The sequence below is a fragment of the Hyperoodon ampullatus genome (genome assembly GCF_949752795.1).
Source record: "Hyperoodon ampullatus genome assembly, chromosome: 4".
NCBI classification, from domain to species: domain Eukaryota; kingdom Metazoa; phylum Chordata; class Mammalia; order Artiodactyla; family Ziphiidae; genus Hyperoodon; species Hyperoodon ampullatus.
Window position 1 is genome coordinate 23,172,944 of NC_136917.1, and position 72,089 is coordinate 23,245,032.

Consider the following 72,089-nt stretch of genomic DNA (forward strand, 5'->3'; position numbering starts at 1 on the left):
CAACCACTGCGCCACCAGGGAAGCCCTAGAATTTTAATAGACAAAATAAATCTCATTCCCTGAGGAATTCAGAAGAATAAGTCTGAAACCCAGTCTGGACGTCACACCTTGAGGAGACTTGTAGCCAGGTAGCCAGTTGTTTGCTTTTATCTAAGTAGGTTTAACTTCCAATGTGGTATTAATATATATACATAACAGGAGCTATTGGCCACTACACGTCTCCTTTTCCTACTATCTGATCTAAAGCAATTTCATTTTCTGAAAATTCAGCAGTTACAAGAGGATATCTTGAAACCATAAGGTTGCAGCTACCAGCTGCCAGCAGACATTGTTTTGAGAATGGCTGGTGGCATCCCAAGTCTGACACAGCTCAGAAAACTCAAGTTCTTAGCAAAACAAGGACTTGTCTGAAATCACATCCATAATGCCACCTAGTATTACCTTGGATGTCTGAACCACAGCTCCTGCATTTTGACTTTCAGTTGCATTTCTCTCCTTAATGGCCAAAGCAGATGTCACCATTAATGATTTTAGTGATTTTCTAGATATGAGAAGATGCAAGAATTTGGACTCATAAAGTCTTTTCCTGAAAGTATCTTAACTATCTGAAGGCCTGTTCTGCCAGTTTTTCCAGAGCACAGAGCACCTCATTCCTGATCTCCACCCTGAACTCCTTTCAGGGTGTGTTGAAGGTCAGTGGCTGCAGTGGCCATTGACCTAATCCTTGCAGAGGCAGATGGCAAGTGCCAATTTTCAGTTGGCAGGGCCCCTTCAGGGTCATAAATTTGACCATGGTTTAGGGGTCATTTAATGACCATTTCATCTCATGGTGCTAGGAATGTTCATTCCTAGGTCTGGCAAAGATTTTGCTGATAGGCCACTCAGTGTGCTATTACTGGACTAGGCCTTATTAACAGTAGCCAAAAGTCTCTGGACCACCTGTCTTACTAGTCTCTTATGGTCCAGGAAAATATTCCCTCTTGTTGCTTCTTTCCATATCTAGAGTTACACTGTTACAATCATTGATCTCATATGGAACTATATATCATCATTTTATCAGAGGCTCAGTCACACATTTGGTAATGCAAGAAACAGCAATTTTGTAAAACAGGCAATATAAATATAGTACTGTTAGCAGTATTAGTAAGGTCATAAGCAAGAATATAAGTCAAGAACTTCCAGTAGGTGCAGCCCAGTATATCCCAGGTCATCTGACTTAGTCTGTTCTGTACAATCCTTATCTTTAAGGGAAGTTGTATATTGCTATTGTCCATGAGGCACCCAGCCCAATTTCCTGGTGTTACCAGGCTGGTTATCCCTAGTATGGTTTAATTGTCCCCAACATCAGGGAGCCTTTAAATTTAAATGACCATAGCCTGGTATTAACTTCCTGGTTGCAGATCATGGACCATTTGATCTTTAGCCAAAGACAGATTACTGAGTTAAGTTTCAGAAACAAACTTAGAGTATCCTATTAATAATTCAATTAAACTTTGCAACAATATAACATAATAGCAAGGAATTATCTGAGAAGTGAGTCTTAGTGAATATAGACCTCAATAAACAGAATTAGAATTTGATATCCATTGAAATATCTCTTTCTCTCTAAAATTACCCTCATTTTTGTCAAGTACAGCCAAATCAAGATTAATTTGTTTGTAAAGTAAATCTGGTCCATCAACCACATAGGCTCTTCCACACTGACTCTGGTGTAATTTCTCAGGAGTCTCAGACTGAATTCCCCAAAAGGCCTCTCTGGGCCAGGAAATTCATGCCGAAAGTGTGTCATCAAATTTTGCCTTGGTGAATTTCTCGCTTTTAGAGGTCCCCAAGATATCAAGATTCCTACACCTGTTAGGAGGTGGCCTTCCTAACTTATCTGATAAAGCTGCTGGGAACCTAAAAGTTTCCAGTTTCTGGAGGGAGCAGATAGAGAGCAAAGATAAATATTTCAATTCTGCTTACAAAGGTATAATTTACCAAATTACTGTAAGTTATAATTAGTTTGAAGGGAAGGGTTTTCCTTACAGCTGGAAAACACAGATTTAAAACAGTAATTTTTCAGATAGAAACCATAAAAATTATATCAGTATTCACCAGTTCACTCAGTCCTATGTAACTAATCCTTTCGTTATCAGTTTTATGAAGCCATCAGGTTTTTCCTTAGGATTCTTTAGTATCTTACCCAGGGCTTCCCTTCCCTGATGGCACAGTGGTTAAGAAGCTACCTGCCAATGCAGGGTACACGGGTTCGAGCCCTGGTCCGGGAGGATCCCACATGCCATGGAGCAACTAAGCCCGTGCACCACAACTACTGAGCCTGCGCTCTAGAGCCCGTGAGCCACAACTACTGAGCCCATGTGCCACAACTACCGAAGCCCACGTGCCACAACTACTGAAGCCCACATGCCTAGAGCCCGTGCTCCACAACAAGAGAAGCCACCGCAATGAGAAGCCCGCGCACTGCAAGGAAGAGTAGCCCCCACTCGCAGCAACTAGGGAAAGCCTGCACACAGCAGCAGAGACCCAAGGCAGCCAAAAATAAATTAAAAAAAAAAAATCCTACCCAGTTTCCCAGTACAACCTGAGATTTATCAAAGGACAACAATAACTGTCTATAGATGACAGAAAGACTTAAAAAGTCATGGTTATTAAACATCTGATCACAATGTAATTGACAAAAGAAACTTACTGCTGTGACATGCAACATTTTAAAATAGCTAGAATTTTGACTGATAACATTTTACTAGTACATACTAGATTTTTAAGAATTACATGTAAGGCTTCCGTGGTGGCGCAGTGGTTGAGAGTCCGCCTGCCGATGCAGGGGACACGGGTTCGTGCCCCGGTCCGGGAAGATCCCACATGCCGCAGAGCGGCTGGGTCCGTGAGCCATGGCCGCTGAGCCTGCGCGTCCGGAGCCTGTGCTCCGCAACGGGAGAGGCCACAACAGTGAGAGGCCCGCGTACCGCAAAAAAAAAAAAAAAAAGAAGAGGTCCCACCAGCATCGCCATTTGTTGCAGGAAGGGGCCTAGAGTGGGCTCTTGTCTTAACACTTGGAAATGAATTGTCTGAGGAGACACACGTGCTCACAAAGCAAGAGACTTTATTGGAAAGGGGCGCCAGGATAGAGAGCAGCAGGGTATAAGGGAACCCAGGAGAACTGCTCTGCCACATTGCTCGCAGTCTGGGTTTTATGGTAATGGGGTTAGTTTCCAGGTTCTCTCTGGCCAGTCGTTCTGACTCAGGGTCCTTCTTGGTGGTGTGCGCATAGCTCAGCTAAGATGGATTCCAGCGAGAAGGATTCTGGGGGTTTGGTAGGACATATGGACTGGTGTCTCCTCTGTCCTTTTGAACTTTCCCGAATTCTTCCAGTTGGTGGTAGCTTGTTAGTTCTGGGTTCTTTACCAGGACCTCCTGTTGTAAGATAACTCATGCAGTTGGTTACCATCGGGCCTGGCCAGGGCAGGTAGTTTGGGTCAGTGGCTCCCCTAACATTTTTATATAGCTTTGACTTCTGAATCATGAAAATGTTTTAGATATTCAAAAAGTAAAGTTAAACTGAAAAAGATTAAAAAAAGCAAACCTGAAACAATATGAATAAAAATTACACCCAATAATGTATCAAACGAATAACATAACCAACCACACACACTTAAGCAACTTTGAAGCCAATAACAGGACATTTTCTAAGGCTAAAAAGAAGTGACCAGAAACTCTCACCTTTGCTTGGGAGGCTTGTTGAAGGAGTGATTTGGGGGTGTATTTCTGAAAGGGTTGTGTTTGTGTGCAGGATACATGTATTATCTTGTGATTTTAAAGGAGTGTTATTTGCTTGAGCTCTCTGGGACTGTTTATAGCAAAGCAAACACTTTAATAAGTAGATATACACCAAATAACGCAGCACTTGGGTTGCCTCAGGCTGTGAAAACAACACATACCCCACCCTCGCCCCCCCCGCAAGGCGATTGCGTGTGCCTGAGTGGACAGCGCCCCCTGCAGGACGATGTTTGCTGAGCGCCTGCCTCCCCCACCCCCTCATACAGTTCTTGTGTATTTATTACAAATTACAGCTTTTCTAACACCAAAACGCGGATCCTCCTCCATCCCCCAGATTTTATGGGATATCTGTACTCATAAAGTCTGTGTCTTTCTCACGATTCAGTTATGGGCCAATGGAAAGGACCGTTTCCACAGTGCGACAGAACGAGGTTAGAGGATAGAGTTGCCTCTTTTTTTTTTTTTTTTTTGCGGTACGCGGGCCTCTCACTGTTGTGGCCTCTCCCGTTGTGGAGCACAGGCTCCGGACGCGCAGGCCCAGTGGCCATGGCTTACGGGCCCAGCTGCTCCATGGCATGTGGGATCTTCTCGGACCGGGGCACGAACCCGTGTTCCCTGCATCGGCAGGCGGACTCCCAACCACTGCGCCACCAGGGAAGCCCTAGAGTTGCCTCTTAATAGTCTACAGACAGATGTCTTAACCTGGGAGAGTCCCGCCTTCATCCTGTGGAGATAATGGAAAAGTAGCTCTCCAGATGGTCTTGAGGATGAAATCAGATATGGGGAGAGGCTGTCTCAACATGAGTTGGGTTAGAAAACCAAGGTGGGAGGGCATGGGGGCCACAAATCTGGAGCAGCCAGGAAGAGCCAGGTGGCAGCTCTTTGTTGGGTGTCCTGGTTAATCATTGGGTCAATGGCTGTGATAACCAGACAAGGTGTGTCTAATCCCCATGTGCCAGTGCAGACCTCCACGGCCGAGCGGTCAGTGACTGGCCTGGACATGATGATGGGCAAAGCAGGGCCATGTGGGTGCCCAGGTCTGCCTGACTCCAGATCTTGAGTTCCTTCACCTGCTGGATGCTGGGGGTTAGCAAAGAGGTGGCCCGTTCTCCAGGGACTTCTAGCTGGATTGGGCAGAAGGGAGGTCTTCCTCTGCTCTGAACCTTTCTCTGCCTTTTCTTTAGATTTCAGCTTCCCACCTGGGAAGGAAGACCTGAGCGACCACCCAGGATGGCTGGCAGCCTCCCAGCCCACCCACCATGGACCCTCCACCTTTATCTCATAGAGCCTGAAGCCACAGTGATGTCCTTGAGCAGTTAGATGACAGAACAGGCGTTGGGGTTGGCATGTGGTAGGTACACTGTTCATATCTGGGGAGAAAGTCTTTCCTTATGAGCCTTATTTTGTTAGCTCAGCAGCAGCAACTATGCACCAAGTTCCTAAATGCCTGCAATGGCATTTGAGCCTCAGAGCCAGGCTTGGACTGAGGTGCATGCATGTGAGATGTGTCTGCTTGATGCTGTCCTTTATTTACTACTTTCTACTTGTCACTCACTGCAGGAAGCACTTTACAGGTGTAATGGGGACAAGAGTTTTGAATTGTATCATTGTGATTTTTTTTCTCTTGCATTCCCTTGGATATGAACTGCCAAAGACATTTTTTGCCTTGGTCCTGCTGCTGGAATGCAAAGCTTTAAGTCCAGCCCAGAGCTGAGAGCCAGCAGGTAGAAAGAAAAAAGGGTTTTGTAAATTTCTTTAGTTCCCAGGCCAGGTCGACAAGTTCAGAGCTCTTCAAACAAGGTGCACAAAACTCCTGGGGTGCACAAAGTCTTTCCAGGAGGGGGTGTGGGCAGGGAAACCAGGAAATAATTTTCACTACTTCGACTAATACATGGAACCTGAAAAAAATCTTGTAAAAGATACATCCATGAGTTTTTAGTCATTGTATCTTGAAAATTTGGGTAGTGCCAGAAAATGTTCCAATCACATCGTATTTTATGTAACTGAATTGTATCCCAGGTACATAGATGGTTTCAAGGGAGTCAGTTTTCAGAATCTCAGCTTCCATATGACTTCTTTGCTAAAGTTGATCTGCCTGTAAAAGCATCTGAGGTGACAACTACTCCTCTCACATGTGACACCCACCCCAGATCTCCCTCTGTGGGGTTGCTCCTCTGATGATTACTCAAGGGTTCTGCAGGGCTTCTTCTCTTACACATACCTCTCTTAAATGTAAGGTAAGGAATTTTGGTCATATTGTGAAGTTCTAGAGAAAGATGTATGCGAGCTTGGGGTTCAGGGAGTTGTGGCGATTTTTAATCTCTTTGCTTTTTCCACCTCTCTCTCTCTTTTCTAAAATAGATTTATTTTATTTATTTATTTATTTATTTATTTATTTGTTGGCTGCGTTGGGTCTTCCGTTGCTGTGCGCGGGCTTTCTCTAGTTGCCGCAAGTGGGGGCTTCTCTTCGTTGCGGTACGAGGGCTTCTCATTGCAGTGGCTTCTCGTTGCGGAACACAAGCTCTAGGCGCACAGGCTTCAGTAGTTGTGGCACACAGGCTTCAGTAGTTGTGGCTTGCAGGCTCTAGAGCTCAGGCTCAGTAGTTGTGGCGCACTGGCTTAGTTGCTGCGCGGCATGTGGGATCTTCCCGGACCAGGGCTTGAACCCGTGTCCCCTGCACTGGCAGGCAAATTCTTTTTTTTTTTTAAATAAATTTATTTATTTATTTTTGGCTGTGTTTGGGTCTTCGTTGCTGCGTGCTGGCTTTCTCTAGTTGCAGTGAGCAGGGGCTACTCTTCATTGCGGTGCGCGGGCTTCTCATTGCGGTGGCTTCTCTGGCTGCGGAGCACGGGCTCTAGGTGCGCCGGCTTCAGTACTTGTGGCTCTCGGGCTCCAGAGCGCATGCTCAGTAGTTGTGGCGCACTGGCTTAGTTGCTCTGCGGCATGTGGGATCTTCCCGGACCAGGGCTTGAACCCGTGTCCCCTGCACTGGCAGGCAAATTCTTTTTTTTTTTTAAATAAATTTATTTATTTATTTTTGGCTGTGTTTGGGTCTTCGTTGCTGCGTGCTGGCTTTCTCTAGTTGCAGTGAGCAGGGGCTACTCTTCATTGCGGTGCGCGGGCTTCTCATTGCGGTGGCTTCTCTGGCTGCGGAGCACGGGCTCTAGGTGCGCCGGCTTCAGTACTTGTGGCTCTCGGGCTCCAGAGCGCATGCTCAGTAGTTGTGGCGCACTGGCTTAGTTGCTCTGCGGCATGTGGGATCTTCCCAGACCAGGGCTCCAAGCCATGTCCCCTGCATTGGCAGGCGAATTCTTAACCACTGCGCCACCAGGGAAGCCCCTCTTTCTCTTTTTTTTAACTGAAATATGATTGACATAACATTATATTAATTTCAGGGGTCAACATTTCAATATTTATATATATTACAAAATGACCACCACAAGTCTAGTTAACATCTGTCACCATACATAGTTACAATTTCTTTTTTTTGTGTGATGAGAACATTTAAGATCTCTCCATCTCTTATCCACCTCTCCTTTTGCCTAAAAATGCTTTGCACTTGAAGGAATCCCCCAGGAGCGAAGCAAAGAGAGCAGCACGGTAAGAATTACACCTCCCCGGGAAGCAGCTCCTGTGTTCTCAGTGCTCATCCTTAGAAGCGTCCTCAGCTGGTGGACAAGCCTCTGAACAGCGGGCACAGCAGAGGGTAGTGATGCTGAGCCATGCTCATGTTCTCCGGGAATACCAACATTTTCAGGACATATTGGCTGAAACTCACAGATGATATTTCTATGATATTTCTTTCAGATTCTTTGTGTTATTAAAAAAATGGAGTCAACCTGTTTTATCAAATCGTATAGAATAGCCTTATTACAGTCTTCATCTTATAAAATGTTTGGTATTTTCTATTTCTGTTATAAGAAAGAATTTTAGCACCAGGTCAATTTGTTTTTTGCAGCGTAGTCAGCCCTCTGTATTCGAGGGTTGCACATCTGTAGATTCACCCAGCTACTGATCAAAAATATTCAGGGGAAAAAAAATTTCAGAAAGTTCCAGAAAGCAAAACTTGAATTTGCTGCATTGGCAACTATTTACATAGCCTTTACATTGTATTAGGTATTATAAGTAATCTAGAGGTGATTTAAATTATATGGGAGGGGGGATAGAGGATGTGCGTAGCTTGTATGCAAATACATTTCATATAAGGGACTTGAGCACCCTCAGGTTTTGGTATCTGTGGGCATCCTAGAACCAATTTCCCACAGATGCTGAGGGATGACTGTATATACATCAATAAAAGATGCTTTCTTTTTTTTAATAGAGGTATAGTTGATTTACAATATTATATGTTTCAGATGTACAACATAGTGATTCAAAAATTTTAAAGATTATACTCCATTTATAGTTATTATAAAATATTGGCTATATTCCCTGTGCTGTACCATATGTCCTTGTAGCTTATTTATTTTACACATAGTAGTTTGTACTTCTTAATCCCCTCCATCTGTCTTGCCTCTCCCTGCTAAAAGATGCTTTCTATGTTTAAGAATTATTCATCAAAACTTATATTTATATTGTTTTGGTCAATTTTGTATTAATTCTATTTGTAATAATAATTCAATTCAGAAGATATGTTTAACACTTAGGATTTATGGTTGACAGGGAATAAAGTAAACTTCAAAATTTCAATTTATATGCCTTTTTTGTTATAGCTAAGTTTGATAAGGTGGTGGATAAAAGACTTTAAAACCTAAAAATATATTGCCTTATGGTGAAGATATACAGAGGATGTGGGATGGAAACGGAATGGAAACATGAATTCAAGGAGAAGAAGGAAAAAATGTAAAATTTCCAAATGTTGAAGAAGAGCTTGTTCATGGATTTAAACAACTGATGATAGTGGGTAAGAAAGTGTTTCAATATTTAGATTCCATTGGATATTTTAGTAGGCTGATGTAACAGTTTTTATTTAAAATATTAGTATTTACAATAGATGGAAATTATATCCCTTGCAACCATTTAAATGTTTAGTGAAATTTTTAGATGTCATCTTAAAAGTGTGCAAGAGGGTACACACCATTTTTAAAAACTTCTTGTAGGAGCTATAAAGTGTATCAGTCAGGATCACCTAGGCTATGCTATAATAACAATCCCAATGACTTAGTGGCTTGTAACAAAGGTTTCTCACTCACACTTTACATCCGTTATGGGTTGGTGGGTGGTTCTGAGTTGTGAGGGGAAGTGACACATGTTTGGTCTTGCTGCTGCCAGAATAGTCACATGGCCTACTCAGCACAGAGGGCAGGAAGTGTGGTCCTGGAAGGCAGAGGGCTGGGAATACTTAGTGAACAGTTTCATCTTAGAAAACAGTGGGCCAGATCTTAGAGGTTCTTCCATGGTGCACAGAGATTCCACTAAGACTCCTGGGCAGAAGGGACTATAACCAGGGAGGTTCAGGCTGTCCTTTCCTCCTGCCCCCACAGAATGAGGGACGAAGAGGGGCAGAGAGAGGGAAGGGACTTAAGAGGCATATGTTCTGTTTAATTCATTTTCAGGGTGAAACCACAATAGGGGAGCCTGATAGTCAGCCAAGTGGGTCAGCAAAGGTCTGGGGTGAGGACAGAAGGGCTGCAAGATGCCTGGCCTTCATTGTCACAGGCAAGTGACTGGACACAGAGACTTCAGCAGTGGCCCAAAGATCAGATGGGACCAGTCACCCTATAGTGGTCACTTGTTCACGGCCAGACCAAACCAGATTGACTCTCTACTGCAGGAGTCAGCGTGGACCCAGGGACCTCCAGTGGATCCCTGGCCCTTCTCCCACATTCATGTGTACCCAGGTACCATTTTGGAGAGGTGCACAAGGATGGGATACAGTATCATTTCCATCCAAGTGACAGAAAATTCATTTGAAACAGACTGTTGTTCAGAAGAGACTGTTAAACAATTCCTGATTCAGAGGTGCACTTGGAAAACAAACGAACAAACAAAAAAACCCAAAGTTATACTTGGAAAGGAACTTGGAAGAGAAGGTTTGGACCAGAGGAGATTGAGATGCCAAACTATAGTCTTGGCACCCTAACCGCCATGACTTGTGTAGAAGATGCACTTGACCACATTTTCTCTGCATGTCTAAGCAGTGGTGTGAGCAGATCTCAACCATCCTCACGTGTATCACCCCAGCACTCCTTGGGGTGGGTGCTGGTGTCCTCTCTCATTTAGAGATGATGAAAGAGCCTTCTGAGGTTAAATTGGCTTCCCAAGGACATGGAGTTATGATCTGGGACTCTCCAGCTGCCCACCCTGAGTGTTTCCACTTTACTGGGCTCCCTCCCGAGACTCCAGTCTCTCTAGCTTGGTCTCTCCAAGATTGCTGTGGCAGCAAGAGTCAGAAAGGCAAGCTTTCTTCCAAGTCATGGATAAGCACTGCTTACACGCACACAGTGTTCATAGTGAATATCAAAAGCTTAGAGAGAAGTCACCTTTGGGCAAAGCTATTGTTTTGTGCAGGTCTCTGCTTCCTATCCTTAATGTGGCTGGACCAGCCCTTGTGGTTCTTATTATGAGTGCAAGACACCCTCAGCAATAACCATCAAGAAACTATGAAACAAGTAAACCAGGTTTATTACTTACAAGTTCTGGAGGGTACACAACATGCCTGAGGCCACAGGAGGTCGTGGGGGGAGGGAGAGAGAGAAAGAGAGAGAGAATGGGCTTGTTCTGCTTTTATTGGGGTTGAAGGTGGGGGCCTAGTAGTGAATGTAAAACGTAAGAGCAGGAATTAAAACTCAGGGAGAGAAAAGCAAGTGGCCAAACCAAAGATCTTTAAAACAGAGGAACTTAATGGGGTCAGCCTAGATCTTTATCTAATCGTGTGGCTGGCAATATGTTTGTTCACATGGCAGTCTTTGGAGTGGATGCAATCAAGAGCTTAAGTCAGGCACTTGCATTACAACTTAAAAAGAACCCAACTGTCAGACACTTAAACTTACGGTTATGAAGAAGATGGATGTGTTTCTAGTTGAGGGCCTCTGGGTGTAAATTGGAATAATTCGCAATGTTCTGGCACTATCTGCTCAGGCGTAAGACGTATGGAATGGTCGGGGATAGTCCTGCTCTTTGGTGTTCTGAGAACCAGCCCACACAGGACAGAAAGCAGCAAGCCATAAACAGGTTTCATCAAATCATTTGTCTGTGTCCTCACCCTGGGGTCTAAAACTGAAACCATGTAACTCAGATTGGGTCTTGAACCCAGCCAAAACCCAGACTGGGACTTGAACCCACGGTCTTTTAACTGAGATCACACACCTGGTCTCAGGACTTAATGAAGCTCAGGTTCTCGATGTCTTGTCAGAAAGAATTCAGTGAGAGACAAAGTGATGGGTAAGAAGTGAATTTGTTTAGAGAGAAACACACTCCACAGACAGAGTGTGGGCCATCTCAGAAGGTGAGAGTGGCCCCAGGGTATGGGGTTGTCAGTTTTTATAAGGGTGGGTACTTCATATGCTAATGAGTGGGAGGAGTATTCCAGTTATTTTGGGGAAGAGGTGGGGATTTCCAGAAATTAGGCCACTGCCTACTTTTTTAAAATTATTATTAATTTATTTATTTTTGGCTGCGTTGGGTCTCCGTTGCGGTGCGTGGGCTTCTCATTGCGGTGGCCTCTCTTGTTGTGGAGCACGGGCTTCAGGCATGCGGGCTTCAGCAGTTGTGGCTCGCGGGCTCTAGAGCACAGGCTCAGCAGTTGTGGCGCACCGGCCTAGCTGCTCCACGACATGTGGGATCCTCCCGGACCAGGGCTCAAACCCTTGTCCTTTTTGACCTTTGTGGTTGGCCTTGGAACTGTCATGGTGCCTGTGGGTGTGTCATTTAGCTTGCTGATGTGTTACAATGAGCGTATCCTGAGGCTTAAGGTCTAGTGGAAGTTGACTTGTCCGCCATCTTGGACCTATTTTGTTCTAATCAGTTTATGTCATGTCCTCGGGCTATGTCATTCTTTCAAAGGTTGTGCCCTGCCCCCTTCCCTCCTGTTTCAGAACCTCACCCCCCCCCCAGTAGATAACTCTGAAGTGGATGCAGTAGTCATAGCCGCATCACAGAGAAGCAGGAAGGTTAAGTGGCTTGCCCAAGCTGGGATGAGACTTTTGCCTCTGGTTCATGCTGTCTGTGCCTCCAAATGCTATTCTTCTATGACCAGGGGTAGAGTCACTGAGAATGATCAGGGCTCAGAAAAAGACTCTTGGGAGTTATGTTACCAAACTGAACTTGGGTCTGCTCACCCTGTAACCGCACAACCCAGATGGGACTTGAACCCACCCAAAACTCAAGCTGGGACTTGATCCCATTGTCCTTTTTAAAATTTTTATTTATTTATTTATTTGGCTGTGCCAGGTCTTAGTTGCAGCATGAGGGATCTTTGTTGCGGCATGCGGGATCTAGTTCCCTGACGAGGGATGGAACCCAGGCGCCCTGCATTGGGAGCTCAGAGTCTTAACCACTGGACCACCAGGGAAGTCCCTGAACCCATTGTCTTTTTTTTTTTTTTTTTTTTTTTTGCGGTATGCGGGCCTCTCACCACTGCGGCCCCTCCCGTTGCAGAGCACAGGCTCCGGACCCGCAGGCCCAGCAGCCACGGCCCACGGGCCCAGCCACTCCGCGGCACGTGGGATCCTCCCGGACCGGGGCACGAACTTGCGTCCCCTGCATCGGCAGGCGGACTCCCAACCACTGCGCCACCTGGGAAGCCCCCATTGTCTTTTAAATTTATTTTATTTATTTATTTTTGGTTGTGTTGGGTCTTCATTGCTGCGCCCGGGCTCTCTCTAGTTGTGGCGAGCGGGGGCCACTCTTCGTTGCGGTGCGCGGGCTTCTCACCGCAGTGGCCTCTCTTGTTGTGGAGCACGGGCTCCAGGCGTGTGGGCTTCAGCAGTTGTGGCTCGCGGGCTCTAGAGCGCAGGCTCAGCAGTTGTGGCGCACGGGCCTAGCTGCTCCACGACATGTGGAATCCTCCCGGACCAGGGCTCAAACCCTTGTCCTCTGCATTGGCAGGCGGACTCTTTACCACTGAGCCACCAGAGAAGCCCCCCACTGTCTTTTAATTGAGATTGCATACCTGGCCTCAGGACTTGCTGAAGTTCAGGTTCTTTATGTCTCATTGCAGAAAGAATTCAGTGAGATACAAGGTGATAAGTAAGAAGTGGATTTATTTAGAGAGATACACATTCCACAGAGTGTGGGCCATCTCAAAAGGCGAGAGGCCCCGAAACATGGGGTGGTTTGTTTTTATGGGCTGGGTAATTTCATAGGCTAATGAGCGGGAGAATTATTCCAACTATTTTGGAGAAGGTGTAGGGATTTCCAGGAATTGGGCTACCACCCACTTTTTGGCCTAGGAACTGTCATGGTGCATTGTGTGTCATTTAAAATGCTAAAGTATTACAGTGAGCTTATAATGAGGATCAAGGTCTACTGGAAGCCAAATCTTCTGCCATCTTGGGCGTAATCAGTTCTAACCATTCTTTGTTGTATTCTTAATGGCTATGTCATTCTTTTAAAGGTTGTGTCCTGCCTCCTTCCCTCCTGTTATAACCTGACATTCACCAAAGACAATCACCAACACCCGCTTGTAGTGAAGGAAAGTTCAGCATTTATTTGTAGGACACCAAGCAGGGAGAAGGGGCAGCTTATGCTCAAAAGACCCAAACTCCCCAATGGCTTTCAGGGAAGGGTTTTTTAAGGCAACATTTGGGGTGAGGGCTATAGGGTGTATGACTTTCTTCTGATTGGTTGGTGATGAGGTAATAAGGTGATGTTTCTGGAATGTTAATCATCAACCTGGTTCCCAGCCAGTCTGGGGTCTAGTGCTGGTGGTCAGCAAGTAGTCACTATCCTCCACCTGGGGGAGGGGTCTTAGTTTCTACAGAACAGCTCAAAGGTGTGTGTCAGGTTGTTATGTATATCCCTTGAGAAGAAGCCAGGACTCTGCTTTATCACTGAACTATTGTTTCTTGACTGCTTTTCCTTTGTTTCTGCATTCCCTCACTTCCCTAATTAGTAACTGCTTGAGTCTGCTCTTTGGAACTCAGGGAAGGCATAGGAGACTAAAGCCTTTTTCTACAAACAAGAAACGGGGGACACAGACGGCCTTTTGTACCTGGGAGGGTCCTGCTGGGTTCAGTCTCCCCTTTTCTTTGATACTCTTCGGTCCTGAGAGGAACACGGGCAGGACAAGAAAGGGAATACTGTTTTGGATAGAGAGGTTAATCATCAACTTGACAGGGAAACTTGGTTTTAGGGGGACTCAGTTTAAGTTAGATCCAGCCACAACCCTGCCAGGAACAAGTGCAGTGTCCAGAGGGGCATCATTTTTTACAGGGATTACAGAGCTTCCTTCACCCGTATAGAGGCAGGGAACATTTTCCTGATCCCCTTTCTCTATAGCCACCTCATGAGGTTTCTTTCTCCCCCAATTTTTGTTTTAAAAAATTTCAACCGTTAATGTTTTTAAAAAGCAAAGAGGGAATTCCCTGGCGGTCCAGTGGTTAAGACTCGGTGCCTTCATTGCCGTGGGCCCAGGTTCGAGCCCTGGTCAGGGAACTAAGATCCCAGAAGCTGCAGGGCATGCCCCCCCCCAAAAAAAAAAAGCAAAGAAATTGTCTGGAAGATACTCATGTACTTACTTGCTTTGGAAGAAAGTTTTCTCACTACTGAGCGAAATGTCTGACCTTTAATGAAGACTGGCCCAATGCAAGGTTTGCAGGGGACCAGCCGACTTGGCTTTGTGGGTGGAAAATCTGTAATGCAGGATTGTCTATAGGAAGCAAATGACCATAAGGGGGCAGTAAAAGCCAGTGGCTGAGTGAGGAGCTGTTGCTGGGAGGGGGAATGAACAGCCCCCATTCAGCACCTGGAGTCTCCCTGAAAGTTTCCCTTTACTTATAACACAGGGACCCAAGGGCACATAACTTTCATCCTGGCACGTCTATAGTGAGACGTCTCCTTGTCTGTATTGGTTGGGGGAGGTAGAATAGGGGAGGAACAGGAATTATCAGGAAAGATTATCCCCACCCAGAGTCCACACCATGTCTTTCCCCTTCCCAGGAGGAGGCAGAGGCCTGGGGTTGGGTGTGGGGCGGCCAGGCTCTTGTTCTTAGCTCCGAACTCCTTCTCAAGGGCTGTCAGGCTGTTCCAGAAGGAGTGGAATGAAAATGTTTGGTGTTTTTCAAGAGGAACTGAAGCAGGAGATAGATGGGCCCTAAGCTGAGCAGCTGGAGTTTGTCCCCTGTGGACAGATACTCCAAGATGAAGATAATAGCAGGAGCGAAAGAGGAGCTGAGCCCTGCCCAGAAAAAAGATAGAGAGACCACATATTTCTCATTCTCGAGGTTAAGGAGACCTTCCCGACTACACACGTGCAGAAAGGCTCCTCAGGGGGTCAAAAGGGAGGGGGTGCCACCCCATAGTAGGTGATGTCAACCTACCCATAGCCCTCTTCGCTAGAATCCATCTTGGCTAAGGGATGCGCACGCACACAGGGGAGGACCCTGAGATAAACCAAATGTGGACTCAGAGCCAGGCAAAGCAAGGTGATCGGCCAGAGGGAACCCAGAAGAAATGCCCCCGTATAAATAGTGATTCAAACTACCACGAGGGTGCGACTGTTTCTCTGAGCCTGCACGTGTGTCTTTCCACACGTACCATTTTTCCTCCTAATAAACACTTCACTTGTCTCACTACTTTCCACCTCTTTGTGGGAATTCATTTCTACAAAGCTGACGGGCCAGGGCCTTGTCTCTGGCCACTGGCCCTGGTGGTCTGGCCAGGGAACCAAAATCCTGCTTCAAGCCGCTGCAGGTCGAGGCTACCCAAGATCAGAACTGGTTTGGTCTTTCAGGAGGTTTAAAAAGGAAAGTGGCCCCACTTCTGGCGCATGGTTTCCTGGGACTGAGAAAGGCCAGGGTTGTGAAACCCACGAGGGATGGATGCCTGGGCCTGCTCAGACCCTGCATTCTGATACAGCAGCCCTTTGGGTAGGTTTTGGCCCCAACAGAATGGTGAAATTGGCATAGTGTGTGAAACCACCCTCCTCTGAAGTTCTCCTTGGCCAGTGACGTTATCTCCTGCAGGAGGGCAGCAGAAACCACTCGCAGAGCTGGACCCTTGCTCTGAGGGATACGAGGCATTGTTCCAAGGATCTTCCTTCCTTCCTGCTTCCCTCCCTCCATCCTCCTCTCCCATCTTTCCCTTCTCCCTCGGAAAATTTCACACAGAATAAGAGTAGAGCAAAGGGAACAATGCACCCTTGTGCCTACCAGTCAGCTACAGTGAGCATCGCAGGACCGCTCTTGTTCCATCTTTATCCCTCCCTCCTCTCCCACCACTGGGTTGTTTTAAAGCAAACTGTAGCTGTTATAACATTTATCCATACAGTTTAGGCTTCATCTCTAAAGGATAAGAATTTTTTTAATCCAGTCACAATACCATTATCACACCTTGGCATCTTTTAATACCCAATCCTTATTCATGTTTTCCTCATTTTCTCAAGAGTGTATTTTTATAGTTGATTGGTTCAAATCAGGATCCACCTAAAATCCACACTTTACATTTGGTGGCTATGTCCCTTAGGTCTCTCTCTCTCTCTTTTTTAAAAAACATTTTAGGGGCTCCCCTGGTGGCGCAGTGGTTGAGAGTCCGCCTGCCGATGCAGGGGACACGGGTTCGTGCCCCGGTCCGGGAAGATCCCACATGCCGCGGAGCGGCTGGACCCGTGAGCCATGGCCGCTGGGCCTGCGTGTCCGGAGCCTGTGCTCCGCGCCAGGAGAGGCCACAGCAGTGAGAGGTCCGCATACAGGAAAAAAAAAAAAAAAAAAAAACATTTTAGTATTTTAATGTTTAATGAGAACAGTGTTTCCAGAGATGTGTTCTTCTTTTTTAAAAAATAAATTTAGCTGGACAACTCAGCCAACTGGGACATTTAGCACTCCAACTACCATCCAAGATACTTGGTTCAGGTCAAAGTGCAGATTTTCTTGATCATCTTTTTTTTTTTTTTTTTTTTGCGGTACGCGGGCCTCTCTCTGCTGTGGCCTCTCCCCCTGCGGAGCACAGGCTCCGGACGCACAGGCCCAGCGGCCATGGCTCACGGGCCCAGCCGCTCCGCGGCATGTGGGATCTTCCCGGACCGGGGCACGAACCCGTGTCCCCTGCATCGGCAGGCGGACTCTCAACCACTGCGCCACCAGGGAAGCCCTTGATCATCTTTATGTAAGTATTTCCTGTCCATCTGGAGAGAAGGTGAATAAAGATTTATTTTGTTTACAATTAATCTGTGTTTTAATATTCACTCTTCAAATATTTGAATTCAATTGATTTTGAATTCAAATAATTCAAATATTTTTATTCCCTTTAAGGAATAAAAAAATTGACTGATAGTGACCTAAGCTTATCTTACTTAGAACACATCATAATTTGAAGATAGTTTACCACCCCTTCTCCCGTAATCCTCCCAACTTCCTATCCATCTTTCCTGCTTTTTCTTATCATTTTCACTATCTGACATACTATAGTATAGTATTTATTTTTCTCTTAGGTCTGTTTAAATCTCATTGCTCATAACTGTGTCAGCCTGGGACAGTCTTAGGATGATGTAGAAAGAGGGTGGGCTCCCCTCCTCCCAGGGTAATAGCAGATTCCCACCAAATGCTGGCGCTCTTCTAATGTAATTTGAAAAAGGAAATATCCATTCCTTGCGTCCTGAGCATAGATAATCTCATTTAATTCTCATGTCAACCTAACAAGGTAACATTTATGCCCATTTTACAGATGATGAAAATAGGTTTGAGGGAGGCTTTCCAAATAAGTAGAAGTGACTATTTAATCGGAAGGTTTTACCTACCTGATTCCACAGACCATGTTTGTTTCTCCTTAGCATTTCTGTTTATCTTGGGACAAGCAATGGTGACAGCAGCTATCACCAAGAGCACAGGGTCCTCTTGCTAGTATATCCCATCTGCAGAACTTCTGAGAGTGAAAAGGGGGTACATGTGAGGATGCTGAGACCAGAGGCATAAACTGCATGTGTGCTTTCCCTGGCTCTCATGGAGCACTGACAAAAGCATCTTCATTGCTCATAACTACTACAGATATCAATAGTCTTCTTTCTGTTTTGATTAAAAATTTTTATTAGGAGATTTTATATTTTGTCAATACAAATCATATATGTGTATATATGTATATATATACATTTATGTATAAATGTGTATATATGTATAAGTGTGTATTGTTATATGTTTATAAAAATAATAAAATGAGCCCTTATGTGCCCAACATCCAGTCTTAAATGGAACTCTAAGAATATCTTTGAAGCCTCTCCCTCCTCTCCATCCTCACCCTCCACGATAAACCTGCCCTGAATTTTTATCATTTCTTGCTTTCCTTTATATTTTACCACATATGTATGTATGTATGTGTGTTGTTGAAGAATACATTGTTTAGGGCTTCCCTGGTGGCGCAGTGGTTGAAAGTCCGCCTGCTAATGCAGGGGACACGGGTTCGTGCCCCGGTCCGGGAAGATCCCACATGCCGCGGAGCGTCTGGGACCATGAGCCATGGCTGCTGAGCCTGCGCATCCGGAGCCTGTGCTCTGCAACGGGAGAGGCCACAACAGTGAGAGGCCCGTGTAACACAAAAAGAAAAAAAAAAAAAAAAAAAAAGAATACATTGTTTAGTTTTGCTTGTTTTTGAACTTTATAAAAAGGTATTATATTTTTTGTATTCTTCTGTGATTTGCCTTTTTCACTCAACCTTATGTTTGCAGGATTCATTCATGTTGATGTATGCAGTACATTTGCACTGCTTATGGCATTTCATTGTGTGTCACAGTTTATTAATCCATTGCTCCATTGGACATTTGGCTTGTTTCCAGTTTTTGCTTTTGTTTTCTAAATTACAAGCAAGTTTACCTTGAGCCTTCTTACTCCCATGACCTGGTGCACACGTGTAAGAGTTTATACTTGGCTAAATGATGCCAAAACACAGTTGATGAATTTACACTCCTACAAGCAGTGCATGAGACTTAGCAACACAGCGTATCATTGGCTTTTAATTTGTGTCAATCTGATGAAGATAAACTAGTGTCTGATTCTGCTTTTGATTTGCATTTTTCTGATTACTATGAAGTTAGGAATTTTTTCAGGTTTTTGGGCCTTTATATTTCCTTTTCCGGGAAGCAGATTATTTGTCTATTGTTGACATAGAGGGATTTTTTTTCTTTAAGTATATATTATGGATTCTAATCCTGCATCAGTTATATGCATAGCACAATTCTTATACTGGTTTGTAGCTTATATTTTCATTTTCATTATGGTGTGTGTGTGTGTGTTTACACTGAAAAATGCTTATTATGGACAATTCTGGACATAGGAAAACATAGACTAATACAGCCCAGTGTACCCATCATCCAAACTTACCAGCCTTTAACTCTTGGCTGATCCTGCCTCTTCCACACACATCCTTCACTTCCTGGGTTACTTTGAAACAAATCACAGACATCATATATTTTCATATGTGTATTTGAAAGGATGCACCCCCTGTCTGGATGCCTTCCCCACTTGCCTTGTACTCTAACTTGCCTTGTGCTTGCCCATTCCAGGCTGCTGCCCCTGTACAGCCCCCCTGCTTACGCTGTTCAGGCTCTGATACATCTCCTGTGCAGATGCCTCCATGCTGCTTGGACTCTGATGTCCCCTCTGTGCCACCATTGTTCTCCCTTCACCCTCCAATGTGATAAACTACCTGACTTCTCCTCACCTAACTTTTTAGTACTGAATGTTTCAGGAAGGGAAGAGGAGGGAAAGGAAGGAAGTAGAAAGAAGGAGAAAAGCAATAAAACGAAGAAGAATACATATGGCATCTTTGATGAATTAGATATTTCTAACTTTAATATAGCCAAATTTATCAAACTTTTCATTTGCAGTTTTTACTTTTTGTATCTTGTTTAGTGAATTGTTTCCTACCCTAAGATCTTAAAGATATTTCTCCATATTGGCTTTTAAAGTTTTACCTTTCACTTTAAATCTTTAAGCTATCTGTCATTTATTTTTTATATAGTATGTGAGATACAGATCCTCTTTCATTTATTCCATATGAAAACCAGTTGTTCCAATACTTTTTATTGAATTTTCTTTCTTCATTGAACTGCAGTGCCCTTTCTGTCATGTATCATATTTCCATTTATGAGTCTGTTTCTGGGTTTTCTCTTTGGTTCCGTCAGTCTGTTTGTCTATCCCTGCGCCAATACTACACTGTAATACCATGGCTTATAATAAGTCTTGATATCTGGTAAGCAAACTCCCCACTGTGTACTTTCTCAGGAGTCCCTTGAATATTCTTTGCCTTTGTTTTACCATGTAAATTTTAGAATTAGCTTATCAAGTTCTGTGAAAAGCCCTTTTGGAAATTTGCCTGGAATTGCACTGAATTTATAGATGAGTTTGGGGAGAACCTAATTCATTATCCTGCTGAGCTGTTAACACGGTATTATTTGAGTCATTAACATAGTTTATCTCTCCACTGATTTAGGTTTTCTTAATGTTTACAATGAAGTTATGTAATTTTTGCTTGTTAGATTTATTTCTTTTTTAAAAATTTTATTTATTTATTTTTGGCTGAGTTAGGTCTTTGTTGCTGCGCACAGGCTTTCTCTAAGTTGCAGTGAGTGGGGGCTACTCTTCCTTGCGGTGCGCAGGCTTCTCATTGCTGTGGCTTCTCTTGTTGCGGAGCACGGGCTCTAGGCGCGTGGGCTTCAGTAGTTGTGGCTCGCGGGCTCTAGAGCGCAGGCTCCGTAGTTGTGGCGAACGGGCTTAGTTGCTCCGCGGCATGTGGGATCTACCCAGACCAGGGATCGAACCCGTGTCCCCTGCATTGGCAGGCAGATTCTCAACCACTGTGCCACCAGGGAAGCCCAGTTTTTTTTTAAAAAAGAAAAGTTCCATAACAAACTTTTGTCCAACGGTTTCATCCACTGATGGAGTTACCTTAATGAACTATTTCATGAAGAGTTGCAAAATGATATTCTGTCATTCTTTGTAAAGATCACCTCTCCCTCATCAATTAGCATTATTTGATTACTATGTAAGACTGCTCATACAAGACACACAGAATAAATGCTTAAATATTTTCCTTCATTTGCCAATTTTTTAAAGATTCAGTGCCTTCTCTGGTTATCTCCAATGGTAACCAATGATCAACCTCTCCTCTCTCTCCTCCCCACTCCTCCCCACCCCCTGCATTGGAGTATGAGTTCACATGTTATGTATACAGATCTTTGACTTACAATGGAGTTATGTTCTGATAAACCCATCACAAGTTGAAAATATCTTAAGTTGAAAATACATTTAAAACATCTAACCTACTGAACATAATAGCCTAGCCTAGCCTAGCCTAGCCTACCTTAAATGTGCTCAGAACATGTACATTAGCCTACAATCAGCTAACACAAGGCCTATTTTATAATAAAGCGTTGACTAGCTCATGTAACTTATTGAACACTGTACTGAATGTGAAAAACAGAAGATCAAAATTCAAAATCTGAAGTACAGTTTCTACTGAATGTGTATCACTTTCACACCATCATAAAGTTGAAAAACCATAAGTTGAACCATCCTAAGTGTCAGGGATTATCTACTTGATATGTTTTATGCTGTGCCTTTTTTTTTTGGATGCTTAAATTGTGCTGTGTCTTCTAGTGGGATTTCCTGTGTCTTTTTGGGTTTTTGTTGTTGTTTGTTTTTTTGTTTTTTTTTTGGCTGCATTGGGTCTTAGCTGCGGCACACGGGATCTTCGTAGTGGCATGCAGGATCTTTCATTGCGGTGTGCGGGCTCCAGAGCATGTGGGCTCTGTAGTTGCAGCACGTGGGCTGTCTAGTTGTGGCTCATGTGCTCAGTAGTTGTGGTGCATGGGCTTAGTTGTTCCGCGGCATGTGGGATCTTCCCGGACCAGGGATTGAACCCGTGTCCCCTGCATTGGCAGGCGGATTCTTAACCACTGCGCCACCAGGGAAGCCCATAGAGCTTATTTTCTTAATGCATTATTTAATTCTAAGCCCTACATTCTGCTTTTGTTCACATCTTGCCATCAACTTTCCTTTGCACCAGAAAGCCACCCCCATATCCACCCCCATATAGACTACCTAGGAGGAGACAGACCCTGGAATCTGTATGGTTGGAACACAGCCCAATAAATACCCAATAATAGTAGCTTTTATTACCATTGGAAGGCTTCAAAACAATGAATGAGGCCACCTTTATCTTATTTCAGAGAGCGTCACATTACCTCATCATGTCAACAATTCTAACCTAAAAGTCCACTGGAGCTTGCTGAGGATTTGGAGGGCCTCACAGATATGCCTTGCAGAGAGATGCAGGCCATTTCCACAACTACACATGAGGGAATTGGCCTCAGACCTTGAACTCACTTTTAAAATTAATTGCTGTTATCTAGATTGTGTTCCCTATAACATTTGTAGCGGTCTAGATTAAAAAGCAAAACAAAAGCAAACCACCCACAACAACAAAAAAAGAAATGAGTATTTTCTGGGCTCTGCAAGTGTGGCACAGAGAATGGGGGCTGTGTTCCAACCATACAGATTCCAGGGTCTGTCTCCTCCTAGGTAGTCTATATGGGGGTGGATATGGGGGTGGCTTTCTGGTGCAAAGGAAAGTTGATGGGTACTATACCAGATACTGACATTATCTTGCTTATTCTCAGCAGCCATGTAAGGCAGGCAGGTATTAAAAGTTCTACCTTAGAGATGTGCAAACCAAGGCTGAGAGAGTTCAGTGACTTGCCAGTGGTCGCAGTGAATTATTAATGGTGGAGGTGGGACTCACACCTCATGTGGCTGAGGCCAAAGTTCCAGTCCTGTGACCCTGGCCGACCTATAGCCCCAGCGATTTCTCCTCTTCTGGGTGGAGAAAAAGGGCCTTTTGTTTCTGCCTCCCCCACTTCCCACCTTGGCTTCATTTCCATGAAATGCAAGATGAATTAATTATATGCTAATGAGTCTTATGCAGCAGAAGCTGAGAGGGGGATGTGACAATGTGCTAGGACAGTCTGGTCTCCCTGATCTTGGAGAGGCAGCAGTGAGAAGTGGCATGAAGCGACGAGCTCTTAATTCCCTGCCCAGGAATTGAACCTGGGTAGCCTGGATGAAAACCAGGAATCCTAGCCACCAGACCCCCTGGCTCTTGCCCCCATTGAAAAATACATTTCTCACGGAGGCAAAAACTGTAAAAACAGGTACAAACTTTATTATTAGAGACATAGCACAACAGTGGGAGAGCACACAGAGAAACTGTTTAGTGAAGATAGAAGCAAGGCAGAGATACACACCTGCAGAGAAAGGGTGTGGGCATCCTCCCTAATGAGGGCGAGCGCAGTAAAGAGGCGGTGAAGTCATTTACATAGGGCAGTTCTTCGGTGTCTTTGTTTACCTTTGGCCAATTATCTCATTTCCTTTCCCACACCTGACCTGCCCTAGGGCCCTCCCCAACGCGCATGCGCAACTTTTTTCCAAGATGGATTCCAGCCCAGAGGCCTATGGGGCAGCATCACATATTCTGGGGTGGTGCCCCCTCTTTTTGACCCCAAGGAGCCTTTCTGTGTATGTGCAGCGTCTCCCTTTCCCCAAGGATGGGAAATATGTGACCTCTTGATCCTTTCCTCAAACAAGGGTTTAGCCCCTCTCTGTTCCTGCCATAAAAGTGTCCAGTTATCTACCCTATTACTGTTGTTTCTTATATCGAAGCGCAGATCCCGAAATTTAGGAGTCCAGTTATAAATATGTAGTCCCGAGCCCGTTTGTCTCTTGCCTCAGGAAATGTAAACAGGGGGCTGGTAATGAATGTCTGCCCTGGAGCCCATCTTCTTCTCATCCCAGGAAGTGTGAACAGGAGGCCAGTTGTAAATGTCTAGCTTGGGGCCCACCCATCTCCTGCCTCATCCCATGCTGAGGTGAGATTCTAGAACACTACACAGAAAGGGTAGTTCTGGTTGGGCAAAAGTTTATGTCAGTGAGGCCTTCTGGTTTTGCCAGCTGTCAGGGTGAAAAGAAAATATTCCCTGGGATAGGGACACCATTCCCAAGCCTCCTTCTCACTACAATTTCCCAAGAGTAGAACTGACCCTCCTCCTGTGTTGTAGCCCCCAGGACTGTCTGAGGTCTAAAGCCCCAGCAGTGAGTACATAGGGTGGGTCATAACTGTGAGGGAGGAAAAGTCACCTCAGGAGGCAGGTCAGCCCCCAAAGCACTTTGGACTTCCCGTCTCCTTACATTCAGAATTTTCACAGAATGTTCCACCGACTGCAAGCCTGGTAGGAATTCAGCATCTCCGAGTCTCTCTAGGCTTCCTCCTGTCCTGGCAGAGGGGCTTCCCAGGAAATACCTGCTGTTGGGCCTGTGAACTGGGCTGTGCTCCAGCGATCTCCCAGAGGGGAGGGAACCGTCATTTCAGGAGAACCTTCTCTGTGAGGCTCTGGGCTAATTAGGAAAAGGGAAATGGGCTGCCCAGAACAGGTGCTGCTCTTCAGGGGACTGTGATGGTTGTTCTTAAAAAGGAAATTGGTACAAATGAGCTTAAATTAAGCAGAATTAAGGCTGGCAGGGAGCATGGCAGCTGCTGGCAGACAAGTAAAGAGGGTGGAAAGGGCCAGTGAACAAAGATGGAGCCCAGGTGTGGGGAAGGGGTGGTGCCAGTCTTCAGGGCAGGACAGAAGAGCAGGACATCAGCCTTTAGGGCAGAGGAGACCTGAACAACAGTGGCTGAAGCTGGGGGCTGGAACCTGCGCCAGAGAACTTCAATTCCATAAAAACTGAGTGCCTACAAGGCAGCAGGCACCGTCCTAGGCACTGAGGCTATAGCAGTGATACCTCAGCGCTGAGCCTGGGGTATCCAATGTTCTAGAGGGATGGGGGGAGGAGGGGGAGAGACGATAAATATGATTTCAGTTAATGGTAATAGCTGTGAGAGCAGTAAGGGTGATGTGTATGTGTGTGCACACATGTGAACTCCGGAATGGGTAGTCAGGGAGGCCCCTATGAAGTGGGGCACCCTGGGGATGGTCATCAAGGACAAACTTCTTCCTTCCTAGGTGAGGAAATACTCAGTGCTGCACTTTCAGACAACAAAATACCTTTCTATTAAATAAAGCAATACTTCTTTCTAATCCAGTATCACAGCCTGGGGCGTCCACAACTACACCTTATTTGGGGGTGAGGGGGCGTGGCTCATACAGATACAATAGCAGAGGCGGTTCCCAATCCCGTCAGCCTGAAGGGCAGGGGAGGATTCTGTCACTTACTGAGCAACTGCTACATTGTTCATTTGTAACGTATCTTTAATTTTTTTTCCTTTGGAAATATTTTAGATTTACAGGAAAATTATAAAGATATTACAGAAAGTTCCTGTATACCCCTCACCGACCTTCCCCAAAGGTTAACGTCTTACATAACCATGGTGCGTTTATCAAAACTAAGAAGTTGACGGTAGTACAAGACTCATAACTAAATGCTATAGACTGAATGTGCCCTTCTCCCCCCAAATTCATATATTGAAGTCCTAACCCCCAATTGTGATGGTATTAGGAGATGAGGGCTTTGGGGAGGTGAATAGATCATGAGGGTGGAACCCTGAATAATGGGATTAGTGACCTTATACATGAGGCCCCAGAGAGCTGCCTTGCCCCTTCTGACATGTGAGGACACAGCAAGAAGATCGCCATCTATGAACCAGGAAGAGGGCCCTCACCAGACACCAAATCTGCTGGCACCTTGATCTTGATCTTCCCAGCTTCTAGAACTGTGAGAAATAAATGTTTGTTGGTTAAGCTACCTAGTTTATGATGCTTTTGTTAAAGGAGCCCAAATAGACCAAGATACTAAATTCCTGAAAGAAATTTGGATTTCATGTTACTTATCTTTTAATATGTTATTTAATCATCCAACAGCTCTGGCCAAACTGAAGTTCAGAGACATTGTGACTTGAATAAGATGATACAGCAAGTAAGTGGGGGAAATTCAGGTTGCAGTCCAGGTCTGTCTGACTCTGAAATGTGTGTTCTCTAGATGATGCTGTCTCATTGAAGGAGGAGGTCAGTGTGTTAGTCTAGGTCCTTGGAGAAGTGGACGCCAAGACATGATTAACCACGTGATTAACCATGCAATTATTTTACTGGGGGAAATGCCTGAAATAGGGAGGGAGCCAGAAGACGTAGGGAGAGTTGTCAGATTTCCATGAGAGTCTGACCCTGAGTGAGAGGGAGAAAGATGTTTGGGTGCCAACAAAGGAGTCCTTTCTGAGTGGATGACTAGAGCAACCTGTGGGAGGTGGGCTCTCAGTAAACCATGTGATGGGTTTTAAGTGTGGCAGCTGGAGCCCTCAGCCAGTTAAGGATTTTGGTAGTAGGAGTTTGAGCAAAGTACAGTTTAATAGCTGCCACAGTCAGAAATGCAGAGAAATTTTGTATTTCCTTTCAGGTATGCTCATGGAGGAGATTGCTGATCAGAAGGGTGAGGTCCAAGGAGGTGAGCAAGTGAAGGATCCTTGCCCTACTGGATCCGCCAGCTCCCTGGCAGAGCTGGTAGCTCAGGAATCCCAAAATGATGGTTAATTTTATGTGTCAACCTGACCTAGGCCACAGGGACCCTAGACATTCTGGTCAAACATTATTCTGGGTGTGTCTGTGAGAGTGTTTTTAGATGAGATTAACAGTTGTATTGGTAGACTGAGTCAAGCAGATTGCCCTCCCTAATATGGGTGGGCCACATCCAATCAATTGAAGGCCTGAATCTAACAAAAATTCTCCCCCTAGTAAGAGAGAATTCCTCCTGCTTGGTTGCTTTTGAATTGGGACACCTGCTTTTTCCTGCCTGCAGACTCGAACTGAAACATTGGCTCTTCCTGGGTCTTGAGCCTGCCAGCCTTTGGACTGGAACTCCAACATTGGCTTTGCTGGTTCTCAGGCCTTCACACTCAGAATGAAACAAAAGAATTGACTCTCCTGGGTCTCCAACTTGCTGACTCACCCTTCAGATCTTGGGACTTGCCTGCTTCCATAATTACATGAGTCAATTCCATATATATATATATATATATATCCTATTGGTTCTGTTTCTCTGGATTAACCCAGACATTACACCTGGTTATTACACCTGATTTACTCACTGTCAAGGCTGACCACAGTATCTCTTAGGGTTCCTTTTCCTCTTCTGCCATCAAACTCCACTACACACTTGAACTGTAGGCTGGATGGAGAAATGTACCCAGAAGAGCATGGGAAGGTCCAGAAGAACCAGTTCAGTCCAGAGCTAAGCCTCCAATTTACCTCTGGGTGTGTAGAAGAACTGCTGTCACACAGCCATGGCATGAGGTGATGGGACCTGTGACATGGCATCAGGGAGTCCCTCCAACTGGCAGCTGGCTCTCTAGTGGAAGTAACAAACCCAACCAATACTCAAGAATAGACCCACCATCTCATCTCTGTATGGTTTGTGGGTTCTGGGAGATTCTACCGTCTCAAACTTGCCTGGCTGCTCTTCCTAAAGATTCCTTAACCTCTGGGAGGACTGGTACTGGCCCTGCTCCAGACCCAGTAACAAGATTTCTTCCCAAAGTGGAGTAGGCATGTCCTGTAGCTGGGGAGTCCTTGGATAACCTGTCAGTGTCCGCAGGGCAGCCATTCATGCTGGCCCCCAGTACTCCTTGCTTTGTATCTTGTCTGAAGCTTCTGGGCTCTCCTTCTGCAGATTCTTTCTAGAAGCCTCCTGTGCTTGGTCCTGAAATTCTGGAACCAAACATTCACCCACATGAGTAATCCAATTAGATAGTTCTTGACTTAGCCACCTTCCCTTCCACCCTCAACCCAGGGAGGACCCTTCTGATTCAGAAGTACCTGCACTGAGGGAGCCCAGCATCCCCAGGCACCTGCTAAGTGAAGGCCTCCTCACACTCGTCCCTCCACTGCCTTGCCTGCATCCGAGCATCCTCAGAAGCCCTTTCCTCAACCCAGGGTTTTCAACAGTGGCATTATTATTTTTTTTTTTTTTTTTTTTTTTTTTTTTTGTGGTATGCGGGCCTCTCACTGTTGTGGCCTCTCCCGTTGCGGAGCACAGGCTCCGGATGCGCAGGCTCAGCAGCCATGGCTCACGGGCCCAGCCGCTCCGCGGCATATGGGATCCTCCCAGACCGGGGCACGAACCCGTATCCCCTGCATCGGCAGGCGGACTCTCAACCACTGCGCCACCAGGGAGGCCCAACAGTGGCATTATTGAACTTAAGGTTGGATAATTATTTGTTGTGGGGAGTTGTCCTATGACAACACTGCTGGCCTCTTACCAACTAGATTCCAGTTGTAACCTCAGTTGTGATGACAAAAGAGGTCTTCAGACACTGCCAAACACCCCCTGCACTAGTCTCTCTGCTTGAACTCTAGAGCCACAGTAAAACCTGGGCTGGGGCTGGGGGCTGGGCAGACACGTAGAGGAAACCAGTGGGAGGAAAGCGTGTGCCTTTGAGACCACCCCTACCCCAACCTCCATGAAACAGGGCTACTTAGACTTTTCAAAAGCTGCCTCCTCTTGGTTCCCACCACACAGTTTTGTTTCCCCCTTTTAAAAAAATAGACTATTTTGGGGACTTCCCTTGTGGTCCAGTGGTTAAAACACCATGCTCCCAATGCAGGGGGACCGGGTTTGATCCCTGGTCAGCGAACTAGATCCCGCATGCTGCAACTAAGAGCCCGCATGCTGCAACTAAAAAAGATCCTGCATGCTGCAACTAAAGATCCCGCATGCTGCAACTATGGATCCCGCATGCTGCAACTAAAGATCCTGCGTGCTGCAAGGAAGGTATTTCATGCAGCAACGAAGATCTCATGTGCTGCAACTAAGACCCGGTGCAGCCAAATAAATATTTTTTTAAAAATTGACTGTTTTTAAGAACATTTTTAGATTTACAGAAAAATTGCAAAGATATTAATCAGAGTGCCCATCTACCTGCACCTATTATCAACAACTTCAATTAGTAAGGTACATTTACTACAATTAATGAACCAATACTACACAGTATTTTTTTTTTTTTTTTTTTTTTTTTTTGCGCTACGTGGGCCTCTCACTGTTGTGGCCTCTCCCGTTGCGGAGCACAGGCTCTGGACGCGCAGGCTCAGTGGCCATGGCTCACGGGTCTAGCCACTCCACGGCATGCTAACACAGTATTTTTAACTAAAATAAAACTATATTTTATTCAGATTTCCTTTGTTTTTAGCTAATGTCCTTTTTCTGCTCCCAGATCTCATTGAAGATACCGTATTATATTTATTGTCATGTCTCTAAGGCTCCCCTTGGCTGTGACAGTTTCTCTGACTTCCCTTGTATGGATGACCTTAACAGTTTTGAGAAGCACTGGTCAGATGTTTTGTAAGATGCCCTCTATAGGAATTTGGCTGCTGTTTTTCATATGATTAGACTGGGGTTATGGATTTGGGGGAAGACCACAGACATAAAGTATCATTTTCATCACAACATATCAAGGGTACATACTATCAAGATGATTTATCACTGTTGATGTTGTCCTTGATCACCTGGCTGGGGTAGTGTTTGTCACGTTTTTCCATTGTACAGTTACTCTCCCCACCTCACCCCCTTTCCACACTGTCCTCTTTGGAAGGAAGTCACTATACGTAGTTGACAGGTAAGGAGTGGGGAGTTATGCTCCCCTTTCTTGAAGGCAGAGTATCGACATAAATTATCTGGAATAATTCTGCATAAGACATTTGTCTCTTCTCCCCCACTTATTTATTGATATTTATCAGTATGGATGCATGTACTTTTATTTTATGCACTGGGTTATAACCCAATATTACTTTCTTTTTTCTTTCTTTCTTTTTTTTTTTTTTCTCAAATTGTTCCAGTTTTGGCCATTGAGAGCTCTTTAAGTTGGCTCCTGCGTTCCTTTGACAATACCCCCATCAATTTTTAAAAAACATTTCCTTACTTTCTGGAACTAAAAGATGCTCCAGACTCATCTTGTATATTTTCCACCCCAGTCCTCGACTCAACCATTTGTCTAAGGAGCCATGGTTCCTTTCACTGGAGAATGGTATTTGAAACCAAGATCCAGGCACTAGTTGTGCTCATTGCTCCTGGAGTGTCATTGCTGCTAGGTCCTCTCAGCTGACAGAACACGGAAATATATGTGTGTGTGTGATACCTGTGTATACACACATATCTAAATATTTCTCTGTATAATTAAGCTTAATGTAAACTCATAGTGGTTTATCCAACTCTAATCCATCATCACATGCCTCATTCTAGCTAGCCTTCTGCCCTTTGCTTATTCATAAATTCCCACTCCAACAGTAAGAAACCTGGCTCCCACCATCCATTCACTTAATTGCTCAATCCTAATATACAGAATTGTTATACCACACCCCATATCCCCATGGGAAACAACTAGAGGATAGTGCATATGTGCACTTCCTTTTGACTTTAGTCTTACAGATTCCACTTGTTTCTAGTGTTACTTAGGTCAGCACCTAATCCCCCATCTCCTTCAGTGAGGCAGTTTTGTACATTGTAATGTAGTTAGATTTTCTTGTCATAGTCTGCACTCCTTCCTGGGATCCCTTTACCTACTAAATGACTTTTTTAAATTTGCATACATTGACTCACTTTTTTTTTTTTTTTTTTTTTTTTGGCTGCGCCGTGTGGCTTGCGGGATCTTAGTTCCCCCACCAGGGGTCAAACCCATGCCCTCTGCAGTGGAAGTGCAAAGTCCTAACCACTGGACTGCCAGCGAATTCCCAAGGCTGATTCTTTATGCTAAAAGTTCGGCAGGTTTTGACAAATGCATAATGTCATGCATATCAACTACCCTGTGTGCACCATTACACACAGAGTAGTTTCACCACCCTAAATATCTGTGCTTCATCTATTCAACATTCCTTCCCTCTCCCCAGACCTTTGGCAACCACTGTCTCTATAGTTTTACTATCTCTGTGGTTTTGCCTTTTCCAGAATGTCCTATAATTGGAATCATATACTATACAGTTTTTAAAATTTGTTTTAAATTTTCTTGGCCATGTCGCACATCTTATGGGATTTAAGTTCCCTGACCAGGGATCGAACCCGGGCCCTTGGCAGTGAGAGCAGAGTCCTAACCACTGGACCACCAGGGAATTCCCTATATAGCTTTTTTAGACTGGCTTCTTTCACTCAGCAACATGTATTTAAGGTTCTTCCCTGTCTTTTTATGACTTGGTAGCTCATTTCTTCTTAGTGCTGAATAATGTTCCATTGAATAAACGTACCACTAGTTTGTTTATCCATTCACCAATTGAAGGTAATCTTGGTCACTTCTTGTACTTAGTGATTACGAATAAATCTGCTATAAACATTCACATGCAGGTTTTTGTGAGGACAAATTTTCAAATCGATTGGGTAAATACCTAGGAGATTGCTGAATCATATGGCATGATTATGTTCAGCTTTGTATGAAACTACCACACCATCCTCCAAAGTGGATGTATCATTTTGCATTCTCACCAATGGTGAGAATGCTTCCCTTTGCTCCATATCCTCACCAGCATTTGGTACTGTCAGTTTTTCAGATTTTAGCCATTCTAGCAGGTATGTAGTGGTGTGTCATTGTTGTTTTAATTTGCAATTCCCTAGTAACAAATCATGTTGAGCATCTTTTCATATGCTTATTTGCCATCTGTATATCTTCATTGTTGAAGTGCCTGTTCAGATCTTTTGCACTTTTCACTTGGATTTTTGTTGTCTTGTTGAATTTTAAGATTCTTTGTATATTTTGGGCACAAGTCCTTTATCAGCTATATGTTTTACAAATTTTTTTTTCTAGTCTGTGTCTTGTCTTTTCATTCTCTTAACCGTTGCTTTCACAGAGTAGAAGTTTTAAGTTTTAATAAAGTCTAACATCAATTATTTCTTTCATGGATCTTATTTTTGGTATTGTATCTAAAAACTTACTGCCAAACCAAACATCACCTAGATTTTCTCCTATGTTTTCTTCTGCTCAGAAGGCAGATTCTGGGGGTCCAAATCCCAAGCTCCACGACTTATCAGCTTTGTGTCCTTGGGCATGTTTCTTACCTTTCTGTGCTTCACCGTCTTCATCTATAAAACAGGTTAATAGGACTTCCCTGGTGGCACAGTGGTTAAGAATCCGCCTGCCAATGCAGGGGACACGGGTGTGAGCCTTGGTCCGAAAAGATCCCACATGCTGTGGAGCAACTAAGCCCGTGTGCCACAACTACTGAGTCTGTGCTCTAGAGCCCGCGAGCCACAACTACTGAGCCCACGTGCCTAGAGCCTGTGCTCCGCAACAAGAGAAGCCACTGCAATGAGAAGCGTGCGCACCACAACGAAGAATAGCCCCCGCTCACCAGCTAGAGAAAGCCCGTGTGCAGCAACAAAGACCCAATGCAGCCAAAAATAATAAATAAATTTAAAAAACAGGTCAATAAAAAGGCCTAGCTCTTAGGTGAAGGCCTACATGAAATAAAGCAATGTATTAAATTTTGTATATGTGAATAATCAACAAGTGCTGGTTGTTATCATTACAACCACGTTGGCCAAGCGTGCGCCAGGTGCTCCTATATCCTGGGTTCATGTCATCCACACGCTGACCAGCAAGGCAGGGACATTTGTTCATGCCACAGAGAAGCAGCCAAGGTGCTGAGGAGGCGGAAGAGCTGTCTGCCTCTTCCCATTACTGACCACCTCTCAGCCTTCTCCCACTCTCCCCCGGGCTCGGGGGAGGCCCGCACTGGGGAGTGATGGGGGCTGAAGATACAAGCTGCATCAGGCCTGGCCTGGGGTGCCTTCTGGTGTTTGGATGATGGAGGTGGTGGCAGTGGCCGTGGGGGAGTGTGGGAGCATAGGGTTAGAAATGCACCACAGCCAGGCTGAGTTGGCTGATCCTGCTTTTCTCCTGCTCATCCCAATTCCCAGTGCAGATGGAAAGGAAGGAATCCCCCATCTTTCTGGTCTTCATACCTACCAGGTGAGTACAGAGCTGGGGGCGTTGTCACATCTACTCCCACCAACTCCAAGAGGCTTCGTGTTTTCTAAGTCCAAGATGACAGTCAGGGTTGTCCAGGAGACCAGCATACAGAAAGTGCACCATTCCCCTCTCCTGGGCCTCAGGTTGAGAAAGTCCCTTGAATAGCCTTGCGCTGTAATCAAGGTCTGTTTGCCCTTCACCGTAGAGAGTAAAACTGAACTGCTGGGCGAGGTCAATTTAGGATCCCAAGGACCCTCTCTTTTAAGTTTGAATAGTTACATGGAACCTGAAGCTCTTCACTCCCTCCACTCATCTTTGCTTAAACCTCTTGGTTTATGCTCACGTTGTACAGTGCACAACCCACACAACTGCACACAGCAGCCCTAAGGTCATCCTTGGAGGAGTCTCTTTGGAGCAGAGCTGCTGAATTCTCCCGTCCTGAAATCAGGGACCTCAGTCCTTCCTCTTGCACTTCAGGTGTCCTATTTATTGTTAAACAAACTAACGGTAACTGGTCCCAGTCTCCTCTGACTTCTGCCCCAAATCTTTGGCAGTCAGATCCCCTGAAGGAGTGATTTACCTTCCAGGGCCCATCACTTCCCTCTCTCATTGGCCCTGGGCTTACCTCCAGATGGTTCCTCCAAGATGACTCCCCAGTTCCACCACCTCCCTTGGCTCCCCTCCCTCACCTCTCCGTGGCATTTGGTGACCACTGGTAATCTCCCCTCGTGCTGTGGAAATACTCGAGGGGTTCTCCTACTTCTCATCTTCCTCCTGCCTCAGAAACATGGTCTTCCCTCCCTGAGCCATGACCCAGTGAGTCTTTGCAGATGCAGCCTGCCTACCCTCAGTCCAGTCCTGCGATCTATTTCTGTCCATCTCAGTGAGGCAGGATGAAGCACCCCTTCCGGTCGGAGCCCACCAGAGCCTGGCAGTGGTCAGACTGTCCAGAAGGGCAGCGGAGCCTGGAGTGCTGAGGGAGGGAGCAGGGACCTTGTGCCTTGGGGTTCTCTCCCACCTGAGCTTCCCCCGGCCTCGTGTTCCCCAGCCCTGCCCCAACTCCTTGCCAGCTTATAACTAAGAGAAGCGTCATCTTTTGCCCCATCCCCTTCCCCTCAGCCACAGGTGACAAACTGGTGGTTCAAAACACACTTGGTTTGGCTTGCCATACTTGTTAAAAGTTTGAATTAGTTGCTATCATTTTAAAATTAACCAATTTCACTCAAGAATCCAGAATTCTACTTTCTTTTGAAAAATCAGAAGATCTGGCAACACCAGGCCCACACTCCTTCAGGGCGACGACCAGCTAGAGCTGGTCTCCGCTGCTCCCTTTCTGTGGGGCTTGCACACTGGTCTCTGCAGTTTTAACCCTCCTGATGGCCCTTGCCACCCACATCAGTGGCCTGGCAGTCCAGGAGAAGGAACAAGATCTTGCAGATCTCAGCACACAAAGGAGGGTAGGGCAGGGCAAGCAGGAAGGCAGAGTGGAGAGTCTCAGTTGGAAACCATGTCCCAGCCTCTCTCCATCACTGTTTATTGCTGGCAGCGTCCCAGGCACCCTGCGTGTGTCCTCTCCTGGCTCAAGCCTGCCTCTGGGGGCCGGACTGCTGCAAACACGTGGCTTGCTGTCCACTGCTTCAGGCCACTCCACGTCCTATTGGAGCTGGGCCCAGGGCCTGAGGCTTTGTCCTGGGCTTGAGTAGCAGTATGGCCTGTAGGCACAGGCTTCCTTGCTGTCCAGCCAACTCAGCTGAATGTGCACCAGGGGGTGGCAGCCTTGTCACAGTCCAACATGATGTTGAGAACAGTACAGGGGGCCCCGCCCACAGACAGGGCTGTACGGGAATCCACGCGGTACTTCACGGTGCTCAGGCCTCCCTCCCGGTCCACCCTGAACTGCTCCTGGGAAGAAAAGGGGGAGAGCATGTACTCAGGGCTTTGTGAGTGCCAGCTGTCCACTGATCCCCCACAACCTTGTCATCAGAGGTCCTGTGATCCCCACAGAAGACAGGGAAAAGGGAAGCTCAGAGATGGGAAGTCTCTCGCCCATGGCTACACATCCCCATCAGCAGGACAGCAGGGGTTTTCCAGTTGAACTAATCTGGCTCCTAGAGAAGAGGCTATTTGAGGGATGGGGACTCCTGTATCCCAGGTCTGCCTAGGATTCTGGCACCTTCAACAGAGTCCCATCCCCACTCCCACCCCCCCCCCCACACACAGCCTGCGTGGACCCTGAGGTCTCGGCTGACCCACAGAGCCCAGGGGCCATGGCAGCCACCAGAGGAGGGTATGGTGCCCAAGCAGAATGCCAACGACTGACCTGGGCCAAGCAGGGGAGGATGAGACCACTTGGGCCCAAGGAGAACTTGGTGAAATGCTTGGGCCTGCTGGTTCCCCATATACCACCTATCCATCCCCGATCAAGGGACCAGCCAGTACCTGTTTTTTTTTTTTTTTTTTTTTTTTTTTTTTTTTTTTTTTTTGCGGTACGCGGGCCTCTCACTGTTGTGGCCTCTCCCGTTGCGGAGCACAGGCTCTGGATGCGCAGGCTCAGCGGCCATGGCTCACGGGCCCAGCCGCTCCGCGGCATATGGGATCCTCCCAGACCGGGGCACGAACCCGTATCCCCTGCATCAGCAGGCGGACTCTCAACCACTGCGCCACCAGGGAGGCCCCAGTACCTGTTTTTGAGCCGCGATGCGCTTCTGGTCCCTCTTCCTCCAGGCTGGGTCATGCAGGTGGCGAAACGTCTTGTACCCAGTTGTGATTCCCGAGGGGCGGAAAAGCTAAGGAGACCAAAGGAAGTTGGATCAGGCTGCCTCTCCTGGAGCCCTGGCCCTCACCACTAGTCCTCTGGGGTCCCACTGCCTGCCACAGCCCACAGGCAGGGGCCTGCATTCCCATTCTTCAGGACAGGTGTGCTAGTCGGGGGCAGGGCTGGGATCAGAACCAGGGGTGCCATCTCCCAGCCCCAGGAACTTCATCTGAGGGCAGAGAGGAACCTCAGGGCAGCCATGATGGCTGAAGAGGTGGGGCGGCGGGGGAGCATTACCTGGAGCCCGGCTCCTTTGATGCGCCGGTAGAACTCGTCGTCCTCACGGCCCCAGCCCCAGAAGCGGTTGGACATCCCGTTGCACTGACACAAAGACAAGCAATGTCACTTGCCCCATCCTCCCAGGGTGCTCTTTGGTCTCCTACCACTCGGGAGTCCCAAGCCCAAGCTGGGCCAGGCCAGGCCTCCTTTCCTCCTCCTCCCCAGCAGTTCTGAGTGTACGCTCAGATGCTTTCAGTTCCCACAACCTCTGAGGTACTGGGGGACTAGTCAGCACATCCCAGTCCCATTTTGCCTGTTCTAATGGGGCCTTGGATTTGTGCGAGATGATTAGTTTCTCAAAAATGTCTGACTGGCGGGAGGAGACCTCTGGAGAGCTAATGATGGGAACAAGTGCCAACTGCTGCTCTATTTCTGCCTGGCCCCATACTCGCATTTCTCCTGAGGGGGCTCTGCCCTGCTCTCTTCCTCTGTGCGGGAGAGGGGCGGTGGGGTCTATGGCAGACATCAATTTTTGCCATCTAACTTCAGGCTTTATTTACATTAAGCTGGCTTCAGCCACAGCTTGAAGAGAGGAGCAAGAGACGGTGGTCTAAGCCACTCAGTTCTTCCCACCCCACCACCCACTCCCACCCCCTACCACAGTGACTGATTCATGGATAGACCTGTGACTCAAGCCAGGCCAATCAAGAGCCAGCATGGGGCAGCTGCGGGTCTCCTGTCTGGGCTGTTGGAAACAGGTGGCTCCATTTTCCACTGGACTGGGGCCTAGACGGATGCAGGCTGCAGCTACAACCACCACCTTGCATCCTGAACATCTGAAAATAAAGCCAGTCTAGAGAAGGCAGAGCTGAGAGATGGAAGGTGAAATGGTGTCCTGGTGACATCATCTGAGAGGCTGGGCAAGACAGCCCCACCCAGACTTTTCCATTTTGAGAGGCAACGAACCCCAGGCCTTCTGAAGCCAGTTTGCACAGGGGTTCTGTTGCTGTGGCAGAACCCTCCCTAACTGGCTTGCTTGGTCCTCCTCTCTCATGCCTCTGGCTGCTCCTGGGCTCCCCACGCAGGACCCTCCATCTGCTGGGCCCTAGAAATGCTGCTCCTCTTGCCACTGCCCCCATCCAGGTGGACGCTCCCTGGCTCTCAGCAGAGCACGTGCGCCAGGCCTCACCAGCTGGTAGTGCTGCTTGGAAAGCAGCAGGATGCCACCGACGTAGGTCTTGTAGTGGTAGAGCGGGTGGAGCTCCGGGGAGGCCACGTGGAAGGGCCCGGTCTCTGGGAAGCCATAGTCCAGCTCCTCGTTGAGAGGGAGCAGGTCCACGTCGTGCATGGCGATGTAGTCTGTGCTGTTGCCGCTCTCCAGAAAGCCCGCGTTGATGAGTGCTGCCCGGTTGAACCTGTGCAGGGCACCGAGGCTGGGCCAGGGGCAGTGAGCTTGCTCTCCCCCAATCTCTGCATGAGAGCCCGTCCTCCACAGCACCCACCCCCAGTACCCATGCTGCCCTCCAGCCTGACACCGGCTTCATTGTGGGTCTGCCCAGCTGCACATCTGCCCCTCCACTTGTCTCACAAATGTTTACTGAGCACCTATTATGTGCCAGAAACTATTCAGAGCACTGGAGATACAGCAGTGAGAAAGCAAAGCCCTCAAGGAGCTGACATTCTAATAAGAAGAGACAAAAGTAAACAAGTAAGTAAATATGTAACAAGCCAGGGAGTGGTAAGTGCTGAGAAGAATAGTAAAGCAGGGTGACGAGGATAAAGCATGCTGTGGGGTGGGGGCTGTCCTTTTAGAGGAGGTGGTCAGGGACGGCCGGCGTAACAGGGTGACATGTGAGCAGAACCTGAAGGCCTGAGGGAATGAGCCCTATGGAAATCAGGGGAATAGGGCTCCAAGCAGAGAGAAGAGCAACTCCCAGGGCCCGAGGCAGGAGCAGATAGCAATGTGGTGAAGCAGAGTGAGTGACAGGTCTCAGGGAATGAGGTCAGAGGGTGACAGGCCCCTGAAGGACTTGCGCTTTGACGCTGGATGAGATGGGGAGCCACTGAAGGGCTTAGAGCAGAGGCCTCATGTGCTGTGACTCAGCGTTTAACAGGATCACTCTAGTTGGCGTGTTGAGAAGAGACTGGAAGGTGAGGGGTGGAAGCAGGGAGACAGGTCGGGAGGCTGTTACAATAATTTAGGCATGAGATGATGATGCCTTAACTCTGGGAGGTGGCAGTGGAGATGGTGAGAAGAGGGCAGATTCTAGATGCATTCTGCTGATGGACTAGATGTGTTGTGTGAGGGAAAAGGAGTCGAGGATGACCCGAAGGCTTTCTGGCCTGAGCAGCTGGGAGTGTGGAGTTTCCATTTCCTGAAATGAGGAAGGGGGCAGGAGGTCAGGGACAGGTGGGAAATCAGGAATTCAGTTTTAATCATGTTAAGCTTGAGATGCCTCTTGAGACCACCAAACAGAGGGCTGCACAGGCAGCTGGCTGGATATATGGGTCTGGAGTTCAGGAGAGAGGTCTGGGCTGGGAATACAGACTTGGGAGTCATCAGGGTAGAAATGAGATTTGATGTCTTGAGACTAGATGAGATCCCCTGGGGAGCGACTGGAGCCAGAAAAGACGGTGCCCGAGCACTGACCCCCAAGGAACACCAAGGCTGAGAGATCAGGGGGATGAGGCAGAACCAGCAAAGGAGGTGGGGAGAGGTGGCCAGAGAGGAAAGAGAAGCAGAGCGCTGTCCCAAAGGTCAAACTGAGCGTGTTTTAAGAAGGAAGAAGTAATCCACTTGGCAAATGCTGCCGGGAAGTCGATAGGATGAAGGTTGGGAACTGGGCTTTGGATTATCAAGGTGGGCTCGTTGGTGATGTCAACAACAGCTGTTTCAATGTCATGATGAGGGTAAACGTCTGAGTGGAATAGGTTCAAGAGACAGCGAGGGGGGGAGAAAGGGAAGGAGTTTTGCTAGAAAGGGGAGCAAAGGAAAGAGGCAATAGATGTGGGCGATACGGGATCAAGTGGGGGTCTCTTTTTTCTTTTTAGATGGGGGCGACTTCAGTATGTTTGTTGATTTGAATACTCCAGGAGGGGGGAAAATCGATCATGCAGGAGAGAAGAGAGCCAATGGCTGGAGTGATGTCCTTGAGTAGAAGAGCAGAAAAGGGACCCAGTGCCCGAGTAGGAGAGCTGGCCCTGGAGGGGCATCCTCGGGCAAGGCGGTGGGAAGCTGAGGACACCTGCACAGAAGCTGTGAAAGGAGTCCGGGCGTGGGGACTTGGGTTAGTTCTCTTCCAATTGATTCTGTTTTCTCAAATAGGAAGCAAAGTAATTGGCTGAAGGTGAAGATAGGGAGGAGTGAGGAGAGGAGCGAGTGTGCAAGGCTGCCATGGAGGGGAGGCAGCAGACCAGAGGAATGAGAGCCCTCTTGGGCCAGGGCTCATTGTCAGGGAGATGAGTGAGCAGTGTCTCCAGCTACATCCAGCTGCCAGGTGCAGGTGTGTAGCAGGCAGAGTTGAGTTTCATCGGTGGGAGTTGTGCCAGGGAGAAAGTGGAAGGGAGTTGCAGTGCGTGTGCAGGAGTGACTTTCACCAAGGACCATGGAATCCAAGTTAGGTCAGGAGAAAGTAAGGTCAAGGAGGATGGAGAACACTGGGAGGATCGTGGACTAAAGGGCCTGGCAGGGTCCACGAATTGTTGGGTCCACGTCTCCCAGTGGGAGCGAGCTGGAGGGAAAGGAGGTGGGGGTGGAGTGTGAGATGCTTGGATTGTGATCATGGAGGGGAGCAGTTTTTGGTGAGGGCAAGGAATTTAGGATAATGCCAGACTGTGAACAAGTTAAGCCATGGCTTTGACCCTCCCTTTCCCTAATCTCCGCAGCCAATCCGCCAGCAAGCCCTGTCTGCGCTTCCTCCACATCACTTCTCTCCACCCCTTCTGCCATGCTGCTTGAGCCCCCATCAGCTCAGGTGACTGCAATGACTGCCCAACAGGTCTCCCCGCTTCCCCTCTTGTCCTGGTATGGCCCAGACACATACAGCAGCCACAGGGACATTTGTGAAATGGAAAACAGATCAGGGGCCTCCTCAGCCCCAAACCCTCCCCCCAAATTCCTGTCACACCCAGTGAGAGGGGTCTAGCACCTCCCACCCTCTCACTGCTGCCCTGGGTGGCCTTTCATGGGCCTGGGCCACCTGGTACTGGATTGCTGTCAGGAAAGGGAGCAGGCCCCAAGAGACCAGGGCAGGCCCGGGTGAGTGGGTGCTGGCTCAGGAGGTGGTCCTTACCTGAAATGGTCCACCTGGTTGAGCACATAGATGTGGTGCTGGATCTTCTTCCTGCTCAGGAAGCGGTGCATGTGGGGCACAAAGACCAGGAGCTCCTCGAAGCGTTCTCGAAAGGGCACCAGCACTGCCAGGCGGTGGGGGCCCCATGATTCATCTTCTTCCCAGTGCTCAGGGGGTGGCTCTGGTGGGCAGGCCCGGGATGGGCCCGGGGTCTCCTGTCCTTGTCCCCTGGCTGCCTGGGCCATGTCCCCAGAGCAGCTGAGCTGCAGCCAGAGCAGGGAGAGGAAGCCCAGTAAGAGACAGGCAACAAAGAGGTGGAAGACGGAGCATTTCCGGGGGAGGCCGCTGGGGATCAGCCTGGACCTGGGACAAGAACAGGGAGCAGGTCAGAAGGGCAAGGCTGAGCCGAGGTGCTGCGACAGACCCCTTCTCTGGCTTCCCGCAAGTAAGGCGCATGTGGCGGGTCCGCCCCAAGCGCCCGGGAGTTAGTGCAGAAGCAACTTAGTGCTTTTGTTCGAGCTGCTGCCATGCATCAGAATCCTGCTTAGAGCTCTGGGCTCAGCCTGAGCCCCCCTACCTCCAGGAGGCCCTCCACACACTCACGGGTCTCGGAGCTGCCCCACTTCCTCAGTGCTCTCTTACCTTCTGTGCCTGAGTCCCAGCCAGACCAAGAGCTGCTGAAGGGCAGAGACAAGACTCCTTGCCTTTTGCACGTGCCCCTCCCCAAGACAATGGCTCACGTCCAGAGCTGATGGCAGAAGCCCGCCTTAGAGACCCTACCCGCTGCCTTCCACCTGCTCCCCTGCAGGTTCACCCTCATCAGAAAGCTTGGCTTCATCCTGTTTCTCAGACCAGAAAGCTCCCCAAACAGGGGCATGTGCTTGTTTCAGTCCCAGTGCAAAGACCAGTCTTTACTCTGAGAAGATTAGGTCTGCCCCCAAACCAATGTGAGGCCCAAACCAACAAAGGCAGTTCACTGAATGCATGTCAAAGCTTCAGTCCAGGGCAGCCCATGTGACAAGGGATGAGAGACAGAGAGGGAAGGAAAGATGAGGGCTGGGAACAGCACCCAGGCTCATTTCAGAAGCTGGAAAAACAGCGGAATATCTTAGACTTTGAGGTAGTGCTGGGAGAGACTGCCTTTCAGCTTGTGAAATACAAAGAAATGGGTGGAATTCACCTGGTTTCTTTGCCCCTCTCTCTGGAAGTTCCTGAGGGCAGTGAAGGAGGAACTAAGGAATCCAAGAAAAGGGAAGCTTCCTCTATTCTAGAATAATCAGCAAAACAATCTACTTTATAACCTTTGAGAGTCACCAATTAGCTTCCAGGTCATATAGATTCTACCTCCTAAGTGCCCTTTGATCCTTCCTCACCCACTGCCTGTCTTTTAGCCCAAGTCTCATCTGGTCCTTGCCCTGCTCAGACCCCTTCAATCTCATGGATGATCCTCCTGTTTATAAGATAATGGCCAAATTCCTTGGCCTGGCAGTCAAACCCCTCTGTGACCTGGTCCCATTTCCAGTTGCTCCCTTGCTACTCACCCAGTGCTACACATTGGGCAACTCCGAGTTTCTCCACTCACCATATTCCTTCCTGCTCTAGCCCTCACACAGTCCACTGCTTCTGCCTAAAATGCCTTTCCTTATTTTATCTGCCTGGAAGCACCCCACTGATCCTTCAAGGCCAAATGTCAATGTCATGGCTAGCACTGCCACCCCCCACCCCCATGTGCACACAAACGGAGATACATACTCCCTCCCTCCTTTGTGTTCCTATGGTATCTGGTACTGCCCTTTTTGAAGCACTTAAGAGCTTTGTAATCACCTGTGTCCGTGCTCGTCCTCTTCACAGGCAATCAGATTCACAGCTGTGGCTCTAGCACAAGTCATACAGCAGAGGGCTTGCTAAGTGAGTTAAAGGAAGGGTTCAAGCATTCAGGGCATGCTTGTCACACACTAAAGCCAGACCAACTCCTGCCTCTCTCTAGAGGCACAACTGCCAATCTGGTAGCCAGCAGGCCTGAAGCCAGGCTCAGGCCCCACACACAGCAGAGGGGGAGACTGATAGGACACCCTTGCAGGGCTTCTGACTTACCCCACCTTGTCCTGCGGTGGGGGTTTCTGCGGGGGAGGAGCAGAAGCCAATCCTCCTAGTGGCCTGGGAAGGCTGGAACCTCTACAGATTCTCCCTCTGGGCTCTTTCTTGGGGTAGGGTAGAGACCGGGGAGATGGACATGGGGAAACATCCCACCTTCAGGGGAAGAAGCAGTGACCATTATCCAGGGGTATGGCATGGATTGGGCACTCCATGCACTTTCACGTGCTGTTCCCTCCGTCCAGCTTTCCCTTCCTACCAGGATCACATCCCCATGAGCACTCTCCTCCTGTGCTGCAAGGGCCCAAATCACTGAACAACTGAATTCAGAGCTGAAATCCCAGTTCCTCAGGACAGTGGACACTGAGAACAGTTGCTTCTGGTGCCACCTGCTGGCAAACTCCAGATCTGCAGTCTCAGCTGCTACCAGGCCCAGGCCATCGTTGTTTCTGGGGTGGGGAGGCCGACCAGATGAGGTTTTCTCTCATTCATCAATCTGTGTCCAAGGCTAGTAAGATTCAAACCCAGACAGGCTGTTTCCAGAGCCAGCACTCTTTAATTGCTACATTATCTGCATCTGTTCCATGGATCTCTGTACCCCTGTGTCAAAAGCATGAAATGATACAAGTTTTGTGGGATCATGGTTGTGTTCCAAAAGTTTATGGAAAGGAATTAGGAAATGGAAATTCTCCTCCATAACCTTCCCTTTCTTCCCTCACACAAAGCTTAGTGATACAGGTTTGAATACTCCGCTGCTCTGGTTACAGCACCTCCAAACTGCAAAAGTAACTGGAAGAAAACTGGCACCTTCTCTATGCCAAGCATAGTGTCAACAGTTTTATATATGTGATCTCCTTTAATCCTCATATAGACCTGCAGAGTAGATATTATGATCTCTGTTTCAGAGATGGAAAAGCTGAGGAGAAAGATTAAGTATGCTTCTGGTCACATGGCTATTAAAGAGGATTCCTGTCCAGGCCTAAATCCACAGTCCAGGCTTTCTACTATATTCCTATCTTCTTACTGCAGCACCAAGTCTGAAAAATTCCTAACGATAAAGAGTTGTGCCCACTATATTCCAAAGTCTTTTGGCACCTGGCAAGCTTAACAGAGAAAAGGGAAAGAGGTGTCATTCACTAGGTGTAGATCCACTATCATGTGTTCTGGGTGAGAAGAGTTTTGGGGGTACATCTCAAGACTGAAGTGTGGGAGTCCTTCCCAATCTAAACGGCCAAATAGCTCTCCCCCACCCCCCACCCCCATTCTGCTCTAGTGGTAATCACTAGCTAAGGTCTGGGTCAACCTCACACCTAACACATGGGGCAGGCCACATTCAAGTACAGCTGCACCGGAAATGAACTAACGTTACGCCGGGAGTACTTAGTCCCGGCGAGGCAGTGGCCAGCCAGGCAGAGCATAGAGCTTCTGTCTGGTGTATTCTTCTGGGCGATCAGCAGAGAAGGGGGAAGCACGAGGGAGGGAGGGAGGGTAGCGTCTGAGGCTACAGGGATGTGATGGGGGAAGCAGAGATCAGAGAGACGGAATACAGACCCTCTGAAACCAGGGATAGACAGAAAGACAGAGATCCACTGAGAGAGGTCAACGGAGTCAGAGACCCGCATGAAAATAGAGGCCAGTGGAAAAACACAGAGACCCATAATGAGAGAGACTCGCATAGGGGGACAGAAACTCACAAAGGGAAGTCAACGGAGAAATACAGACCTGCTGAGTGACGGAGACTGGTAGAGACGGAGACCCACATAGAGAGAAACAGAGACCCAAATACAGAGAGAGACCCACAAGGAGAACCACAGACCCTCAGAGAGCCCCGCAGAGACGGAGACGCGACGGCCTCGGGCTCCTAGATTCCGCGGGGCGGCCCGGAAAGGATCGGCACCCGGGAGGACGGGGCCCGGGCCGGCCGCCGCCGCTCACCTGCCGTCCTCCCAGGGCAGCTGTGCCGTTTTCCTCCGGGAGGGGAACATCGTGGGGGGAGGCGGCGGCTCATGGGGCTCGAGCTCCCAGCCGGGCCGGCCCGGCCTCCCCGGCCTACGCGGCGCCTCCGCCTCCCGCCCCGCCCAAGCCCGTCCGCCCCTCCCCTCGGTCCACAGGGTCCGCCGCTCCGGCCGCGCCGTCTGCTCCCCGGAGCTGAGGCATCAAAGGTTCCGCATCCAGAGGAACACGTGAGCGCTCCAACCGCCTGAACTGCTATCTGCTTTCCGGGGACCGCTGGACATTCCGAGAAATTGAGGCCCCGGGCAGGGCTCAAGTCAATGGGCTTGTACTGGACTTATAGACTCCAGACTTCCAAACCAGCGCTCTGGGATAATCTGCATCTTCCTCCTCTTCCCAAGGGAAGGCGTCTAAGTAGTCCTGCCGTCAACCCAAGTGCATTCTTTCTCCCCAGCGAGCTTGGAGGGCGGCAGGGCCAAGCTCAGGGCTCAGTCCTGTGTTCAGCCTGATACCTCAAGTGACACCCCAAGTAGTAGTTAGGAGACAGGCACTAAAGGCAGATTGGCTGGATTTGAAACCTGACTCTGCCAGTTCGGCTGTGTTTTGGGGAACAGCCTGCTTCTGTTTCCTCATCGGAGTATATAAATGGTTCCTGATTTATATGGTTGCTGTGAGGATTAAAGGAGAAAATGCAAAAACTTGGTACAGTGCTGGGCACAATAGTCAACGCTATATAAATGGCAGCTATCATCCAGGAGAGGAGTACTTTGGTGGAGCTGAGAACTGAAGAATAAGATTAATTTCCCATATCTGCCCTGTCACCGTGAGAACTTAGGCCCCAGCTGGGCCAGCTTCCCACCTGGTAAAAGAGAGTGGCAAAGTTATTAGACTTGATCTCCTCTGTTCTTCCAGGCAAATTTTAAGTTTCCTAATAAATATTAATAGCTAACATCCATTGAGTTCTTACTACGTGCCAGTCATTTTTCTAAATTCTTTACTACTGTTACGTCAATCTGTCCTTATGAGTATTGTACTTATTATGCCCACTTTAAAGACGAGGGAACTGAAGCACAGAGAGGTAATTCAGAATGTAAGCCCAGGTAGTTTGGTTGCACAATCTATGGTCTCAACCACTCTGCTTCTGAGAGGACTTCACTATAGTAGGTAGGAAATTAATCATTCCCAGGAGCCCCCTTTCACGCAGCATACAACCCACCAGTCCCCTTCCTGCTGAGCTCTCCCAGGGCAGCGTACCTTATACCAGAACCTCGACAAATCCAGCCTAGATTTGGCTGATGACAAAGGCAAGGCTGACCCCTGCAGAGACAGTCAGGTAAGGCCAAAGATGGAAACTGGGAGATGGGCCTGACCTGGAAGGCACAAGCCCATCTTAAGGGGATAGCTACCATTCAGTCCAGCTAATTGTTGTCGCATCAGGATGAAGCCCCACTAGTATCAGATCTAAGTCAGGTTTCATGTAAAAATCCAAATTAACTTATTTTAAACTGTGACATCCACAATCATGTTGATAATTAGTACCCTTAATATGATAGGATGAGAATGGCACTTTCCTTTTGTGGTCTTTCAAAAACCCAGGACCCCAGTCTAATCATGAGAAAAACATCAGACCAACTGCAATTGAGGGAAATCTACAAAATGCCTGACCAGTATCCCTAAAAACTGTCAAGGTAATAAAGGAGGAAAGTCTGAGAAGCTGTCACAGCCAAGAGGAGCCCAAGGAGACAACTAAATGTAACAATGGTATCTCCTAGATGGGCTCCTGGAACAAAAAAGACACTATGTAACAACTAAGGAAATCTGCATAAAGCATGGACTATCACTATTGGTTCATTCATTTTAACAAACATACCATACTACTGCATGATGTAAACTATCTTCACAATTTTTCTGCAATTCTAAAGCTGTTCTTAAAAAAAGTTTTCTTCCCCTAAATGTGGAGGTCTAAGCAGCAATATGAGCTCAGACTACACTCTCCTGACAGACAGTTCAAGTAGTCCCCAAACTTGCCTCCCCACCCCATCTCCTTCTCACACACTGTTGGATTAACCTTCAAGTTTATAGTCAGGGTGTTCTAATACTCAAAACTTTGTTGGACACTGGGTAATATCCAAATCTCTTACCTGGCATTCAAGGTTCTTCTAACTCTAACCAACTTTCCTTTCCAGCTTTCTCACAGCCCCGCCCCCTCAACTCCAGCTGAAACAATGCCCATCTATCTGCATACCAGCTGTTTGCCTGTTTTCAACCACCCCTGTCCTGCCTTCTTTCATCAGAATCCTTCCTCTCCTTCAAGGTCACTGCTGAGATCCCATGCTATTGGGTAAGTCTATCAGTATCCCCCTCCTGCCCCCAACTCAGGGATTCCTGTCCTTTCCACACCTGCAGCATTCCTCTGTTCAATGTACAGTACCTTCACTAACTAGGCACTTCCTTGAAGCACCACAACAATTCTGTCCACCTACTTTTTTTTTTTTTTTTGTGGTACGTGGGCCTCTCACTGTTGTGGCCTCTCCCATTGCGGAGAGCACAGGCTCCGGATGCACAGGCTCAGCGGCCATGGCTCACGGGCCTAGCCGCTCTGCAGCATGTGGGATCTTCCCGGACCGGGGCACGAACCCATGTCCCCTGCATCGGCAGGCGGACTCTCAACCACTGCACCACCAGGGAAGCCCCTGTCCACCTACTTTTCACTTGTTGGATGGTCTTGGGCAAAACCACCACCGTCACTGGAGGGGATGGAGAGGATGAGAAGTATGAAGTTCACAGGTGGGCACTCATCTTAGAATATGAAGTGCTTTGCCCACTGGAAAAACTGACACTCCCTCAAGCACGTTGCAGTGCTATGCCCACTGACAGTAGAGTAACTTTACACTGGACAAGAAGTTAATTTTTTTTATTGGGAAACCAATGTAACAAACCTAAACTTATTGAAAATGAAATCACTAACTAAGACTCTGCAGGCCCCATCCCCAACCAGCACCAAGGCCTCTATTTGGCCTAACCCCAGTTTCTCTAGTCCCCAAAAGAACAACCATGTGAAGAACCTGGGGTCCACCTCAGGGCTACCTTCCCACACTGCAACTCCCTCTACCCCACCCTCAATTGACATACACACTCCCTGGATCAGCAGGCTGGGTCTAGGCCCAAGGAGGGAATAGTGAAGTTTCCTGGGTGGCAGGGAATCACACCCCAACCTGGTCAAAATTCCAAGTTAGGAAAGGAAGACAGAAGGAAGACTTGGCTTGCCCACCCACTCCCCTCCCCCCAGTCATCCCAGACAATAGGCTCACATCCCTGATCAGTAACACTGTGATTCTGAGGTGTCAGTAGGGCTCCCAGTGGCTTCAGATTACTGCAAAGGGCCCAGGGGAGGGGGCAGGCATTTACCCTACCACCTGCTCAGTATAAGCCAGCCAAGCTGCTACCCTCAGCTTGTGCTGTGGCCCCTCTCCCCTGCAGACACCCATGGCTGGGGACCAGGCCTCCTTCCAGAGAAGTCAGTCCAGGAGGCCCCTGCTTCCCCAGCCAGGGAGGAAGGATGGCCTGGGAAGCCTGGGACGGCTACACCAGCTTCTTGGCTTCAAAGAAGCTCTTGAGGTGTCGCATCTGCCAGACGCCGATGGCTACGAGAATGAGGGTCTGCAGGATAGACCACCACAGCACCCTCTGGTTGGTGCTCTCGCTGGTCTGCCGGAAGCGTTCCTCTCGCCACTGTGGGAGGGGAGAAAGGAAGACGAGCCTGAGTTGGCTGGGCCCCACCTGGGGCCACTAGAACTGCTGGGTTCCCTCCCCAGAGGATGTCCCAGGGCCAACTAACTTTGCCCAGGTTCCAGTCAAGTGCCCGAAAAAAGCCACCCCACCTTCACCCTCACCAGCCAGATGACCTCAGGCAACCCACTCATTTCTCCTAGGTCTATTTCCTCATCTGTAAGGTACAGCCTTACCTGGTCCTACCCTGATGCCTGTGGGAGTGGTAAAGTGGCTGTGGTGTCACCCTATCAGACAGAGCTGTCCTGGAACGCTCAGAAGTGGACTTGCTCTGAGCCCTCTGCCTGGGTCTCCCAAACTGCTCCTTGAATATTGTGTGCACAGGTTACAAATTGGTTGTCCAGGGGCTGGATGGAGCCCATACACGTTTTTGTTGGCTCACACAGTGTTTTGACAACATTTAAAACTCAGAATTTTTTACATAAAAAACCGGGACCTCTGGGCTTCCCTGGTGGCGCAGTGGTTGAGAGTCCGCCTGCCGATGCAGGGGACACGGGTTCGTGCCCCGGTCTGGGAAGATCCCACATGCTGCGGAGCAGCTGGGCCCGTGAGCCATGGCCGCTGGGCCTGTGCGTCCGGAGCCTGTGCTCCGCAACGAGAGAGGCCACAACAGTGAGAGGCCCACATAACGCAAAAAAAAAAAAAAAAAAACCAGGACCTCTAAGTGCCTCTTAAAACCCTGGGCTAGCAATTCTGCAATGCTGCCCTCAGCTGACCACAGTAGCTGTTTCCATTTAGATAGGTCACTATTCTACCCATCATTATGGTCACAGATCCATTCATGGTACCTGCCTGCCTCCTGGATACAGGTGAGATTGAAACCCCTGATCCCGGGAGCACTGAGAACCATGGAAATATCACCCAAGGTGTTGGTATCAATTCCTGCTCTGTCATTTTGTGTGTCTCCTAATAAGACAATGACAGCCCCTTAAGAGACTGCCTCCTCAATTAAAAGTAGTTAGTAATACCCATCCCACCTTTTAGACTTGCAATACAGCACAGACATATAAATCCCTTGGGTTCATAATAAATCTGACATGTGACTCCTGGCTAAGTCAGTGTGCAGCTTCTGGGAGGAAGCCCACTGCTCCTGGCTCAGCCACTCACCCGCTGGTAGTTCTGCTCTTTCTGGATCTGCTCTACTTGCTCCACCAGCTGTCGCACTCGTAGCTGCAACTCACTCAACTTGTCTTTCGCAGCAATTTCTGCATAGTCGTTGGCATGTTCACCTACCTGGATGTCCAGATGAACTCTCTGGAGACAGACAGACAAGGAAGATAGGAGAATCAGGTAGCCCTGCTCTGTCTTCCTGTCAGGGCCTAACAGCTGGTCCTCCCACCTTTCTTCATTTGTTCATTTAGCCAACACTGACTGAGGCCTCCTCAGTGTCTGGCCCTATGGGGCTCTAGGCCCAAGGGCAAGAATAAGCCTTGGCTGATACTCTAACCAAAGCATATACAAAGAGCTCCGTAACCACACCCTGAATGTTCACTAGAAACCCAGCTGTATTAAGAGACACAAAATCTGACATAGTCATCTCACACCTACAGTAGCACAAGTCCCCAGTCTTGACCAGGGGCTAGAGGCTGAAAGAGTCCAACATGGGTCCACTTACCAGCATGCCTCCAGCAAAAAGGGAGAACTTGGTGGAATTGGAGTGAAGACAGATCTGATGCTCACCAGGGGTATGGGAGGTAAAGGTGAACCTGCCTTCAGAGCCATACTGCCGGGCCAGGATGACCTGGAGAGAAGGGACTTCAGTGAGTATTATGGTAGGAATAGGACTGAATGGTGCGTAAGGCTCTAAGTGCCTCAAAAGTTGACAAGCAGAGCCCTAGCATCCCACAAAACTAAAAGCTCCGATGCTGCTTAGCAGCAGTTGCCAAAAACTTGCCTTCGAACTATCTGGAGAAGGGGCGAAGAGTCTGACATTAGGTTGGCATGTGACCACTCTTGGAAAGGGCTTTACTTTATTTATAGCTCATGCCCTTTCAACTCTTTTGCTGTTATTCTTTCAAATGAAAGGTGACAGTTGAACGGTTTTGAAGTTTTTTTGTTTTTTGGTTTATTTGTTTTAATATCCTTATTTGTCAAATTAAAAGCTGCTCATGCTTTTTGGAAAATACCCTGTTCCGTGAAATCCTAAAGTCTATATGTCATAGCTTTAGAGTCGACAAAACTCTTTGTTTTCTAGCACCACAATTAATCCACTCATCACATCTATAGCACCGATGAGTTTCTATTTCACGGGCCAAGGAAATGGCTCATAGAAGGCAGCTGACTTGGCGGGTTCATGCAGCGGTCAGTAACAAGAGAAGCAGCCAGCACTGAAAAAGCCCAAGGTTAGCCCGGAGTGAAAACCCAGGATCTTCCCACAACACCAACTGTTTTTACCAGTTTAGCAGATGCGCAGACTAGAAGGGGAAGTACCGGCGCCTGCTTGGTCTGGCGCTCAGGTTCAGAGCGGAGGGCTCAGCGGGGCTAAGGAGCCGACTCACCTTGTCCTCTGGGTCCTTAACCTCCACGAACATGCCAAGCCCGGGGGTGGCCGGTTGGTACTCCTCTCGCTGCTTGTCATACAACTGCGTCCGGTAGTTTCCTGGAGGCAAGCAGGGCGAGCCCAGTCAGAGGAACGCGAGGTGGCGCTGAGTCCGCGGTCGCCAGGGCACGCCGACGCCGCCTGCTCCCAGCTCTGAAGAGATGACCCTCCCGCAACCCCGCCCCAAGACCGCGGTCTTGTTGAAAACTCTCTCCCTTCCCTCGTACCTATAACCATGGTCTCGTCCGGAATCTCCTCAATAAAGCACTTCTTTTCCGTCTCCCCGATGTGGAAGTAAAGCGCGCCTCCGCGGGCCGCAAACCACAGCAGTAGCAGGAGGGCCCGAACGACCCTACCCAACCGAGCTCCGGGGCAGAGGCCAACAACCCACACGCCCCGCTGCGCAGCCATCTTACCCCACTTGCCCGCGCAGCGGCAGCCAGCCCCGCCACGTAGCCCTGCCGCCGCCGCGCAGCCTGCCGGGACAGCGAGTTCCGCCGGGCGGACTACGAGTCCCAGATGCCCCGAGGCCGTGGCGCGGCGGTACCTGATTGGGGCGCCGCTTCTACCTAGGAGCGAATTGGGGCCGCAGAATTGAGAAATTCTTTCCGTTGACCCTCTTCGCGGCCCAGTGACTGGTGTTGATTATCAATTTTTTACAGATCGTGAAACTAACGCAGTTTGAGTCGCGAAGCGAATTATGATGAGATACAGGATTCGAACCTAGGATCCTTGACTTCCCTCGGCATAGCATCTGCCAATCGGTTTGCTTCTGTTTTTAAAAATAGAATTTTGAAAGAAATGACACAAACAATCCATGAATTTATCTTCGAAAATGTTTCAAATATTAAAGAAAAAGAAGAAAAAACAAGAAACAGCAACGGTAGCAGCCGGAGCCACCGCCACCGTACCCCTTTGCCATGTCTTTGTCCCCGAAACGCCATCCACTAGTCTGTGTGCTTCCAGGCACCCTACCTCCCCACCCCCGTCCACCCCCCACCCCCACTCCTCCCCGCTACTCATCCACACCGGCTTTGCTGCCAGATGCCAGCCTTGATGGCTTGTCTCTGAACCGGGGTTCAGTGCCCCAGTGGCAGGCTGGTAAAGGAGTGTTGGTGGGGGTCTTGGGGCGGAACTGCGCGTTTTGGAGAGCTCAGGGTTAGATCAGCAGAGATCTGCCTTTCGTGAATTGTATCCAAATTTCAGTGTATTTTGGCAGCTCTTCTTCGGAGTTAGCAGTTTATGATTGTGCTACCTCAAGACTTCATAGAAGCTTCAGTTTTCTTTTTATTTTGAGTTCTCTTTGTTGTTTCATTTGTCCCTAGGGAGGGGGGTGGTTAGTGGGAATGTGTTTAGCTTTCTCCCTCATTGGAAAGTCTTTACCTTATTTTTCTTAACAGTAATAAAATTCCATAAAATGAATGCACCTTATTTTTTTAACCATGACTCTGATGAAAGTGGTTAAGATTTCTATCCCCCTAATTATTTGCTCTTACAAATAACGCTGCAGTAAAAATTCTTGTTCATTTTCTAAAAACCATTGCTATAGGACATAATTTTGTTGATAAGAGATCACAAAATTGTCCTCCCAAAAACTTTGTACCGTATTACAACCTCACCAACAGTGTGTTGGAGTGCTTACTTCCTCACACCCTGGTCAAATGTTCTTAACCTTTTAAATATTTGCAATATCAGTGGATGAAAAATAGTATTTCACTATCCTTTAATTTCTATTTCCTTGAGGACTGAACATTTTTTTATTGGTCATTTGTTTTCTTCTATGAATTGCTGGTTGTGTTTTTCTTTGTGCTATTATAACTACATACTATATTACTGCTGTTGTAACCACCACTCAGAATTAACAAATAATTACAGAATTAATAAATGATAACATTTTATGATAATACTTTCAGGTATTTTTAAACTTAAACTTTTTATACTGAGATAATTGTCGTGGTCCAAACGCGGGTTGGAAAAGAATTTCCAGACACAAGGAGAATGTAAAGAACATAGAATTTATTAGAGGGAAGGGTCACTGCCAGAAGAGCGGGCCGACTTCCTAGTAGTCTGGGAGAGTTGAGCCCGAACATGTGCTATTGATCAGTTTTTATAGCCAGAAAACAAAGGAATGGTCCGAGGTGAAAATTTCATTTACTGATTGGTCGAGGCACATATACCTTCCTTCTATAGAGTGGGAGTGGGACAGGGCATATGCCTTTCCTTATTTGGGACAGGTCCCATTGCCCAAGTAGGCGTCACCCAGGTGGGCTCAGGAATTTCGTAACCATCACAACATAGTGGGGAGGGCAATTAAGAGTCCGGTAGGGGGTGTAACCCTGAAACTTTTTCAGGCAGGTTCGTCCTTTGTCCTTGAAGCACCATTGTCCTTGGAGCACCACAATAATTATAGATTAACACGAAGCTGTAAGAAATAACTAAAGGAGATCCACAGTGCCCATTACTCAGTTTCCCCCAATGGTACCATCTTGCCCAAGTATAATACAATATCACAACCAGAATATTGACATTGATACAGTTAAGACACAGAACACTTCCATCACCACAAGGATACTTCATGTTGTCCTATTATAGCCACACCCACCTCCCTACTCCCTTACCCCCTCTGTAACCCCAGACAACCACTAATCTGTGTTTTCCATTTCTATAACTTTGTCATTTCAAGAATGTTATATAAATGGAATCATACAGTATGTAACCTTCTGCAATTGGCTTTTTCACTCAGCATAATTCTCTGGAGATTTATTCATTTTATTGCATATTCCAACTGTTAGTTTCTTTTTACAGTAAAAAAATAACCATTACACACAATGTATAAAGATATAATTTTGTAACGTCAACAATGGAAAGGGGTGAGAACAAATCTGTCAAAGGAGTAGAGTTTTTATGTGTTATTGAAGGTAAACTGAAATAAATTCAAATTAGAGTGTTTTAACTTTAGGATGTTAAATGTAATCTCCATGGTAACCACAAAAAAATAGCTAAAGAATATACACAAGGGACTACCCTGGCCATCCAGTGCTTAAGACTCTGTGCTGCCACTGTAGGGGGCATGGGTTCGATCCCTGGTTGGGGAACTAAGATCCTGCATGCCATGAGGCATGGCTAAAAATTAAAAAAATAATAATATACACAAAAGGAAATGAGAAAGGAATTTAAATGTTTCACTACAAAAACTAATGCAGGGCTTCCCTGGTGGCGCAGTGGTTGAGAGTCCGCCTGCCGATGCAGGGGACTCGGGTTCGTGCCCCGGTCCGGGAAGATCCCACATGCCGCGGAGCGGCTGGGCCCGTGAGCCATGGCCGCTGAGCCTGCGTGTCCAGAGCCTGTGCTCCGCGACAGGAGAGGCCACAACAGTGAGAGGCCCGCGTACCGCAAAAAAAAAAAAAAACAACAAAAACTAATGCAAAAGAAATAAATGCAGAAAATGAGGGACAAAAACCTATAAGGGAAATGGAAAAAAATAGCAAAATGACAGAAGTAAGTTCCTCCTTATAAGTAATTACTTTAAATGTAACTTATTAAATGTAAATAGATTAAATTCTCCAATCAAAAGACAAAGATTGGGGCTTCCCTGGTGGCGCAGTGGTTGAGAGTCCGCCTGTCGATGCAGGGGACACGGGTTCATGCCCCGGTCCGGGAAGATCCCACATGCTGCGGAGCGGCTGGGCCCGTGGGCCATGGCCGCTGAGCCTGTGCGTCCGGAGCCTGTGCTCCGCAATGGGAGAGGCCACAACAGTGAGAGGCCCGCGTATCGCAAAAAAAAAAAAGACAAAGATTGGCAAATTGGGTGAAAAACACAATCCAACTATATGCTATCTGCAAGAGACTCATTTTACTTTATTTTATTTTACTTTTTTATTTTATTGGAAAAATATTATATTTTGGAAGAACTCACTACTTAAGGTGACATAATTCCACAATCAAGTTACATGAAAATATACATCACAATTTCTTTGTAAATAGGTGAGAAAAATCTGCAGTATAGAAGAATAGAGGCAAAGAAATATGAAGGGCTAAGGAGAAGGATATGAGGGTAAACAGCATTTTTAATAGCAAACCCAGAAGTTAAGTAGAAAACGTGTAGTTGTGCATGCTTTATTCATCTAAACTTCACATTAGGTAACCGAAGGACAAAAATAAAACCAAATTTTGTATTGTTTGGGGTAAGTTTCAAAAATTTTAATTTGAATTGAATTCAGAACCAACTCTTTTTAGTTCTTGGGGATAATGACTGAATTCGAGAGCTCTCAAAAATGAAAAAATGTTATTGCTATATTCAATCCAAGAGATGAGTGCAAGTATAATATAAAAGAAACAAAGCACCTAGTGATGACCATTCCTCTGAAGTCATCATTAAAAATCAAGTAGTTGCTTACTGAGTATTTCGGTATTTGAACTAAATTATTTGAAAACTTCCTGGCAGAAGAGATAAAAGCAAAGGGGAGGGGACTTCTCTAGTGGCGCAGTGGTTAAGAATCCACCTGCCAATGCAGGGGACACGGGTTCAATCCCTGGTCCAGGAAGATCCCACATGTCACAGAGCAACTAAGCCCCTGCACCACAACTACTGAGCCTGCGCTCTAGAGCCCATGAGTCACAACTACTGAGCCTGCGTGCCACAACTACTGAGCCCATGTGCAGCAACTACTGAAGCCCTCAGGCCTAGAGTCCATGCTCTGCAACAAGAGAAGACAGCACAATGAGAAGCCCACACAGCACAACAAAGAGTAGCCTCAGCTCGCCACAACTAGAGAAAGCCCATGTACAGCAATTAAGACCCAATGCAGGTGAAAACTAAATTAATTAATTAATAATAAATTCCATTTACAGTAGTATTAAAAAAAGCCTTAGGAATTAACTTAACCAAGGAGGTGAAAGACTTGTACCATGAAAACTGCAAAAAATTTCTGAAAGAAATTGTAGAAGACATAAATAAATAGAAAGGGGCTTCCCTGGTGGCGCAGTGGTTGAGAGTCCGCCTGCTGATGCAGGGGACACGGGTTCCTGCCCCGGTCTGGGAAGATCCCACATGCCGCAGAGTGGCTGGACCCGTGAGCCATGGCTGCTGAGCCTGTGTGTCCAGAGCCTGTGCTCCACAATGGGAGAGGCCACAACAGTGAGAGGCTCACGTACTGCAAAAAAATATAAATATAAATAAATAAATAAATAAATAAATAAATAAATAGAAAGACATTTCATGTTCATGGATTGGAAGAATAAATATTTTTATGATGTTGGTACTACCCAAAGCAAGCTACAGATTTAATGCAATCCCTATCAAAATCCCAATGATTTATTTTTGCACAAATAGAGAAACCCATCCTAAAATTCATATGGAATATCAAGGGACCCAAAATAGGCAAAACAATCTTGAAAAAGAAGAATCAAGTTCTTGATCTCAAAATTTACTACAAAGCTACAGTAATCAAAACAGTGTGGTACTGGCATAAAGTATGGACATGTAGGTCAATGGAACCGAACAGAGGGTGCAGAAATAAACCCTCACATACATGGTCAAATGATTTTCAACAAGGGTGCCAAGACCATTCAGTCTTCAAAAAATGGTGGGAAAATTGCTTATCCACATACAAAAGAATGAAGTTTAACCCTTACCACCATATACAAAATTAGCTCAAAATGGACTCATGACCTAAATATAAGGCCTAAAACTATAAAACCCTTAGAAGAAAACATAGGGCAAAAGCTTCATGACATTGGATTTGGCAATGGTTTTTTTGGATATGACACCAAAGGCACCAGAAACAAAAGAAAAAATAGACAAATTGGACTTCATGAATAAAATTTTTAAATGTGCATCAAAGGAAATGATCAACAAAGTAAAAAGGCAACCCACGGAATGGGAGAAAATATTTGTAAATCATATATTAGACAGGGGATTAATATCTAGAATATATAGAGAACCCCTAAAACTTAACAACAACAAAACAAACAACTCAATTCGAAACTAGTAAAGGACTTGAATAGACATTTCTCCAAAAAGATATACAAACTGTCAATAAGCATATGAAAAGATTCTCAACATAACTAATTATTAAGGAAATGCAAATCAAAAGTACAGTGCGATAGTACCTCACATCCATTAGGATGGCTAGTATCAAAAAACCCAAAAAGCAGAACACGAATGTTGAAAGGATGTAGAGAAATTGGAACCCTTGTGCACTGCTGATGGGAATGTAAATTGTACAGGTGTTGTGGAGAACAGTATCGTGGTTACTCAAAAAACTGAAAACCAGAACTACCATATGATCCAGCAATTCCACTTCTGGGTATATACCCAATTGAAAGCAGGGTCTTAAAAAGATATTTTTACACTCATGTTCATAACAGCAATAGCTATAATGTGGAAATTCAAGTATCCATTGACAGATGGATGGATAAGCAAAATGTGGTATATACATACAACAAAATATTCAGCCTTTAAGAGGAAGGAAATTCTGACATATGCTACAACATGGACAGACCTTGAGGATGTTATGCTAAGTGAAATAAACCAATCACAAAAGACAAATACTGTATTATGTCATTACCATAAGATTCTTAGAGTAGTCAAATTCATAGGGACAGAAAGTAGAATGGAAACCCTGAAGGGTTATGGGCATCAGGGAATGCAAAGCTGTTATTTAATGGGAATAGGGTTTCAGTTTTCCAAGATGAAAAGAGTTCTGGAGAGAGTGGTTATAGTTTCATAACAATATGAATGTACTTAAACACTACTAAACTGTACACTTTGAAATGGTTGAGAGTAACTTTTATGTTATGTGAATTTTACCGTAATATATTGGGAAAAAAAGGGGGGCTACCACTGTCCTTGTCCTCACAGTGAGCCACAGCCACCCCCGGCCTCTGCAGGAGACCCTCCAACACTAGCAGAAGAAATAAATCTTGGATTTTAAAAAGCAATGCTGAGCAGAAGCAAGAAGAACTACAATCCTGCAGCCTGTGGAACAAAAACCACATTCACAGAAAGATAGACAAGATGAAAAGTCTATGTACCAAATGAAGGAACAAGATAAAACCCAAGAAAAACAACTAAATGAAGTGGAGATAGGCAACTTTCCAGAAAAAGAATTCAGAATAATGATAGTGAAGATGATCCAGGGCCTCGTAAAAAGAATGGAGGCAAAGATCGAGAACACACAAGAAATGTTTTAAAAAGACCAAGAAGAATTAAATAACAAACAAACAGAGATGAACAATACAATAACTCAAATGAAAGCTACACTAGAAGGAATCAATAGCAGAATAACTGAGGCAGAAGAACGGATAAGTGGTCTGGAAGACAGAATGGTGGAATTCACTGCTGCAGAACAGAATAAAGAAAAAAGAATGAAAAGAAATGAAGATAGCCTAAGAGACCTCTGGGACAACATTAAATGCAACAACATTCATGTTATAGGGGTCCCAGAAGGAGAAGAGAAAAGACCCAAGAAAATATTTGAAGAGATTATAATCGAAAATTTCCCTAACATGGGAAAGGGAATAGCCACTCAAGTCCAGGAAGCTCAGAGAGTTCCATACAGAATAAACCCAAGGAGAAACACGCCAAGACACATAGTAATCAAATGGGCAAAAATTAAAGACAAAGAAAATTTATTGAAAGCAGCAAGGGAAAAATGACAAATAACATACAAGGGAACTCCCATAAGGTTAATAGGTGATTTCTCAGCAGAAACTCTACAAGCCAGAAGGGAGTGGCATGATATACTTAAAGTGCTGAAAGGGAAGAACCTACAACCAAGATTATTCTACCTGGCAAGGATCTCATTCAGATTCAATGGAGAAATCAAAAGCTTTCCAGACAAGCAAAAGCTAAGAGAATTCAGCACCACCAAACGAACTCTACAACAAATGCTAAAGGAACTTCTCTAAGTGGGAAACACAAGAGAAGAAAAGGACCTACAAAAACAAACCCCAAATAATTAAGAAAATGGTCATAGGAACATACATATCGATAATTACCTTAAACGTGAATGGATTAAATGCTCCAACCAAAAGACACAGGCTTGCTGAACGGATACAAAACAAGACCCATATATATGCTGTCTACAAGAGACCCACGTGAGACCTAGAGACACATGCAGACTGAAAGTGAGGGGATGGAAAAAGATATTCCATGCAAATGGAAATCAAAAGAAAGCTGGAGTAGCAATAATCATATCAGATAAAATAGACTTTAAAATAAAGAATGGTACAAGAGACAAGGAAGGACACGACATAATGATCAAGGGATCAATCCAAGAAGAAGATATAACAATTATAAATATATATGCACCCAACATAGGAGCACCTCAATACATAAGGCAACTGCTAACAGCTATAAAACAGGAAATCGACAGTAACACAATAATACTGGGGGACGTTAACACCTCACTTACACCAATGGACAGATCATCCAAAATGAAAATAAATAAGGAAACAGAAGCTTTAAATGACACAATAGACCAGATAGATTTAATGGATATTTATAGGACATTCCATCCAAAAACAGCAGATTACACTTTCTTCTCAAGTGCGCACAGAACATTCTCCAGGATAGATCACATTTTGGGTCACAAATCAAGCCTCAGTAAATTTCAGAAAATTGAAATCATGTCAAGCATCTTTTCTGACCACAACACTATGAGATTAGAAATGAATTAAAGGGAAAAAAACGTAAAAAACACAAACACGTGGAGGCTAAACAATACGTTACTAAATAACCAAGAGATCACAGAAGAAATCAAAGAGGAAATCAAAAAATACCTAGAGACAAATGACAATGAAAACACGACAATCCAAAACCTATGTGATGCAGCAAAAGCTGCTCTAAGAGGGAAGTTTATAGCTATAAAAGCCTACCTCAAGAAACAAGAAAAATCTCAAATAAACAATCTAACCTTACACCTAAAGGAACTAGAGAAAGAAGAACAAACAAAACCCAAAGTTAGCAGAAGGAAAGAAATCATAAAGATCAGAGCAGAAATAAATGAAATAGAAACAAACAAACAAAAAACAATAGCAAAGATCAATAAAACTAAAAGCTGGTTCTTTGAGAAGATGAACAAAATTGATAAACCATTAGTCAGACTTATCAAGAAAAAGAGGGAGAGGACTCAAATCAATAAAATTAGAAATGAAAAAGGGGAAGTTACAACAGACACCGCAGAAATACAAAGCATCCTAAGAGACTACTACACGTAACTCTATGCCAATAAAATGGACAACCTGGAAGAAATGGACAAATTCTTAGAAAGGTATAACCTTCCAAGACTGAACCAGGAAGAAATAGAAAATATGAACAGACCAATCAGAAGTAATGAGATTGAAACTGTGATTTAAAATCTTCCAGCAGGGCTTCCCTGGTGGCGCAGTGGTTGAGAGTCCACCTGCCAATGCAGGGGACACGGGTTTGTGCCCCAGTCCAGGAAGATCACACATGCCGCGGAGCGGCTAGGCCTGTGAGCCATGGCCGCTGAGCCTGTGTGTCTGGAGCCTGTGCTCCACAACGGGAGAGACCACAACAGTGAGAGGCCCGCATACCGCAAAAAAAAAAAAAAATCTTCCAGCAAACAGAAGTCCAGGACCAGATGGCTTCACACGTGAATTCTATCAAATATTTAGAGAAGAGCTAACACCCATCCTTCTCAAACTCTTCCAAAAAATTGCAGAGGAAGGAACACTCTGAAACTCATTCTAAAGCCCACCATCACCCTGATACCAAAAGCAGACAAAGATACTACAAAAAAAGAAAATTACAGACCAATATCAATGATGAATATAGATGCAAAAAATCCTCAACAAAATACTAGCAAACAGAATCCAACAACATATTAAAAGGATCATACACCATGATCAAGTGGGATTTATCCCAGGGATGCAAGGATTCTTCAATATATGCAAATCAATCAATATGATACACCATATTAACAAATTGAAGAAGAAAAAACATATGATCATCTCAATAGATGCAGAAAAACTTTTGACAAAGTTCAACACCGATTTACGATAAAAACTCTCCAGAAAGTGGGCATAGAGGGAACCTACCTCAACATAATAAAGGCCATATATGATAAACCCACAGGAAACATCATTCTCAATGGTGAAAAACTGAAAGCATTTCCTCTAAGATCAGGAACAAGACAAGGATGTCCACTCTCACGACTATTATTCAACATAATTTTGGAAGTCCTAGCCCCGGCAATCAGAGAAGAAAAAGAAATAAAAGGAATAGAAATTGAAAAAGAAGAAGTAAAACTGTCACTGTTTGCAGATGACATGATACTATACATAGAGAATCCTAAAGATGCCACCAGAAAACGACTAGAGCTAATCAATGAATTTGGTAAAGTTGCAGGATACAAAATTAATGCACAGAAATCTCTTGCATTCCTATACACTAATGATGAAAAATCTGAAAGAGAAATTAAAGAAACACTCCCATTTACCATTGCTACAAAAAGAATAAAATACCTAGGAATAAACCTACCTAGAGAGACAAAAGACCTATATGCAGAAAACTATAAGACACTGATGAAAGAAATTAAAGATGATACCAACAGGTGGAGAGATATACCATGTTCCTAGGTTGGAAGAATCAATATTGTGAAAATGACTATACTACCCAAAGCAATCTACAGATTTGATGCAATCCCTATCAAATTACCAATAGCATTTTTTACCAGACCAGAACAAAAAGGCTTAAAATTTGTATGGAGACACAAAAGACCCCGAATAGCCAAAGCAGTCTTGAGGGAAAGAAGCGGAGCTGGAGGAATCAGACTCCCTGACTTCAGACTATACTACAAAGCTACAGTAATCAAGGCAATATGGTACTGGCACAAAAACAGAAACATAGATCAATGGAGCAAGACAGAAAGCCTATAGATAAACCGATGCACCTATGGTCAACTAATCTATGACAAAGGAGGCAAGGATATACAATGGAGAGAAGACAGTCTCTTCAATAAGTGGTGCTGGGAAAATTGGACAGCTACATGTAAAAGAATGAAATTATAACACTCCCTAACATCATACACAAAAATAAACTCAAAATGGATTAGAGACCTAAATGTATGACCGGACACTATAAAACTCTTAGAGGAAAACCTAGGAAGAACACTCTTTGACATAAATCACAGCAAGATCTTTTTTGATCCACCTCCTAGAGTAATGGAAATAAAAACAAAAATAAACAACTGGGACCTAATGAAACCACAAAGCTTTTGCACAGCAAAGGAAACCATAAACAAGATGTAAAGACAATCCTCAGAATGGGAGAAAATATGTGCAAACAAATCAATGGACAAAGGATTAATCTCCAAAATATATAAAGAGCTCATACAGCTCAATATTTAAAAAAAACAAACAACCCAATCCAAAAATGGGCAGAAGAGGGCTTCCCTGGTGGCGCAGTGGTTGAAAGTCCACCTGCCAATGCAGGGGACATGGGTTCATGCCCTGGTCCGGGAAGATCCCACATGCCGCGGAGTGGCTGGGCCCATGAGCCATGGCTGCTGAGCCTGCGTGTCCGGAGCCTGTGCTCTGCAAAGGGAGAGGACACAACACTGAGAGGCCCGCGTACCACAAAAAAAAAAAAAAAAAAAAAAAATGGGCACAAGACCTAAATAGACATTTCTCCAAAGAAGACATACAGACAGCCAAAAAGCACATGAAAAGCTGCTCAACATCATTAATTATTAGAGAAATGTAAATCAAAACTACAATGAGGTGTCACCTCACACCAGTTAGAATGGGCATCATCAGAAAATCTACAAACAACAAATGCTGGAGAGGGTGTGGAGAAGAGGGAACCCTCTTGCACTGTCGGTGGGAATGTAAATTGATACAGCCACTATGGAGAACAGTATGGAGGTTCCTTCAAAAACTAAAAATAGGGCTTCCCTGGTGGTGCAGTGGTTGAGAGTCCGCCTGCCGATGCAGGGGATACGGGTTCATGCCCCGGTCCGGGAATATCCCACATGCTGCGGAGCGGCTGGGCCCGTGAGCCATGGCCGCTGAGCCTGCGCGTCCGAAGCCTGTGCTCCGCAACGGGAGAGGCCACAACAGTGAGAGGCCTGCGTACCGCAAAAAAAAAAAAAAAAAAAAAAAAAAAAACTAAACTAAAAATAGAATTACCATATGATACAGCAATCCCACTACTGGGCATATACCCAGAGAAAACCATAATTCAAAAAGACACATGCACCCCAATGTTCATTGCAGCACTGTTTACAATAGCCAGGTCATGGAAGCAACCTAAGTGCCCATTGACAGACGAATGGATAAAGAAGATGTGGTACATATATACAATAGAATATTACTCAGCTATAAAAAGAAACAAAATTGGGTCATTTGTTGAGACGTGGATGGATCTAGAGACTGTCATACAGAGTGAAGTAAGTCAGAAAGAGAAAAACAAATATCATATATAAATGCATACATGTGGAACCTAGAAAAATGGTACAGATGAACCGGTGTGCAGGGCAGAAATTGAGACACAGACGTAGAGAACAAACATATGGACACCAAGGGGGGAAAGCGGTGGGGAAAAGCAGCGGCGGGGGTTGGTGTGGTGGTGTGATGAATTGGGCGATTGAGATTGACATGTATACACTGATGTGTATAAAATTGATGACTAATAAGAACCTGCTGTATAAAAAAATAAATAAAATAAAATTCACTTTTTTTTTTTTTGCAGTACGTGGGCCTCTCACTGTTGTGGCCTCTCCCGTTGTGGAGCACAGGCTCCGCAGACACGCAGGCTCAGAGGCCGTGGCTCACAAGCCTAGCCGCTCCGCAGCACGTGGGATCTTCCCGGAACTGGGCACAAACCCGTGTCCCCTGCATCGGCAGGCAGACTCTCAACCACTGCGCCACCAAGGAAGCCCTTCCTTTCTCCTTTTAAAAGGATATTTTATCCTTATTCTAACTTCTTGAATTGAATCAATAGTGCAATTATTTTCATTCTTTCTTCAATAATGAGGAAATTTAAAAATTATCAATATTTGAATTGGCTGCATCCAATTTCCTAACTTTGATACACAATGTAGGTTGTCTCTCTTCTGCAATGTTCTTTTCCCAGATCCTGACGTGATGAATTCTTCCTGATGTTCAAAGCTCAGCTTAAATGCCATCTCAGAGAGGTTTTCCCAACCCAGAGTACTATAACCCCCCATGCCAGTCACTCTCAGTCACAACATTCTGTTTTATTTTTACTAAAACAAGTATTGCCCCCTGATATTTTCTTATTTCATTCATGTACTTGTTTATCAGTTATCTTCCCCCACTCTAGCGGTAAAATATAAGTCCATGGGAACAGAGTCTGTCTTCTTAGTGCTGTGTATCCTGCTATGAAACAATGTCTAGTACCTAATAGATGATCAATAAGTATTTATTACATTAATGTATGAAAAGTATTCTCATTTCATTATTTTAAAAGTAGCATAATGTCATGTTATATGTCAATTATACCCCAATTTGACTTTTAATTAAAAATAATAAATTTTTTAAAAAGGGAAGGAGAAAGTAACCATTAAGTAGTAGCTGTCCGATGATGCTCCACAGTTTAGCCACTGACGAACATTTGGGTTGTTTACAGCTTACTTTTATTTCCATTACAAATAAAGACACAATAAACATTTATGTACAGTATTTTTTTCTAACTTTATTTATTTGTTTATATTTTATTTTTGGCTGTGTTGGGACTTCGTTGCTGTGGGCGGGTTTCTCTAGTTGGGCGAGCGGGGGCTACTGTTTGTTGTGGTGAGTGGGCTACTCAGTGCAGCGGCTTCTCTTGTTGCAAAGCAAAGGCTCTAGGCCATGAGGGCTTCAGTAGTTGCAGCACATGGCCTCAATAGTTGTGGCTCGTGGGCTCCAGAACTCAGGCTCAGTAGTTGTGGCGCACTGGCTTAGTTGCTCCATGGCATGTGGGATCTTTCCAGACCAGGGCTCGAACCCATGTCCCCTGCATTGGCAGGCAGATTCTTAACCACTGCACCACCAGGGAAATCTGATGTACAGGTTTTTGTATGAACATAAGTCTTCATTTCTCTGGAACAAATGCCTAGGTGAGCAATTGCTGGGTCATATGGTAGTTGAATGCTAAGTTTTTAAAGAAACTGATAAACTCTTTTCCAGAGCGACTACTATTTTACATTCCCACCAGCAATGTATAAGTGCTCCAGTTTTTCCACATTGTCACCAGCATTTGGTGTTGTCACTATTTTTTACTTTAGCCATTCTGATATGTTTGTAATGATACTTTGATAAGGATAGAGTAGGATCATTAAATAGTTTAGAAATTCCACTGGGGGATTAAAGACAGAAAAGGAATTTTAAGGGAGTTTGGGAGACTGTTGTAAGCTAATGAGCATTCAAGAAAAGAATCAAGTAACCTAGTAATAATCTACTCTACCTTGAAGGAAGACCAGGTGCATTCAAGCCCCAGACCCACTCAAGCCACACATACTCATAGTTAAAATACAAGACAATAGTTATGGAGTCTGGATCTTGTTCGATAGTTATGGAGTCTGAATCTTGTTGCATGAAGTCAGGGAGTTAATGGTCCTTGAAGAGTAGCATTTCTGCACATAGCTACTACAGCAATATAGGTGAGAAGTGAAAAAACTAGGGGAAAGGGAACGTTATGCCAAAACCTGAGATGAATTACCGTATTTTAGTATGTCACCACCATTTTGCTAATATACATAAGATTTAAATAGCACCATGACAGTCCCAGTTAGACGATACAGGGTTAAAGGAGGAACTAATGATATAAGCCTTGAAGTCTACCCAAAAATGAAGAAGAAGGTGGTCTTCTCCCCTCCCCACTTTTTCTTTCATTATAAAAATGTAGCCCTCTTTGTTCTCAGGGCTGCGCTCCCTTGCCTGCCAGCTTGTAGCTCTCACAAGCATCCTATGCTAATAAACTCACTCTTTGCCTGTTTCTTTGCCTCCTGCTGAATTCTTTCTGTGCCGAGACAAAACAACCTGAGCTTCAATAAGTCCTGAGACTAGATGTGTGGTTTCATTTAAAAGACAGTGGGTTTGAGTCCCCTCCTAAGTCAGTGATTGTGGGTTCAAGTCCCAATCTGAGGTGCAGCTGGGTTTGAGTCTCATCTGACGAATGTGGTTTCAACTTCATTGTGGTTTTAATTTGCATTTCCCTAATGGCTGATGTTGAAAATCTTTCCACACATTCATTTGCATCTTTATATCCTCTTTAATTAGATGTCTCTTCATGTCTTTTGCCCATTTTCTATTTGAACTTTTACTTTTTTGTTTGTTTGTTTGTTTGTTGCGGTACGCGGGCCTCTCACTGTTGTGGCCTCTCCCGCTGCGGAGCACAGGCTCCGGACGCGCAGGCTCAGCGGCCATGGTTCACGGGCCCAGCCGCTCCGCTGCATGTGGGATCCTCCCGGACCGGGGCACGAACCCATATCCCCTGCATCGGCAGGCGGACTCTCAACCACTGTGCCACCAGGGAAGCCCTGAATTTTTACTTTTGAGTGATGGAAGTTCTATACATATTCTATATAGTAGACCTTTGTCAAATATGTGGTTTGCAAATATTTTCTGCCAGTTTGTAGCTTGTCTTTTCATTCTGTTAACAAGGTTTTTTACAGAGCAAAATTTCAAAATTTTGATGAAGTTCAAGTTATCAGTTTTTTCTTTTATGGGTTTGGTGTCAAGTCTGAGAACTCTTTACCCCTAACACTAGACCCCAAAGATTTTCTCCTATTTTTTTCTAAAAAGTCTATGGTTTTACATTTTATATTTAAATTTGTGGTCTATTTTAAGTTAATTTTTAAAATAAATTTATTTATTTATTTGTTTTTATTTTTGGCTGTGTTGGGTCTTTGTTGCTGTACGCAGGCTTTCTCTAGTTGTAGCGAGCACGTTGCGGTGCGCGGGCTTCTCATTGTGGTGATTTCTCTTGTTGCAGAGCACAGGCTCTAGGTGTGCGGGCTTCAGTAGTTGTGGCTCTTGGGCTCTAGAGCGCAGGCTCAGTATTTGTAGCACACGGGCTCAGTTGCTCTGCTGCGTGTGGGATCTTCCTGGGCCAGGGATCGAACCCATGTCCCTTGCATTGACAGGCGGATTCTTAACCACTGTGCCAACAGGGAAGTCCTATTTTAAGTTAATTTTTGTATAAGGTGTGAGACAGGTCAAGGCATTTTTCTTTTCTTTTCTTTCTTTTTTTTGTCTGTGGGTGGCAAATTGCTGTAGCATCACTTGTTGAACAGGCTATCTTCAAGAGATTGAGAAGTCAAGCCACATATTGGAAGAAAATCTTTGCCAAAGATATCTGAGAAAGGGCTGTTATCCAAAATAAACACAAAACTCTTGAAATCCAACAATAAGAAAATGAACCATCCAATTTAAAAATGGGCAAAAGACCTGGACAGACACTTTGACAAAGAAGATATACAGATGACAAATAAACGCATGAAAACATACTCATTGTCACAAGTCATTAGGGAATTTCAAATTAAAACAACAATGAAATACCACCACACACCTATTAGAATGGCCAAAATCTAGAACACCGACAACACCAAATGCAGATGAGGATGTTGTGCAATAGGAACTCTCATTCACTGCTGATAGGAATGCAAAGTGGTACAGCCACTTTGGAATACAGCTTGGCAGTGCCTTACCAAACTAAACATACTCTTACCATATGATCCAGCAATCATGTTCCTTGGTATTTACCCAAAGGAGGTGAAAACTTATGTCCACACAAAACATGCACACAGATGTTTATAGTGGCTTTATTCATAATTGCCCAAACTTGGAAGCAAACTAGTTGTCCTTCAGTAGATAAATGGATAAGGTGTGGTACATACAGACAATAGAATATTATTCAGCACTAAAAGAAAGTGAGCTATCAAGCCATGAAAAGACATGAAGGAACTTAAATGCATATTACTAAGTGAAAGAAGCCAAACTGAAAAGGCCACACACTGTATGATGCTAACTATTTGCCATTCTGGAAAAGGGAAAACTGTGGAGACAATGAAAAGATCAGTGGTTGCTAGGAGTGTGGTTGGGGGAGTGGGGGAGGGAGGGATAAATAGGCAAAGCACAGAGGATTCTTGGGGCATTGAAACTATTCTGCATGATACTGTAATGGTGGATACATGTCATCATACATTTGTCCAAAATTACAGAATGTATAACATCAATAGTGATGTATAATGTAAACTATGGACTGTAGGTGATAATGGTGTATCAATGTAGGTTAGTTGATTGTAACAAATGTACTACTTCTGTGCAGAATGTTGATAGTAGGGAGACTGTGCATGTGCTGGGCAAGCGGTACACAGGAACTCTCTGTACTTTCAGTTCAATTTTGCTGTGAACCTAAAACTACTCTAAAAATAATGTCCTTTTAAAAAAAAGATAGCTTTCTTCCATCGAATTGCTATGCATCTTTTTTTTTTTTTTTTTTGTGGTACGCTGGCCTCTCTGCGGTGGCCTCTCCCGTTGCGGAGCACAGGCTCTGGACGCGCAGGCTCAGCAGCCACGGCTCACGGGCCCAGCCGCTCCGCGGCATGTGGGATCTTCCTGGACCGGGGCACGAACCCGTGTCCCCTGCATCGTCAGGCGGACTCCCAACTACTGTGCCACCAGGGAAGCCCCCTGCTTTGCATCTTTGTCAAAAATCAGATTGGCTTGTGTTGGTCTATTTCTGGGTTCTCTATTCTGCCCCACTGAGCTATTTGTTTATCCTTTTACCAATACCACACAGCCTTGATTACTATAATCTTGATTACTTGATTACTATGTATAGTGTCTTGAAATTGGGTAGACTGATTTCTGCCACCTCATTCTTCTTCTTCAAAAATGTTTTAGTTATGCTAGTTCCTTTGCCTCTCCGTATAAGTTTTAGAATAATCTTGCCTATATTTATAAAAATTCTTGCTGGGATATTGATAGGAATTGTGTTAAACCTGAATATTAATTTGGAGAGAATTGCCATCTTTACTATGTTGAGTGTTCCAATACATAAACACAGTATGTCCCTACATTTATTTGGGTCGTCTTTGATTTCTTTCATCAGTATTTGTAGTTTTTGGCAAACAGATTCTGTACATGCTTTGTTTAGATCTTACCTCAGTGATTCGTTTTCTTTGGCATGACGGTAAATGGTATTACATTTTAAATTTTGGTTTCTTTATGTTTATTATTAATACATAGAAATGTGCTTGATTTGTATGTGTTGCTCATATATCCTGCAAATTGCTAAACTCATTATTAGTTCTAGGAGGTTTTTGTAGATTCCTTGAGATTTTCTATAGAGACAATCATGTTATCTACAGATGGGGACAGTTTTACTGTTTGCCTTTCCAATCTGCATGCTTTTTATTTCTTCTTCCAGCCTTATTGCAGTTGTTACATCTTCTGGTATGCTGTTGAATAGGAGTGTTGAGAGTAGACAAAACAAGGTTTTGCCTTGTTCTTGATTTTTTTTTAGTATTTATTTATTTGGCTGCATTGGGTCTTAGCTGCGGCATGCAGGATCTTTGTTGCCGCGTGTGGGATCTTTTCATTGTGGCATGCGAACTCTTAGTTGCAGCATGTGAACTCTTACTTGAGGCATGTGGGATCTAGTTCCCTGACCAGGGATCACACCCGGGCCCCCTGCATTGGGAGCACAGAGCCTTAGCCACTGGACCACCAGGGAAGTCCCGTTCCTGATTTTAGAAAGAAAGCTTTCAGTCTTTTTCCATGGTTAGATGTTTTTAAATGGTGTCATTGCCTTAAAATTTGGGTTTTGCTAAAGCACTTTTACAGGAAGTTCCTTGCTTTCCTATATCTTGTGAGATGAGGAAAGGGATATCTCTACATTTCACACATGTCCTATTTCCCAAGCTATGCTGACAACAGGCTGTGTGCTTTTTGTCTGATACACTGTCTTGACTGTTCCATTGGTTTCCTCTGAGTTCTTTACGTCAGAATCTCCACATTGAGAACTGGACTGGTTAGAAGTAGACAACTCTTGGCCCATTTTCTTTCTGTGGCAGTGGAGAAAAAGAGAATAATTTCTATCTAGACCTTTACCAGTCTTGTTGGAAATCTCCCCCACTGAGCATTGGACATAGTCAAAGCAGAAGATGGGCTCCATATCCCAAACAGTTTTCCTAAATCCAGGGCCACAGCTTTGAGAACACTCAGAGATGGGAGTCTGAACAGTAACAGGGGAAAAGTTCATGAGGCATTAAATAATACAGGGAAAGTAAAGAAGGCAGCAGTAGGAGAATATGAATGTATACCCAATGTGTGCGTGTGTGTGTGTGTGTGAGTGATTTGGGACACAGTTAAGGAGTTTATTCTTTTTTTTAATTAATTTATTTATTTTAATATATTTTTTTGGCTGTGTTGGGTCTTCGTTTCTGTGCGAGGGCTTTCTCTAGTTGTGGCAAGCGGGGGCCACTCTTCATCGCGGTGCGCAGGGCTCTCATTATCGCGGCCTCTCTTGTTGCGGAGCACAGGCTCCAGACGCGCAGGCTCAGTAGTTGCGGCTCACGGGCCTAGTTGCTCCGCGGCATGTGGGATCTTCCCAGACCAGGGCTCGAACCTGTGTCCCCTGCATTGGCAGGCAGATTCTCAACCACCGTGCCACCAGGGAAGCCCTGGAGTTTATTCTTGACATACTTTCAGGGGAACAGTGAAATTGGAGATTAAATAACATCACAGTGTTGATGGTAACTGAAGAACTTACTTCGCTTTGATTCCATCCACACATCCTTAAGTCAGAAGCTCCCTCATGAAGAGACTCCAGTCTCAGGAAGCAAACACCAGCACCACCTCTCCCACACTCAGGCAGCAGTCCTGGTGTTCTCTTCCTCCTCTCCAGTGGTGGCAGTGCCCATTCAACCAACAAGTATTCACACAGTTGGCACCTGTAAGCTGGAGTGATTGACACAACCCCCTGACAGGCAGAGAGTTCAGCAACATGGACCAGCAGCAAGGGGGCTGAGGCCTCGTCTGGAGCAGCTGTAGGGGCAGGAAAACATGAGGACCGGAGAAGGGAAGTAAGGTACAAGGTCATACAGTCAACTAATGACAGAGCCAGTACAGAATCCTGAATCTTAGTTTTGGGGATGGGGATGGGGAAGGATGGAGACCAGGACACACCTTAGGTCATTTGAACCTGTTCTTCAAAGCCAGAAACATGGCTGGGACTTGCCAGATTGGGTGCAGCAGTATCCTGGCAGTGGCAGCAGTAGAAACCCAATTGTCTTACTTTCCTCTTAACCTTGGCCCCAACATGCTCCGCCCCAGTCCAAGAGAAGGCAGGGCTGTGACCCACCTTTCTCCTCACCTGCTCCACCCTGTTCCTCATCTCCTGACTTGTAAAGCCCTCAGTGTAGGTGGGATGAGAATGCTGCCATGATCTTTTGGAGACTCAGTGGTGCAGACTCTGGTTGGGGAGTGTATTAACTATATTTTCTTATATTCTGTGTTCCTGATGCTCTGGCATCTGGGGCCTCACTACCCCTCCCAGGGTTAGTTCTTAGAGATAGCAAAGCACTCACCTGAGAGGGTACCTTTCATATGTAAACCAACCAATCCAAAGCCCACACCCCCTGCCCCCAACCACCATCTTTATTGAACTCTCATGCACCAAGCCAATATTCTTCCTGCCCTAATGACCTCAGGGTCAGGTACCAGATAACCCATGACAGCCCCGACACCACAGAGCCTGCTGAAATTATTCAAACTAACCAATCACCCACTCCTTCCCATGAACACCATAATAAAGGCTTTTATCCATGCTTTCTCCTCACTCCTCTGCCTCCTGACCAAGCCTGGTGTTTCCCCATGTGGCCCTGCATGACTTGGTGTACCCAGTCTGCTTGGGAACTGTGAGTAACAAACTATCTTTTCTTTCTTTCTTTTTTGGCCATGCCCTGCGGCATGTGGGATCTTAGTTCCCCAACCAGGGATCAAAATTGCACTCCCTGCAGTGGAAGTGCAGAGTATTAACCACTGGACCACTGGGGAAGTCCCCAAACTATCTTTTCAATAGTAATCATCTCCTGATCTGTTGGCCTCACCATGCCTGAATAATAGTAAAACTTACCTTTTAAAAACAGAGAGAAAAAAGGGAGGAGGGAGGTGCTATGGAAAAGAAGGGAGGAGATAGTGGAGAGGAAAGGGGAAGAAAGGGGAAGTAAGGAAGTGTCACTGTCTGGATTTGCCTCCTTCCTCTTCTCTCTTCCCTCCACCTTGGTCTCCCCATCATGTCCCCTACCCTCCTTTTCCCCTGGGTTCCATCTCATTCTAGACAATTAATGATCTTTGAACCAAAAGAATGAGGTTTCCCATTTGCATGGAAGACTGGAGAGAAAGTCTTCATTCAAGGGCAGAAGTGGTTACCAGTTCGGGAAATTGATGGAAAGGGTGATGATAAATAGAAGATGTCTGAGAAAGCTGCATCCCTTGTCCAGGTTCATCTCTACAACCTCAGGCATGAGGGGAGAGGATTCGCCTTTCGTG

The 72,089-nt window shown here is 45.9% G+C and overlaps 2 protein-coding genes across 2 annotated transcripts; both read right to left on the reverse strand.

The window, feature by feature from the left end:
• Positions 1–34,012: 34,012 nt before the first annotated feature.
• On the reverse strand, positions 34,013–44,265 carry B4GALT7 (beta-1,4-galactosyltransferase 7; the record flags this gene model as incomplete). The annotated part of the gene is made up of 9 exons (XM_079701430.1): positions 34,013–34,762; positions 35,542–35,646; positions 35,913–35,996; positions 37,084–37,309; positions 40,187–40,549; positions 40,829–40,905; positions 42,286–42,306; positions 42,540–42,729; positions 44,216–44,265. 9 exons carry the CDS (start codon positions 44,263–44,265, stop codon positions 34,607–34,609), a joined length of 1,272 nt encoding a protein of 423 aa, XP_079557556.1. The 3' UTR covers positions 34,013–34,606.
• Positions 44,266–47,131: 2,866 nt separating this feature from the next.
• TMED9 (transmembrane p24 trafficking protein 9) lies at positions 47,132–50,972 on the reverse strand (the record flags this gene model as incomplete). The annotated part of the gene is made up of 5 exons (XM_079703788.1): positions 47,132–47,965; positions 49,130–49,276; positions 49,638–49,763; positions 50,521–50,621; positions 50,789–50,972. 5 exons carry the CDS (start codon positions 50,970–50,972, stop codon positions 47,816–47,818), a joined length of 708 nt encoding a protein of 235 aa, XP_079559914.1. The 3' UTR covers positions 47,132–47,815.
• Between the last annotated feature and the right edge of the window lie 21,117 nt (positions 50,973–72,089).